At 37.5% G+C, this 72089-nt stretch overlaps 1 protein-coding gene, 1 long non-coding RNA gene and 1 pseudogene across 2 annotated transcripts; all 3 read right to left on the bottom strand.

Annotated features, from left to right (window-relative positions):
• Window positions 1–852: 852 nt before the first annotated feature.
• Window positions 853–1518, bottom strand: LOC121426601 (circumsporozoite protein-like). The gene has a single exon (XM_041622957.1). The coding sequence runs from the start codon at window positions 1516–1518 to the stop codon at window positions 853–855; it is 666 nt and encodes a 221-aa protein (XP_041478891.1).
• A 9150-nt stretch (window positions 1519–10668) lies between these two features.
• On the bottom strand, window positions 10669–12393 carry LOC121426943. Its single transcript, XR_005971644.1, has 2 exons — window positions 12352–12393; window positions 10669–10836 (listed from the first exon to the last, which is right to left on the bottom strand). It is a non-coding gene; the product is annotated as an uncharacterized LOC121426943 (long non-coding RNA).
• Window positions 12394–27710: 15317 nt separating this feature from the next.
• On the bottom strand, window positions 27711–36322 carry LOC121426838 (annotated as a pseudogene).
• Between the last annotated feature and the right edge of the window lie 35767 nt (window positions 36323–72089).

The raw sequence follows: 72089 nt of genomic DNA on the forward strand, positions 1-72089 counted from the left end.
CGTAGCATCTATCCAGCTCCAAATTGCCGAACCATTTGCTTCTCCTAACAGTACGTTCCATGGTGTTGCTGGTCAGTGTGATTGGATATAGACATCCTTTGATCTGACGTCATTGCCTTTCCTAAATTCAACACAGAACCTCGTTAAACAATTTTTTCTCCGTAACACAAAATGTGATTAACATGGGCTGCAAGATGGTTCATTCCATCAACCCATGGACCTGTTCATCTGCCTCAGTCTGCTTCCACCTTACAAACATTACTGGTGATTGCCTGATGTGTGTCATTCATCTCGTATGCATATGAAGCTTACTCAATCCATAACAATAATCACTGTCCGACTTGAAAACTAAAGCTGACATTCAACGAAAAAAAGTTTTAATGCGGCCTCCTGCCCATGATTCCAGTGTTCACTCAATGATTTCATTTTACATGGATGTCATAGTCCAAATGTCCTTCTCCATTCAAGAATGTAGAGTTTCTGCTATCGGCTATGTGTAAACGTCCTGCCAATCGTTGGGATTGATAACAGATCAATTGTGATTCAGCTCCTCACCTGATCCACGGTATCACTGTTTGCTTATATGTTTCGACGTGGTTGGAGCTCCAGAAGGGTCCACGAATATCATTTGCATATAACAGTCAATTATAAATGAAGTAGAGTCCATATAACTGTTTCCGGTGAATCTCATACACATAACTTAATCTCTGCTACCAAGTATCACACAAATCATAGGCACACAGAACTGCACTGTATCCCCACTAATAGCAGGTACCGACTTTCAAGTGCTCTAGCCCTGTCCATGTGCCCATAACAGCGGTCAACTTAAAAGGCCGATTGTTCAGTTTCTTTTCACCACTCCGTCCCCTTGCATATAACGACAGGTTTTTGTTTTGTCTCTACAATAATGACACTGCTTTTCCACCACTCTGCTTCTCCAAGTCTCATCACGGGTGTCTCCCGACTTTCGCTCTGCAACCTAGCATTTTGGTCTAAGCGGCTCTGCCATGCCATATCTGTCCTGCTGTCTCCATGGCCAAGCTCCGCCTTCACAGCCCTGCTGTTCTCATCCCTCTGCTCTGCCCTCACAGCCCTGCTGTCTCCATGGCTCTGCTCTGCCGTCACAGCCCTGCTGTCTCTCTGGCTCTGCTCTGCCGTCACAGCCCTGCTGTCTCTCTGGCTCTGCTCTGCCGTCACAGCCCTGCTGTCCCCATGGCTCTGCTCTGCCGTCACAGCCCTGCTGTCTCTCTGGCTCTGCTCTGCCGTCACAGCCCTGCTGTCTCCCTGGCTCTGCTCTGCCGTCACAGCCCTGCTGTCTCCCTGGCTCTGCTCTGCCGTCACAGCCCTGCTGTCTCCCTGGCTCTGCTCTGCCGTCACAGCCCTGCTGTCTCCCTGGCTCTGCTCTGCCGTCACAGCCCTGCTGTCTCCCTGGCTCTGCTCTGCCGTCACAGCCCTGCTGTCTCCCTGGCTCTGCTCAGCCGTCACAGCCCTGCTGTCTCCCTGGCTCTGCTCTGCCATCACAGCCCTGCTGTCTCCCTGGCTCTGGTACCTGCTGTATAGTCAATACTGCAAGTAATTGCACAGCTCGTTGATTGAAGTTGCCAGTACCTGATGTGTTAGGTACTGCTAGGTGTACTGCTGCTAATGGTCAGTACCTGCTATGTTAGGTACTGCTGGCTGCACTGCTGCCTGTTGATTGTAGTGGTCAGTACCTGTTGTGTTAGGTACTGCTGGCTGCACTGCTGCCTGTTGATTGTAGTGGTCAGTACCTGTTGTGTTAGGTACTGCTAGCTGCACTGCTGCCCGTTGGTTGTAGTGGTCAGTACCTGCTGTGTTAGGTACTGCTAGCTGTACTGCTGCCCGTTGGTTGTAGTGGTCAGTACCTGCTGTGTTAGGTACTGCTGGCTGCACTGCTGCCTGTTGATTGTAGTGGTCAGTACCTGTTGTGTTAGGTACTGCTAGCTGCACTGCTGCCTGTTGATTGTAGTGGTCAGTACCTGTTGTGTTAGGTACTGCTAGCTGTACTGCTGCCCGTTGGTTGTAGTGGACAGTACCTGCTGTGTTAGGTACTGCTATACATTTAGCTGCATTGATGCACATGGGTTGTACTACCACCGACTCACTGCCTGCTCCCTCTCAGCATCCAGTTCTCCTAGCTTCCTTCCCGTAGCTCAGCTCTCCTTGTTGGCGGTCCATACACTGCCACGCCTGCTACGTTATCAGCCAATCAAACATGTTATAGTGTACCTGCATCCACTCAGTCCGCCTTTTCCATGTCTATACAGCGGACTCCAACAACCAGTCTGACACACAATCAGCTAACTCTCCGATATGCCAGTTAACAACAGTCAATTGATCTCATCCCACCGCTGCCACCAGTGTGGCGAAAATGGAGGGGCTGGGGAGATGTGCTTCGCGGGGGCTTTTCAATCCCACCGCTGCCACCAGTGTGGCGAAAATGGAGGGGTTGGGGGAGATGTGCTTCGCGGGGGCTTTTCAATCCCACCGCTGCCCCCAGTGTGGCGAAAATACATGTAGGGGGAGGGGGTTGGTTCACTTGGGCTTCCAATCCGTTCTCTCCCTTTTATATCAGCTATACTTCGTGGGGGTTTATGGGTAGTACTGGGAAAATGGGGTACGGGGCGCTTCTCCTTCGATCAATCCCTCTCTTGGTAGCGAGCGGTCCACAAAGCAACAGTGGGGCTGAGATCCACGTATTGTGTATGACATAGGTGCTAAACCAATGACGACACGGAGAGCATAATCTTGCAGTGCAACTATATTGGGGCTCTATAGCTCCCATTTTATTCATACTACTTCCAACCAATCATACTGATGTAGTGTATATACAGTGAAATACCAATGCATGGCCATATAAAAAGTGAACATGATAAATTTACTAAGAGAACAAGCCGATGAGAACTGGGGTCGGCACAGGCATCAATGTTTTGGACTACCGGTATATAACCCTTGACCTATAACAGTATATAACGGTTCCTACTCTATCTGTATAAATCCCTTCTCAGGGCGCTGTGGGGCTGGCTTGGCAAACATTGCGAGGGAGGGGGTTGGAACAGGTATATGAGTACATCATTAATGTACCATGCATTAAAGTAAGCTGTCCCTTGTCTTCCCAACTGCGCCTGTCAGCCTAACTGCCCACATGCCTGAGTCTTTCCTACCCTAATGAATAAGTCCCAGTGTAAACAGTGGATGGGGAACCCCAACAAGTTCATGTACAATTTGCCTAACCCTATTAAACTCTCCTCCTATTAATTGGCCACTATGTAAACCCATGGTCCCCAGTGCTTTAGGGTACACTGTAATCCCCATACTAACAAAGAATCCCCCTTGTTTTGGTATGGCTATGCAAACAGCCATGGCAATGAGATGAGCATAATATACGTAGGGGAGGCGAGGACGCTGTTCGTGTAATACACATACTAGGCAGCCCTGCAGTAGTTCCTCGACCCATGGTATTATTATGTAATCCCATACCAAGGATGCAGCAAGCCCCATGAGTCCCCCCACTAACCTAACGTGATGTGGCCTGGTATGTAAACCCCATAGAGCAATTGGGGATGCACAGTGAGTACATGGATGCTGTTCGTGTGAGCAAGCTAGCCCGAGCATTTACTAGGCCACCCATTAGTAACTGTGCACCACCTCTCACCCCTATAGGCGTTGTATACCAGCCGTCTGCCCCCCTCTATACCACTCAAGCATAGACTCTGGGAGAGTTACATAAGCATTACTTCTGCTCATTAAACATTGTAAACCCCGGAAGATAGTTTTACCCATAGGGAGCTGTACTTAAAATTCAGCTATTTCTCCCCACTCTAAACACAGGGGCTGGAAATAGCCCGGCCAGGGTAATCATATCTGGCCTCGATCATAAACTCCCTTGTTCTCTACTCTTAAGAGTTACAATTAATCGCTTAAGTCAATACCTCCCGAACTTTGCCTTAACTACTGGAGTGAGCTTGAGGTAGGGCTGTGTGGTATTGGAAGGGTTAGTGCTAGGTTTTCACAAGCTTCCATTGTCTTGCGATTTTGGTCATTTATAAAAAGGTAGTTTAAGCCTATTCCACTCCTGTGTGACGGTCAATCAGGGATACTGCGTGTAGGTGTTAGTCGCCCGGGCGTGAAACGGTTAAACTGGAGAGAGTTTTGCCTGTCCCTCTCTTCTCACGAGAGGGCACTTTACCTTAAAGCTGCATTGCAGGTTCTCACCTAGCTTAAAGTGACATTTCGTCACAATATCGTTTCTCTTATTAGGCCCTCTCACGGTGATGTTTTTCTTAATTAAAAAAAAGAACACTTCAGCATCTTGTTCAAATGACAGATGCCAATTGGTCTTGTCTCAATAGAAATAGTGTTTAATACTAAATACATCAGTTATTCAATTCATTCTGTTCCTTTAATAATAGTAGCAAGATGAAATTCTCAATATTTCATTAATGGGATATGAATGAACTAGTTATGCTGTTTATGTAATTTTGTACTCTAATTGTCGGGATACGTGTTATATGGTTAGTCACGCGGTATACAGGTTGACACTTTAACCATCAACCAACAAACAGGTCTTGGATCTTGCTACAAGGCTAGCACGAGTTACAAATAACTCGTGTCAACGGTTTGTCAAGGCACGCAACGGATTAGTCCATGGTTCTATGCTAGGCTCAGATTTCAGACCACTTTAATCCTTCTAAGACAAAAATAATGGGATTGTGCCTAGACGGTAGATGTTATGTGACTAAACCATGTACATGTTAGCCATTTGGCTGCCGCGACACCAACAACTTGTCCAATAAATAATGTTCTTGATAAAAGGACACGAATTGGTATATTTTGGATTGCATGGGGGTGTATTCGGAATGTCTTTTTTTTTATTCTAAGTTACATGTAAAAAACAGCTTTCTCTCTTCCATTGCTCTTTTTTCTTCTATTGACTCTCCTATTTCTGATCATTGGCTGAGACTGCCCGTGAATGTATTTGAAAGCAATGCATAAATCTGAAATCAAATATTTTTTTTTTAAAAAATAACATCACACATGATCGAACGCACTAAAATGAGCTGGCAAAGTTGCCTTATCATGTTGATACCATGAATGACAAAGTGCATTTTGTTAAATTCATTTTAATATATATTTGAACCCCGGGGCCACTTACAATAACGATTGGATACCAGGCGCGACCAAAGTAACGCGTAAAGAGGATCTCGTTCTCAAAATTCGGCACGCCACGTATGCAAGAAGCATAAGGGTGTCAAACATCTTCAAAAAAGGGGTAAACGTTTCGCTAAGCAAGCTACGTGTTTAAAGACAAATTTGGGAAGGTAAAAGGCAAGACTAAAATTCTTTATAAAGAAAGTTCTTTGTGCCCCAACACAACGTATTTAGAGTCCGATTTCAGCGAGGTGTGGGAGATGTGACGGTGCGAAACCCAATGTAAGTAAAGGTAAAGCCGATGTCCGTGACAAATGTTGCTGTACGTGTCTAGGGGGTCATTTCAGGGAATACTTGTTATAGTCAGGGGCCTTAAGCCTTAAATTTGAAGTTTTGGGGACAGAGTTTACAAAAGCACCAAACTTTCCCTATGTCACTATTAGGTTAATAGCTTCATTTTTTCCCACAGAACATGGTGTTGAAAATTGCATCTTCATGCAAAAATATGCTAATTTATGCAAATTAGCATTATTTATGCATGAAGCCATATGCCATTAGGAATTAATTAATAAAAGTTTTTCAAAAAAAGATACCAAACTTTAGGAAAGTCTCTATCAGGTCAATAGCTTTAATTTTTCCCACAGGACATGGTGTTGAAAATTGCATCTTCATGCAAAAATATGCTAATTTATGTAAATTAGTAATTTATGCATGAAGCCATATGCCAATGGGAATTAATTAATAAAAGTTAATAAAAAGATACCAAACTTTAGGAAAGTCTTTATCAGGTCAATAGCTTTAATTTTTCCCACAGAACATGGTGTTGAAAATTGCATCTTCATGCAAAATATGCTAATTTATGTAAATTAGCAGTTATTTATGCATGAAGCCATATGCCAATGGGAATTAATTAATAAAATTTAATAAAAAAGATACCAAACTTTAGGAAAGTCTCTATCAGGTCAATAGCTTTAATTTTTCCCACAGAACATGGTGTTGAAAATTGCAACTTTATGCAAAAATATGCTAATTTATGTAAATTAGCAGTAATTTATGCATGAAGCCATATGCCAATAGGAATTGATTAATAAAAGTAAATAAAAAGATACCAAACTTTAGGAAAGTCTTTATCAGGTCAATAGCTTTAATTTTTCCCACAGGACATGGTGTTGAAAATTGCATCTTCATGCAAAAATATGTTAATTTATGTAAATTAGCAGTTAATTTATGCATGAATAATGAAAATTAGTAAAAGGAATAAAAAGAAACCAAACCAAACTTAAAGAAAATCTCAGATCCATAGATTTAATTTTCCCTATCAAACGTGCTATTGAAAATCCCGTCTTCAAGCAAAATATCCCTTATGGAACAAACACAGTGTTACCACAGTGTGTAACACAGGGTGTACCACAGTGTGTACCACAGTGTGTAACACAGGGTGTACCACAGTGTGTACCACAGTGTGTAACACAGTGTGTACCACAGTGTGTTCACAGCGTGTACCACATGTGTTTAATATATTATTTTGGGACGTGTGGTAACACTGTGTTTACAACACTGTGTAACACAGTGTTACCACACAGTCGCCACATAGTCCGAAACACATATTAAACACACTGTGTACCACACGTTTATAACCACATAGTCCTTTACACTGTGGCATTCACCACATAGTCCACCACACTATGACATACACCACATAGTCCACCACACTATGACATCAACCACATAGTCCACCACACTATGACATATACCACAGAGTCCACCACACTATGACATATACCACAGAGTCCACCACACTATGACATGCACCACATAGTCCACCACACTATGACATACACCACATAGTCCACCACACTATGACATATACCACATAGTCCACCACACTATGACATATACCACATAGTCCACCACACTATGACATATACCACAGAGTCCACCACACTATGACATATACCACAGAGTCCACCACACTATGACATACACCACATACTCCCCCACACTATGACATACACCACATAGTCTCCCACACTATGGTGCTCATCTTACTGTGATGTCTACCACACAGTCCACCACATGGACATTGACTACACAATCCACCCAACTGTGGTATGCATGTGCCACTAGCTCATTTACCACATGCAGTCCACTACATACCCATGCAGCACATACCATGTAGACCACTGCAACACAGGCCAACTGGAACGAAGCACAGTGTCCCGCAATCTTGACCACAAAAGTATACCATCATTGCCAATTAGTGCTGATCTCAATAGGAGTGGAAGCTAATAATAGTGTCACCAATTCAAATTTTAGAATATATCTTTCATCATTTTGCATACCCAGTTGTAGAAAAAGAAAAAAAAATCAACACTAAAAATTTCCATCCTCCTGATCACAACATAATTGATTTGAGAATTTGTCTGTTGTCACTGGCTGTAGGTACTTGGGTGGTTGTATCATGGTAGACATTGTGCTTTGGTCCCAATCTGAAGAGTAGGGAGAGCAATCCACAAGACACGAGAAAATATAATTAGAAATAAAAAATGAAAAAATTCATTTCGTTCAGTTTAATAAACAGTAATAAAATAAAAGCAACATGAAAATAACTGGGTCATAAATACCAGCACAGTGAATACAAACATGAATTTTTCTCCTCGATTTTCACAAGTAAACATACGTTGTGGAATGAAATTGTATGGGAAAACAAGCCTGGTATGAAATATTTCTTAAATGTAAACATATTAACGGGGTACTCCAGGCTGACATTATACAATTTTAACAAATAAAGTAAAATGAGACAAACAAAATACTGAAAATTTCATAAAAATCTGACAAGGATGACAAAGTCATTACATTTTTAACTTTTGCATTACTAGGGCAAAACAGTGCTATGCATGTCTTCATGAATATGCAATGAGCAAGCTGATGATATCCCCACGTAATCTTTTGTATTTTATTTCAAAAAATTATATTTAGTCAAATTTTGTCACCAAATATAATTACAAAAATTGGATTGACAACTGATTTAGTTTGTAAGAAAATCATTGTGCCAACTTATTTTGTTACAAGGGAGACATGTCGTGTACACATGTAGGAAAATATAAAATGATCATGATTTTATTAAATAAAATAAGAAAAAGGAAGGTGGGGACATGACATCATTAGTCAACCTATTGCACATTCATGATGACTTGCATATGACTATTTTCACAAAATATTGCTAAGCTTGAAATTCTATAACTTCACTATTTGCTGACAGATTTTCAGCGTTTTGCTCGGTGGATTTTACTATATTTATTTTGATATGTACCCCTTTAAGGTATCTAACATTTATGAGTCTATATTCTGACAAATTTATCTTTGAGGTTGTTCTTTCATTCAAATGCAAGTATCTTCATTCGAAACAAGATTTGCAAGGTTACAAGTGATGAAAACACCGAACTAAAATAACCTGTTTAACCTTAAAAGAAAAGGTTACTTGAAAAAACAAAACAAGTGGAACGCCTCTGACAGTCTCGCCTGCGTCACGCAATTCAATATAGCAACAATGCTGACTTTGAATAAAAACAGTGATACTTGATTACCCTAATGTTCAAGTTTACTTTCAAAGTTATGAAGACATTTCTAAAATTACTCCCAACATAGTCAAAGTTAAATGACATTTGACCTTAATCATTTGACTAAAAACTAGTGCAAGACTATCAATGATACTTGATTACCCTTATATCCAAGTTTCATGAACCAGATCCATAATCTTTCAAAGTTATGACATTTAAAAAAATATCTCGAGCATGGTCACAGTTCATTGACCCTAAGTGACCTTTGACCTTAATCATGTGACCTAAAACTCATGCAAGATGATAAGTGAAACTTAAAGCTTGTGTATACATGTAGTTTTGGTAAATCCACCAAAATGCACCTATCACTATTCCAATTCATTGCTAGCTAATATGAATGGATATGCCCTATAACAGTTATGATGTGGAGGATATGAAATGAAAATGTGTTTTACAGGATAAATTTTGCAATTTTACATGGAAATTTAACTTGATCGGGTCACCCGATCAAATTAAAATATCTGTGCGTTTTTGTCTTTCAATTAAATCCTATTCCAAATCATGGAATGGGCTTAAACTTTCAAGATATGTTCTTTGTCTGTAACTTTTGGATATCTCATCACTAAATTTATAAAATAAGCGCTTGAATGCCCATTTTTTAAATTTAAAACAAGCATCGCCGAGAGAGGGCGCTATATATCCAAGATTTGAATATTTGAAATTTTCTCAGAGAAGTGCAGTTGGAAAAATATCTAACGGTCTCTACGCTTCAGTAAGACTGTCATATTAGATGATATTCGATTATCAATCACATTATTGACCCTTTACCAAAGCTATACACAGGCTTTAAATACTCATGTCCAATTTTCCTAAACTAGGTCGATAAAATTCCAAAGTTAAGATGACATCTCAAAAACTTTGGTTAAAGATTTCAATTTTGATAACCAAACATGGTCAAATTTTATTGACCATAAATGATCATTGGCCTTGACAATGTGACCTGAAACTCATTGTCAGTGGTACTTGATTACCCTTATGTTCAAGTTCATGAAATAGGATCATGATGATGACAGTTAAAAAAATTAACAGTTCAGGTTTCAGTGCTGTGACCTTTGACTTTGATCATGTGACCTGACAGGCTGACACTAATGTAAGATTATCAGCAATTTAACTTTTGTACAAGTTTCATAAAATAGGCCCTTATATTTTTAAAGTTATGACATAAAAAAAAGTTAGACCCTAAATGAACTTGATCATTCAACCTGGACACTCATGCAAGATGATCAGTGATACTTCGTTACACTTATGTCCAAGTTTCATGAACTAGGTCCATATACTTCCTAACTCCTAAGTTATGACATTTCAAAAACTTAACCTTGGTTAAGATTTCAATGTTGATGACGACGCCGCCGTAGTCGGAAAAGCAACGCCTATACATGTAGTAAAGCAAATCCCTACCATCACAGAGAGTTGTGAAATTTCGAAACAGGAACAAGTAACCAACATTTATTTTTCAAAAATAAGAACACTTTGCATATATATATTTTGCCTTTTCACACCTATATACAAATATCAGAAAAATATGAACAAGAGTCAAAAAATGTCCACAAATCCCTCGCATGAAGTGCATATACTAGCGTCCATATAGCTGCATATAAGTATTCCTTTGTATTAGTTGGAACTTGGAAACAGTATCAAACGGAAGGCACATGGCAAGAAAATGATTTGTCATAGTATAAATATAAAAATATATCAATCTGAGTTTGATGAATATCACAAGGTGATAAAGCAGGAGTTGGCATGTCATGATAAATTTTGAAAGCACACACTATATAAACCTGAGTTGGCTGTATTAGCAGACATGTCATAATACATGAAAGACATTTTCGTGTAATATATACCCATGATCAGAATAAAATGGGTTTTTTAATGACTCGTATGAGGCAATATTAAGGCTTATTTCCAAACAAAAAAAAAGGTATCACACTTAAACCTGCTTTTCTGCACGTCTTCGAGATGCACGGACATCTTTCAGCTTCTGGCCCATGCGTGCACGTACTTGGCCAGTGGAAGTGCAGGGAAATTGTTGTCATGCTTGTTGTGTGTGCTGAATATAAGAAAATGAAAGGACACAAAAACTGGCTCAAAGTCTCAAACTTTTATCAAAGACTCTACATCATATATAAATATTAATTAAAGCCAAGTCAAGTTCCGTCTGTTTGTGACTGTTGGTTACTCAGCTGCAGTGGAGTATCTAAGAGTCACAAACACAACAAAAAAACCATGCATACCCATGAAACAGGATTATAATATTAGGGGCGGATAAGTTAAAGCAAGAAAATCAAGATTTCAGGCTCGGTAATCTTATTTCTATAGTCCTACTTGATTGAAAATATCTTATGAAATGACAAGGAAGTGACTTAAAGGAAATTAAGTTCTTAAACTGGTTGATTGTCTAAGCCTTTGACTCTGTGAATTTCTAATTTTTTTGGTCCGCCGCTCTGGAAGAAATTGTACCGGTGACAGGCAGCATCATTGTAAAATGTAAAATGACAAGACATTTGTGAAGATCAATCACTTACTTAAAACATTAAAATGTTTTCTATGGTTACGTAGATTCAAATCAAAGTCGGTGTCCTTTTCCTCCGTTTTCTGTTAGTTTGTTTTTGTTTCCACATCAAAAACTTATTTTCACCGTAGATTACCATTTGGAGAGACTGTGCTATTCTAGTACATGTAGTTTCTCTTTCAGGGAGATTCACCCTAACCCTCCGCCTTGAAATTATTGACAAGCTTGGTAATATGAGAAATTACAGAGCATCTTCCTATTTACAGTAATTGTGATATTCTGAATTCATTTGTAGATTCACGCAGAGACAATCATTCTTGGCAAAATACACAAGAAAATGTAAAAGCTATCAAAGGGGAAGTTCACCCTGATGAATAATTGGTTGTAATAAGAAACAAAAAAAAATTGAGAAATATATCAGTGAAGGTTTGATAAATATCATTAAAGAACAGAGATTTTTTTTTAATATGATTTTATGACATCACAGACGATATGAATTGGCCAAAATGCAATTTTTTCAAAAATTGAAAGTGATTTTTTTATTTTTGCGGTGGATATATCCTCAGACACATCATTTCATAGCCCCTTCTACTAGAATTTACCATAACGCAAATCTGTGTGTGAGACACAGTGTTATTTGTGAATGTTGATATGCCAGGGCTAGCAATGGAAATTCATCCATTTAGAGTGCCAATATCCTACAATGATATACCAAGAGAGTCAGAAAAAAACTTTAACATTTAAAAAAATCACCAATTTAATGAAAAAGCATGTCCGGAAAACATAACTCTCATCTCATATAGATGTATGTCCTGAAAGAGCATCTACTCCATCATAATTTCAGATACAATTTTTATGTGGTATATGTTTAACCTTCGATAATTAAGAGGTATTCTTTGTTGTGATGTAAAATTCTATTTGCACCAAAAGCATGAATGCAATGCTCTGGAGAAGATACTCTTTCTGGACATATGAGAATTTTGTTTTCTGGTCATGATTTTTCATTTAATTGGCCACAGAATCTTGCCGTAAATAATAAACTTTTAAACTGACCTTTATGGTTCCGCTGGTCTTCAGTCTTTTTCTTCTTTAGAAGCTCTGCCATAGCAGATCTGTCAGCTTTCCCAACCTGCAACCAAAAATGGAAATAAAATATGAACAGATATGGAATATGTTTAGAATTTTTAAAATTAAAATTTAATGTAGCCCCCCCTCCCCCGCTCAACATTTTTCAAGACCATCCAGCTACGATTTTTTGGGGTGACCGCGCCGCGCCACTCACATTTAAGTCTCGCATATCTTCTGAGTTCAAATTTGCGACACCTGGGTACGCGGTCATGTGCAAATCCAATGCAATTCTGTATCTAGACTAGGAATCCAGACAAAATTCATAAGTGTATCATTATTTTTAGTTTTTCTAATGAATTTTCTTTTATTGAAGTAGTACCACCAATACTTTCCAATTCCATCAATTTTTTTTTTCAAGTAGAAATTTAAGAGCAATTTTTTGAATCACCACTGGCAGCGATATCAAGTTATGTATAAGTCATTTTTTTTTTGCAAATCACAGAATAAAGTCTGGCCTGCTTCAGGTAAACACTTATCACTTTGGACTAAATTTCCTGGCTAGTATGCTTCAAAATTTCCTGATCCATGCACGTCTTAAAAATTTAAGTTGAATGTAAAGTTTCAACGTACCCTCTTTCTCACATCTTTTTTTGAGGTTGAAGCCTCATCCTCCATGTCCTAATCTGTGGCATCAGACTCATCCATAGCCTCATCTACTCTGGTTGCGGTGTTTAGGAACTCCTTCTCTTTCTTTAGTACATCAGTTTTTTTTTCTGCAAGGGACAGGCACATTAAGGACAGACATAAATAATCAGAGTAATTTCAAAGAGCCATTTATGAAATGCATTGTAAAAATGGGGTTTTAGCATTATTAGAATTATTACTACAGAGTATAGACAAGTTATCAAATCAGAATTCAGACACCAGTTTTTAAGTTATAGACGTAAATAATTTTATCTGAATTCTGTACACACAAACTATTTTGAGTTGTAGACATATTTTTCAGTAGATCTAAATAAGATAATTATTATTTAAAAACTAGTAAGAATCTTTCACATCATTAAATTTGTCCCCAAATTTGTTAATTAGCCGATGCAATGCTAATCCAGTCTAGCCAGGAGGCTTCTAGAGAGTAAAAATCATTTACTAACGTAACTTACTCTCATACGAAGCCAGGGCTTCTTAGTTCTATTGTATACATGTGCATGTAGGCAGCCAAAACCTGAAACTTTTGCCCCCGAGATTTCTACTTTCTCTCTAAAAGATCTAGCCCTAAATCATGTACCTGGGATACAACTTCATTTCCGACATTTCTATGCTATGGATTTTATTTTTAGACAAGAATTCATTAAAAAAATGAAAAATTGTCATGAAAAAAAAGAGACTTGCCCGATGTTTACACCGCCATCTTGTTTTCTATTGTTCTTCACCCACGATACGGACGCTTGAGTCGCGTAACGTGGGTGAGAGTAGCCAGGCGGCTTCTAGAGAGTAAAAATCATTTACTAACGTAAGGTTACTCTCATACGAAGCCAGGTCTTCCTTCTCATAGACGCGTGCGTCGGGTAACGTTGGCGAAGAACAATAGGAAGTAAGATGGCGGCGTAAACATCGGGCAAGTCTCTTCCGTCTTTTCACAATATTTCTCTCATTTTTTTTGATGAATTCTTGTTCAAAAATAACGAGAGCGTAGAAATGTCGGAAATGAAGTTTTTTCAATGTACATGATTTAGGCCTAGATCTTTTCTATTAAGGAAAGTAGAAATCTTGGGGGTGAAAGTTTCAGGTGGTTTGGCTTCCGTCATGTGGGTCAATGAGAAGGAAGACCTGGCTTCGGATGAGAGTAACCTTACGTTAGTAACTGATTTTTACTCTCTAGAACTAGAAGCCGCCTGGCTAGGTGAGAGTAAGGCCGTGTTTATGCTTCCACTTTTCAGGCCAGAATCAGCGTTTCCAAACGTGATTAGTCCAAAACACGGTTGCGTCCATGCTTACTTTCATTTAAACGCTGTTTCAAAACGCCGATCGTAAACTCACAAAAAGGTGCGTTTGTAAACGTTGTTTGACCAGAATCAGGCTTTCTGGGGAAGTATAAACAGAACCACGATCATAAACGTGTTTAAATGACGTCATTTGGTACATGCTTCCGGTGAGATGAAAATCCGCGGGCAAATACAGTCGTATTGCTCCTTGTTATCTCTACGTAAAAACAACAATCGGAAAAAAAAAACTTTTGAAAAAAGGCGCGCCCAATTTGACCTTGCTTTACGATGCGAAGCCAGCTGGAGATCATGATTTGCTCTGAAAAGTTAAGCATAAACAGCACTCCCAGAACCACGTTTACGATCGGCGTTTTGAATCGACGTTTGAAATCGCTGATTCTGTCCTCGCAATGGAAGCATAAACACACCAGAAGATACGTTAGTATTAGTCTTGAGGACGCAATGATGATGATTTTTTTTAGATATGTCATATACTTCTTCATCATTGACGTCTTGACACTCTCTCCATAGTGTCTTAAGCGAAGGACCAAAACAAAGATGGATTTCCCTAGAAAATCCATCTTTTTAAACCAAAATCACAAGAATTCTATTCATTCTTACATCTTCCTACGCCTAATGCGTAGGAAGGTTTTAAATATTATTATAAAAAATATTAAAAAATGAAGATTTCTTACCTAACTGATGCCGCGTAGACCCCCTGTTCCACATGTAAACAATGGAAATACAATAGCGTCGACCCTTGAACCGTTTATGTATGACGTACTTCCGGAAAGCAATCCCGTCTTAACAATTTAGAGATGAAAATTCTTATTTAACAAATCATTAACTAACCCATTAAAATTTATATTTTCATTATAAATAATTCATATCAATATATATAAATTATTTATGATCACGAAATAAATTTTAAGATTTGTTGAATAAGAATTTTCATCTCTAATTTCTATCTCTAAATTTTATATTTTTATATAATAATATTTAACACCTCCCTACGCATTAGGCGTAGGAAGGTGTAAGAATGAATAGAATTCTTGTGATTTTGGTTTAAAAAGATGGATTTTCTAGGGAAATCCATCTTTGTTTTGGTCCTTCGCTTAAGACACTATGGAGAGAGTGTCAAGACGTCAATGATGAAGAAGTATATGACATATCTAAAAAAAATCATCATCATTGCGTCCTCAAGACTAATACTAACGTATCTTATGGTGTGTTTATGCTTCCATTGCGAGGACAGAATCAGCGATTTCAAACGTCGATTCAAAACGCCGATCGTAAACGTGCTTCTGGGAGTGCTGTTTATGCTTAACTTTTCAGAGCATATCATGATCTCCAGCTGGCTTCGCTAAAAAAAATCATCATCATTGCTTCCTCAAGACTACGTTAGTATAGTATTAGTAAATGATTTTTTACTCTTTAGAAGCCTCCTGGCTAGTAGAAAAGATGGAAAGAGCTTACGGCCGTGTTTATGTCGCCATCTTGATTTCGTTGTCTTTCGCTTGGCGACAGCACGCAAATCGCGCGATTCGTTTTTTATGAATTCTTCTTTAAAAATGAAATCAATATCGCAGAAATGTTACACCCGGTAATCTACTTCACTTGGAAAATAAGTTGAACCCCATGACAGGTAGGCCTACATGTTTTAGGGCTAGATTTAGAGGGAAAGTAGAAATCTCGGGGGCGAAAGTTTCAGGTTTTGTACCAGTACGTGGGTGAATATAGCTCGTGATCCCAGGCGTCAATGGGGAGTAACCCTACGACTACGTAGAGTACTACATGTATGTAGAGCTAAATTCATAGTAACCCAGGCCAGGAAACTCCCGCCCGCGTAGCGGGCGGGAGTTCCCTGGTCTGGGTTAAATTAAAGGCAGTGTATACAGCCACACGCGTGTGTCTTTACCATCCAGCCACACGCGTGTGGTTATATCCAGAACACCTATCTGTGGTGTGGATACCGCCACACGCCGCCAGTAATAACAGTAAAACGCGTATGTAGGTCTGACCCTCTATATCACGATCAAAATAACCTCATTTCTTCATTAAATTCTTACATTCTAAACCACTCTGATTTCTTTAAATCGTTTCAATTTCATTCTCACCGTCTTCTTTCCTTGCTTTTCTTGTCGTTACAAAAGGCCGCCTGTTAAATAGCAAATTTCCACACTTTTTCTACTCGTGCATGTCGATTCTCTACTGACTCTAGGCTATGTGCGCGTATGTGCGTACGTACGAAACTTGGGATTCGTGCATGCTTATATGTCTACTACTGCGCTGCGCTAACGCTGTACTGTATGGGTCTGCCAGCGCCACCGCGAAGGAAGCCAGAATCGACACAAGTAGAAAAAGAGAATTTGCTGTTAAACAGACAACCGTTTGTAACAAGACAAGAAAAGCAAGGAGAGAAGACGGTGAGAATGAAATTGAAACGATCTCAGGATATCAAAGGGGTTTAGAATGTAAGAATTTAATGAAGAAATGAGGTTATTTTGATCGTGATATAGACGGTCAGACCACTCCTAGTACCAATGAGGTCCAAACATTAATTAACATGTTGGTCAGACCTACATACGTGTTTTACTGTTATTACTGGCGGCGTGTGGCGGTATCCACAGATACTGGTGTTCTGGATATAACCACACGCGTGTGGCTGGATGGTAAAGACACACGCGTGTGGCTGTATACACTGCCTAAATTAAATCATGACTTTCAGTTTCAGACGCCTCCAGGCTAGTCGAGCACCACATAGCCTATAGATCTATATACATACGGTTCTTCGGCAATTACCCCTGGACAAAGGGAGAGCATAAATAATTACATATTAGGTACAAATCAGGATATAATAATGTATATTTACCACTGGCCACTAACACCTTGGCCTTCCACATCCCAGCCAATGTTTCGGCCGTTTCTCTGCGGGGTTCCGGACTCCACCAGGCCCTCAAACTTCGGGTCCACCAAGTTGACCGACATCTTTTTGTTTGTTACAAAATCGCTAGAAGTAACAGTTCCTTGTTTCCACCCAGTGTACTAAGACGCACATGGTTGATATCCTTATCAATTCAAGAAGATTAAGACAAAGTGCAGTAAGATCAGATTCTAACGGGCGTAAATATTGGATGAAGCGATAAACTGTAACGGGCGTCGGTGAGCTTTAGCGAGTGAATTTGAAACGCACATGTATTACACTAGCGCGCTAGCATGCCTCGCCGAAAATAGATTTCCGATGCCGAGATTTACCGAAGAGTTCCGGATATCTAGTACTCTATTAACGTTATAGCCTTTACTGATAGTTTATCCATTGCGATGATGATCTTAAAAGAAAATAAAAAAATCATCAAATATCAAAATTACCGGCAAAATTTCAGTGTAAATTAAAAACTAAATGGAGATTGTATTGGGAATAGTGCATCAAACCATTTTTCAAGTTTAGTACTCCTCCCTGCTCCCCCCCCCCCGCCCTGCGCGAGCTTGAAGACCCTTGTTCTTGCTTGTTAAATTTTTCTCGGGTATGATTGAAGAACTTACTGTGGTAACACTGTGTTTGTTACCCAACTATGTGGGCAATTATGTGATTAACAATGTGATCTGAAGTCTAACACTGTGACCACATAGTTTACACATAGTCAACTATGTGAACACACTGTGGTAACACTGTGTTTGTTACCCAACTATGTGAGCAAAATTTGTGATTAACTATGTGATCTGAAGTCTAACACTGTGTCCACATAGTTTACACATAGTCAACTATGTGAACACACTGTGGTAACATTGTGTTTGTTACCCAACTATGTGGGCAATTATGTGATTAACTATGTGATCTGAGTCTCACACTGTGACCACATAGTTTACACATAGTCAACTATGTGAACACACTGTGGCAATTTGGTGCCCAACTATGTGGACAATTATGATTAACTATGTGATCTGAAGTCTAACACTGTGTCCACATAGTTTACACATAGTCAACTATGTGAACACACTGTGGTAACACTGTGTTTGTTACCCAACTATGTGGGCAATTATGTGATTAACTATGTGATCTGAAGTCTCACACTCTGACCACATAGTTTACACATAGTCAACTATGTGAACACACTGTGGTAACACTGTGTTTGTTACCCAACTATGTGGGCAATTATGTGATTAACTATGTGATCTGAAGTCTCACACTGTGACAACACTGTGACAACACTGTGACCACATAGTTAACACATAGTTTACACATAGTCAACTATGTGAACACACTGTGGTAACACTGTGTTTGTTACCCAACTATGTGGGCAATTATGTGATTAACTATGTGATCTGAAGTCTCACACTGTGACAACACTGTGACCACATAGTTAACACATAGTTTACACATAGTCAACTATGTGAACACACTGTGGTAACACTGTGTTTGTTCCATAAGGGATCCTAATTTATATATTAATTAGCAAATATATTTTATGTATAAATTAGTCCCATTCCAGTGGGTATTAACAGTGGAAAAGGGGCCAAACTTTTGAAGTACCTCTATCACTCAGTTCAAAATCTTCAATTGTATGCTATTGAAAATCCCGCTTCCATGCAAAAACGTGTTATATTATGTAAATTAACAATAATTCATGTATGAAGCTGTATACCATTGACTAATCATATACTACATAAAGCATAAAGCCGTATGCCAACCAGAACAGTGGCAAAAATCGAGCCAGAGCGGCCAGAATCGAGTCGAATTTAGCCCGAATCCTCCGATTATCGCCAAATGACGACCTGAATAACGACCCGAATCGAACGATTATGCAAGAATTTGCAAAGTACAGCCACAGAATTTCCCGAAAATGTGCCAGATTCTTTCGAAAAGATCTATATTCGTCAGCTTTTTGATGCCATTTTTCTAATTTCTGGCCAATTCGTCTCACTCGTCTATATTATTCTTTGTATTCGAGTAATGATTCGTATGATATGGGGGGGGGGGCAAGAGTCGGACATTTAATTACTCTACTACTGATACGAATAGGTCTTAATCTTCACAAAATGCCTCCAAAAATCCGACCGAATTCCATCGGGATACATCCCGAATGTGGCCCGAATGGAATTTCTTGTGGTCACATTCGGGAATATTCTGGAGGGTATTCGGCTGCTTTTTAACATTTCAAAATGAGCTGAATTTTTCAGCGAATGTTCCCGAATTTTCTTGTATTTACGAAGGCAAACAGAATATTCCTGAAACCACCAGAATACGTGTATATGGATGGATTCGCAGCTGATTCGGTTCCGTTCTAACCCTAGCTTTAAGCAAAGGGTTACACCAAAACCAAATTCTCCCGAACAAATTCGGATCAATTCTGCCCAAAATGGCCTGGATTCGGTACTTATTCTTCTCGGATTCGGGGAGCTCCCGGAATCGATTCGGAAGGATCCGGGACTATTCTGTTCTCCCTCCCAACGGAAACATTCTTTGAGAGATTCTGCTTGTCCTGAAAATTTAAAAACCAGCCGAATATCCTCCAAAATGCTCCAGAATGTGGCCAAGAAACATTTTTTTCGAGCCACATTTGGGATGAATTCGGATGGAATTCGGTTGAAATAATTTTTGGGAGGCATTTGGACAATTATTTTCGGAAGTCGATAGCTCTGATTCGGGACCTATTCCAGACAGATTCGACTCTGATTCGGCCTAAAATTGTTTTAGAGATAGAGATCAATTCATAAGCCAATAAAGAAAAATCACTGAAATTATTTAGGTCACCTTCAATCAAGGGACGACAGAAAAAGAAGAAGGATCAGGTCTCTTTGCTCAAATCTGATATGTCCCTGTTCTAAAAACACAAATGTACATAGTTGTCAGAGGGACAGACTTGGACAGCTTTTTCTGCCGTGAGAACCATCCATATACCCTCCTCTTTCTGACAGGGGAAAACTCTACTTTGGAAAGAAATCTGACCTAATTTTTTGGCAAATTTATGCAAAATTTATGCAAATATATGTAAAACTCATCGACCATCCTATTTTGAGGTTTTAAACCGAGGGACAAGCACAAAACTATGCATAGGAGACACTGTTACACAGTTTATTCATAAATTCATAAATTAGTCCCATTCCAGTGGGTATTAACAGTGGAAAAGGGGCCAAACTCTTTTGGGCATTTAAAAAGTATTTTTAGTGAGATATGGTGAATTATGAGTTTTTTTAATTGCTTTGAAAAGAAAGATTAATTACTGTTTATCTTTTTCATATGATTTTGGTGGGGGGTTTTATTGTAAAAGGGGTATGCACAGGATTTATAATTTGCATAAATTTGCATTTTAAACATGATGCTCTCCTCTGGTCGCATGGAAAGTCATCATAATAAATGAATTGTGTAACGGTGTCTCCTATGCATAGTGTTGTGCTTGTCCCTCGGTTTAAAACCTCAAAATAGGATAGTTGATGAGTTTTACACATATTTGCATAAATTTTGCATAAATTTGCATTAATTAAAATTGAAAGTTGATTCTTATTCAGGAACTGTACAGAAATCAATCTAGATTTGATGCCCCGTCAAAATAAATCCCAAATACCCCCCCCCCCCCCACCCCCGTAAAAAAATAGGCTTCTATAGAAAAGTTTCGGTCTGTACTATACATATACAGTAATTCACGGTGAATAGTGTGATTTTGCATAATTTTGCATAAATTAGCCCTATGAAAAAGGATTCCAGTCATTGATATCGAGGCATCCTATCAAGAATTAATGCTTTTGGTACCAGTGACACATGTGGAGAAAAAAAATTGTGATTTTGACAATTCTATATGTCGATATATGATTATACATGTGTTTTACATGTGATTTGCATATAATTTGCATAAATTAACCTTAAAAATTGATTCATACTCACCAATTTTATAAAAATCGACCTGCAGTTGAATGTTTAGCAAAAGAAGACCCAAATACACAAAAATTGGGCATTTGAAAATTATTTTTATTGAGATATGGTGAATTATGAGTTTTTTGCATAAAATTTGCATAAATTAGCATTTTAAAATAGGGTGCCCTTCACCGATTTCGGGCCACCCTATCTAGAACTAATGCTTTTGATACCAGGAACCCACATGCAAAAAATGGCGCTTTTGTAAATCCTGTCCCCAAAATTTTGCTAAGGCCCCTGACTATTAAGCGTATCGTTTTGTTTATTTAAGGCCCGAATTCTCGAAAGGTGGCTAACTTAGCCCAGTGGGCTAAGTTAGCCAACCGCTTTCATACACCAAAACTTGTTAAGGTTGGACATTTTCAGAGAATGGAAAATACTTGTGAAGGGTGCTTTTTGGAATCTCACGGTCGCGCCTATTACCCAGTCGACAATGAAAGGTGGGATTTTAGCACAAAACCAGTCATGTGTGTCTCTTTGTGTCGGTGCAGAAGATGTGTGTGTGTGTGTGTGTGGGGGGGGTGATGATTATCGATGCTAAACCTTTCTCTCTTTCGAGACAGAGAAAACCGACCCAAACATTGCATTGGTGTCTTGAATTAAAAAAAAGATGGATCAAAATCGAAATTTGTTTCGTTTCAGAGAGAAGATACTGATTACGTTTTTCTTTCAACATGCATATATTAAAATGCATACATAAATAGTAGCCCACATTATACGCTATTAAACTTTTCTCGTCACTGCCCCCTCCCCCATCTCCTTTACACACACGCCCACCCACACACACACGTATTCACTCACACCCAACCGTGCATGCGCACCAACTCCAGCACACCTGACTTTTTATCACTCTCTATCGTCATCTTGCAATAATACAATTGCTTTCATACTTTAAAGATAGGGTGTCTTCTTATTATTGTCATGGGAATTGTAATGAAAATCCACCTATCTCACTTCCGACATCAATCTTTCCAGCGCTATCTCTCTCTTCACTTATCTCTCCCCCCCCTCTCTCTCTCTCTCTGAATTAACCTCTTTCAATCATTTATTATCTAGTAATTATAATTCAATGAATGCATTTCTCGCTTTCTAGTTCCCTCCCCTCTTCTCTCAGTCACCTCGACCTCCCATCTCTCCCACCCCCCCCTCTCTCTCTCTCTCATCGTCTCTCAAATCAGTCACAGTATTTTTACTCTTGAAATTATGCGGCTTCTATTGTGAAAGATGAATGCTTTTATTGAAATATGAAAGTCATCTAGCATGAAGAGAATAAATACCCTGGAATATGCGATCTAATTTTTCTTATACAAACATTACTCACATCACAGACTATCCTATTCAGGTTAGACTCCCGGGGGGGGGGGCACTTCCATTCACGAGTGGATACCATGCGCGACCATGGGGTCTCGAAAAGCACCCTAAACACGTAATTTCCATATTCTGAAAATGCACCCCTAAACAAGTATTGGCGTGTGAAACCCTACCCTTAACAAGTATTCGAAACAAAACGATACTCTTGGCAAATATTCCCTGAAATGAACCCCTAAACAAGTACAGGAATGTTTTATTGTTACGGGTCCGTCGGTCGTCGGCTTTACCTTATTTGGTTTAGTACGACCCCACCTTCTACACCTCGCGCAAATCGGACTCTAAACACGAAGTGTTGGGGCAAAATGGACATCCTTTATAAAACATTTTAATTTTGTTTTATCTTTCCCGCAAATTCGACCCTAAACACGTAATTTTCCTAGCGAAATAGATACCCTTTTTTCATTATTTTTTTGTTCTTGACACCCTTATCACGTTACGTACGTAACGTGCCCTATCGTGAAAAAGACATCCTTTTTACGTGTTTTTTTGGTCGCGCATGGTATCCACTCGTCAATGTAAGTGCCCCCCCCTCCCTGGGTTAGACTTTGTCACAATACAGTATGAAGAATCATGACGTTTTACCTTGCTTTCCCAAAATGTATTCTTGTTTGGGGTTTCTGCTACTGTTTACGAAATTCATGAAAGAAAAAAAGCAATGGGTCTCGCTATCATTTTAGCACATAATCAAGTTACAAGGCGTTTCATTCTTCAATGTGTTATCACTAGTCCGTATAAATAACCATTCTGGGCTGAGTTATTATTTAGCCAATTGAGCACTTTATGTAATGTCGAGTTTGGCCATTCCCATATCGTCTTATATATCCACTTGATCTAACAGCATTTATGGTATATCATTATATGAATTAATTCTGGATCACATTTCCATTATGTAAGTACAACAGATAACAGACTTAATAAAAGCGATACCCAATCTGGGCATTAGACTAGATGATATTTAAGACCAAGGGATGGTTGTACCAAACTAATACTAGACCACATTGATGGTAGACCAAGAGGGTTTGATGATGATCGGAGAATAAAAATACGTCAACTTCACTACAACCCCCTCTCCTGTCTCTCTCTCCCCTTTCTGCTTGTCACATTCTCTAATCCCCCCCCCCCTCTCTATCTATCTCTCTGGTGTTCCTTCTCTGTCTCTGAATGTTCATTTGCCATCTCCCCTCTCCCTTTTTTACTTTATTTCTGTCTCGTTCTTTGAATAAACATGATAAATTCGTCCATTTCTTCATCTCTCTCTCTCTCTCTCTCTCTCTTCCTTCCGTCTCCCCTCTATTTTGTTTCATATGTCTATATTTCTGTCTTTCCCTCTCGTCCCCTCCTGCCCTGTTTCCCTTCCTTTCCTGTCTCTTTCACTGCTTGTGTCTTTGTTTCCCCGTCTCTCTCCCCTTCTCTTTACCTCTCTCTGCAATTCTCTCTTTTGCTGATTCTTATTAGTCACATATTAACTTCTGAAATAATTAGTCTTACAGGTAACTTGGAGGAGTGATGAAATTTAATTAAAGCGGAAACCAAATCATGACAATGATAGACACGCATTTTCATTGTATTTATTATTTTCTCTTTTTTAAAATCAAGCCCACCCAAAAATAATGATTTGAATCACTATAGAAAAGTCAAGCAAGCATAACGCTAACAATTTTTTTAAAACTCTGATTGAAAATAATAAAAAAAAAGGGTACGACATGCATACAGTTTCTCAGTTTTTCCCGAAAACAGTCATATGCTTACATGTAACTAATAACTCAGTGATATGCAAATGAGAGAGTCAATGATATCCCTCACCCACTTTTCTCTTTTATTATCGTTTGACATTTTACCAGCTTGAGCGAAATTGACTTGTTTGCTCTTTCTCATTTTACGTAAATCTACTTTATTTGTTGGGGTGGACTTTTCCTTTAACATGTTTAAACAGATTTAGATATTAAAATTATCTAATATAAAGTATATGAAAACGATACATTTAAAACAGCCAAAAAAGAAAGAACACCGGATAATACGTTCAAAAGACGTATTTTCCAACTTTCACTAATATTCTAACTTTATTTAGAAAATCTTTTGAAAGCAGATTAAACAGATGTAAAAGTTAAGTGCATGAAGAACATGCTAATGATCAATAACTCGGCTACCTTCCGGTTAATCATATTGTATGAAAATAATAACAAAAAAAGGTGTTTGGATTTGTGTTTGAAAAAAAATATACTCTAATTATCGCTAACATCTCAAATTTACTTTAAAAATCTCCTTTGGTAATACATATAAACAAATGTGTAATGAAATGATTTAGTGTAACGTATATGCAGATATTTTGCTAGCTCATGGTTAATAGTAAATATAATTCATAAAAACAACAATAGACGATCTCAGAAAGCGTTTACAACCCCTTTTGCAGACTATAGCGCTAACATCCTATTTTCATTTTATACTCCTAAGTATTAATACAAAATCATTACAGGGGGCCGTTTCATAAAGCTGTTCGTATGTAAGGTAAGTTAAGAGTGACTCTAGGAACGACCGGTGAACCTTTCTTACGCGCTACACCATCGCCAATGATGTTTACCATTTACCAAAAGAAAGGATCATCAGTCGTTCTTAAAGTCGCTCTTAACTTACGAACAGCTTTATGAAACACCCACCTGATAGTACGAAACATGAAACGAATTAAATCGATTACAAACCAAACTTTTCAGGACCCCTATGTGATTACATGTATATTCATCATAGTCACAGTATAAAAATACGGCATCATTTTCTTACTGGTTTATACATATTTGAAAATTCAAATTTCATACACAATATTTCATACTGTCATGTTTTGGCGATCCAGCCTCACAGGGTTTTTTCATAACCTCATGGAAAGCCACGGAATAGATTTTGTATCTACTCACATTTTATGTTTCTTTGCATTTTTATCTTATTTGCGAAAAACAAATTATACAACAATTGCGGCAAAATAATCTCCTTCAAGCCAATGCATCTACAATTATAGGCCATGTTTAAAAAAAATATAGCAGCAATTGATAGATTTTTAGACTATATATTATAGCAAAATCACCTGTTAAATCTACCAAGTTAGATTAAATAGAAGTACAAGTAAAGCATTATCCGTGTAAAGAACCAAATCATACATAACTGTAAAAATGTGTCCATGTTTTTTACAGTAGATTTAGATATTCTAATGATATAGTTGTAGTATGTACAAATGATCTTCTATAATTGTTGGTTAATAGTAAAATATGATACATGAAAACAACAAAAGATGCATGGATAAATCGTGTATAAAACAACAACTATGGCAAACATCCCATATTCCCCATTAAGTTTTGATGTCTTTCCCAATTAAGTTAATTTACATTCTTTATACATGAAAAGATGTATAGTCACAACAATCTTGAATAAACAAATCATTGATAGAAATAACTTCAGTACGCATGAAAAATGAAAGAAATCTAACCGATTTTAAATCTTATAGGTGATTATAATAAATGCGCCTGCGAATACACAATTTCCTCCGTCCGTGTCATTCATAATAATTGAACATAAATTTCCAGCAACACTGTCACTGCCCGATATAGTATTTAAATAAACGTATTTACATCAGCCTAGCACAAACATCGAACTGATCATGTTTTTAACATGTTTAAAGCGAATGAATCAATCTTTATATATCTGAATGTGTTGATAAAAAACCGACCAGGAATCAACGACACATTTTTTGTTAAACTCTTGCATTCTATTCATTTAGATTCTTAAGAAGAAAAGATGTAGGCAAAGCAGTTTCGATTACACAAAGCATTATTAAAGCAATTTTCGGTAAGATGAAAATGAAAGAAATCCAACAAATTGCAGTTATCTTTTTTTGAACATAAATCTAATAAACATTCCAGCAAGCAAAACAGTCATTGACGTAGGCCTACTTGAATGGAACGTTTTAAAAAATATCAATATGCAACTGTTCATTAAAAGCAATTTAAATTTGATACAAATGGATATTCAAAATAAAGTAAAAAAATCATGTTTAACTTTTGCAGAAACACATATTCATATAGTAATTAGATCAAAAAGCAATAAGCAAAACATTTTCGTGTAATGGCCCCCAAAAACAAAAAAACAGAGCTATACATGACCAAAATGTAATAAATCACCATCAAATGCGCATTCTGATCACAGCAGATCCCGTTTGGTAAATAAACACTATAATTGTACATTTTGGTTACCAATTCCCAATTGTGAAATTATACATTACTGCTTATATGTTATGTAAAATGTAGGCCCCCTATTTTTTTTTGCAAGAGCACAAAGTGCAATTTACCTGTTTACCAAAATGTATCGTAATCATCGTAACAGCCCCCTCTCTAGGTAAATCCAGGTAATTAAAATCATGTCATGCTTTGAGATCATTCCAGGGGCCGTTTCGTATGTAGCCACATCAGAACAATTTGTTTGTTTACGTTGATCTGATGTTGGAAGTGAAAATATACAAACAAGCAAGCAATTATTATGCTTAGATGTAAAGCGCATAGAGATACAGCAAACGTGAGCACGATCCAAATCGCAACATTATTATGAGAAAATATGGTCTAATATAACGCACTTTCAAAGGAGTCAAAAGTACACAATTTTAATGTAAAGGAGTATAGCGCTTCGTGTAATTTCAATTTTCATTACTGAATCAAGATACCACTGAACATTTATTTAGAGTAACAACTACTGTTTCATTAGCAGGATAAGACCGTGGTAGCTATAAAACACGCGATGGACTATTAAAAGGATGATTTTTTTAACCGGCATGATGGCATAAATGAGGAACATTTTAACTGTTTAGTTTTACATATGGAACTGAACTCAAATGAAATATACACGGGTATAGTAATAAAAAGCTGCTATGCAGACACACTTAATATTAATGTTTACTCACGCCAACAAAGCGACGGCGTAGTCTGGTATAAGATATTCTGAGACAACGTGTACAATAAAAGAGTATAACCCTGATAGGTTTTCAATATGACTATGAAGCTTACCCACAATCAAACCATGGATTACAATGCGTTTTCATCTTTTTCTTTTCAATTTGAAAGCATATAATGGTAATAAAAAGCAACATTCCCAATATCATTTGTTTGTTCAGTATTATCATGTCATGGATCTAGAGGATGAATCGCTTTTTGAATATGAGAACATTATCTCCATCACTAGCAATCATATTCCCTGATGACGTCATCATCACTCGAGATCCGATAAGAAAATTGAATCTATCCCCAGTCTAGTGATAAAGGGAATGATGCTACTCTTCTCTTCTTCATATCACCCTCACTCATCACCTGATCAATCACACACGTCTTGTACTCATCATCTGATGACACGACATAGAGATCGTCTGTCATACGATCAACACACACATTAAAGATGACATCACTGTGGGGGATTTCCCTATGATCTCCCTCTCTGTCAATGATGAGCGCTCTGCGATCTATTTTATGGGGAAGAGTGATGATGTGACCTGATGACAGCACATCGCGCATTACTATTTTCTCTTTACACGTGATGGTATTGATAATCTTATCATTAGCTGGATGATGACGTATATCATAGACCAACGAACGTAGAGGGCAGCAACACACAAGCGTGTTGCTCTAAGGAAGGTCAACTCCGCTCGAATTTTGTGACCACTCTAAAAAATAAGGGGGACTTTTCGGAAATTTGTCGAGTTGATTTTTTTTCATTTGTTAATTTCAAATATTTTTTAATGAACAATTATTAGATCGGTTATTCTGGGTAGAAATATTAAAAATATTAATTTTAATTTCAAAGAAATTATTTAGCTTAAATAATCATGATTTTGACATTTTTTCTCATTTTGGAATATTAAGTCTATGACGAGGATCCCTCTTATCTCTTATTTTCCTCTGCTGAATTTCGCTGCACCACTAATAAATGCAGAGACAACCACCGTAATAATCGAGGTCATTTTTCTGGCCTGGGTGCGCCGAGTCTGGGCCGGTCGCGTAGCTAACTAGTGACGTTGATGATGCGCTGGGGCTTCAGTCGACTCGTCATAGATCTTCTAGCAACATAGACAATGACATCTAATTTGCCTGGTCTGATTTGAAGTGCAATTGCTTCAGGGCTGATGTTTATCAACGATGATTGTTCAAGGTCAGATTTCAAATTTTAAATTGCATTTGACTTTTAAGTCTATAAATCTTAATAGAAGAAGCTGCATCCCCGAAATCCGGGTCTAATTTCAACTTCGAGTCCGAGACTATGGACGGCGAAAAAAACCCATGCATCGGATGCATTGCATTGGCTGCGCGCTGCGCTGCAGCTGAGCTGCACAGCCATGCAGGCGCTGCGTCGCGTCGAAGGTCGATAATCATTGAGCAACCAAACTTCCAAAGCCAAATTAAAGCTTGAATAAACGGCCACCTATTCACATTTTCCCTGGTTTTCTTCAATAATTTCTAAGAAAATCAGCCAATTGAGGGAAATTGATTGCAATGTTACATCGTTTGCAGAGTGCCATCATCGACATTCGTTTTGCGTTAGAAACCTTAGTTAATTATAATATAGATCTAGGCTAGGCCTAGACTAGAAATGGGGGCTAGATAGATTAGACCATCTTAATTTCTGATTTTGGGTAGAAAGTAGACTTGATAGACAGCATCCATATCTTAATTTGACCATTGATTCTGTGCAATCAATGTTTAAATACTTTTACATAATTTGTTTGCCATATTGCAATTGGTAAATTTTCATGGGCCTGCATGGCCTGGGCTTGGCTGGCAGAACACGTTTTTTTTTTTGGATAAATTTCGAAAGTGAAAGAGCAAAGTGACTGAGCTCGTCGTGATTTTATTTTTATGCATTTTCTGACTGAATTTTAAAGATTTCATGCCTAACGCTAATGCCTAACGGTAACTTGTCAACCATATAATCTTCTAGTTCTAGATCTAGACTTTACCCTGTATGTAGGCATTTAACGGACTAAAAAATCATAACCTCCTAGCGGCTAGCCCATGCAGACTGGCCTTAATTGAACCAAACTTAGCTTGCATGGACCAACCCTCAAATGGTCTAGATTTAGGCGTCCTATACTATAAAGACAATGTGGAATTCGTCTGTTTTGAGTCGATTATTATTTTAGTATTTTTTTATTGTTGCATAGACTCATACCAACTCATACCAACAAGACGTGCTAGATCTATTCTAGATCTACTTAGATATCCAGTGTGGAACAACATCTTCAACAAACAGATCGAGACTGGTCAAAGCATTTGTCTACAGTCTAGTTAGACAAATAAAGTTTTCTAGATCTTTAGACTTGGGTCTATCGATCAACTAGACAGGAATAACCATCGTTTCTGGGGATTTATTCAACAATTTCTGACATTTTACTTTAATCTCCATCGGTGAGTGAGCCAGCGCAGTTCAGCAGAGCAACCAAAATACAGAGACTGAAGCTTTTGGTCTATCGATCAACATGATCAAGATCTATGTTAGATGTAGACTTCACTTATTACTGATTGGAATGTATTTCTAAATTCATAAGTTTTGGGGAAAATGGTGAAAAGAAATGATAACATACTACTGATAGATACGTGAATTATTTTTTAATACCCATTGGCATTGCTGCCTGCTCTAATAAATAAATAAATGAGTCACGGCCTATATATGGACTGCAGATAAATGCTGATCGACGCCTAGCAGAACAAGTACCAGTGCTAGACCAGGGGGTTGAAATCTAAGCAGACGACGGAGCATAATGTAGCTTAAGCATAGATGATAGTATGATGATGGGTTCAGCGAAGAGCCCAGAGAAAATAAGGGGGACATATTCAATCCCGAAATGCTTTGCGAGTGGTCACAAAATCGTCTCGGCGCAAATCACCTAATTCAGCCGTCTGGTGAAATCGCTGATAACAACAATCACCGATTTGGTAATGATTTTAGTTTCCTGAAACTTGCATTTGTAAAGTTTTAAATATCAAAGTATGTTTTCATATTTATGTATATCCCTCAACATATTTTTTAATGTTATCTTTGATATCGTTGTAGTCATATTCTTTCATATTCGTTTCTTGATCACTACTAATTTGTTGTTGTATTGGATCGGCATTTGATTTCGTTGTCATGAACAATAAAATATACGCGCAGCTCAGTTGCATGCGCGTATCGAGTTGACCTTCCTTAGAGCAACACGCTTGTGTGTTGCTGCCCTCTACGTTCGTTGCTACTCAATTAAGTCTTCGCGCGGTCAAAACGCGTACTATTGCAAGTGCGCGCCACGCAACCCTGCCAAATAAGGAAAGGGCACTTAAGTGACTTTTCAGAATACCAAAATGCTAATTGAGCGCTAATTGACCGCTAATTGAGCTTTCAGCATACCGCCCCTGGGGTTGTATTCTGAGATCCATTTTATCTCAGATGAAATAAAATATTTTATCTCCGTTAAAATCAGTGAGATAAAATACCCTTAAAATCTCTCCAAATTGGTATTCTGAGAACCATTTTATCTTCATTTTATCTCTGTAAGACACACCTATTTTTTAATCAATATCCAATTAGAAACGCGCTTTTATAGCTCTCTCATATCACTAACCAATTAAAATCCATTCCGCCAGGAGGTGTGGCAAAGGGGCCAGATTGCGTCAATTTATTGACTTCAAATACGCTTGCACTATACGCTTGCGCGTCTTTACGGAGATTTCTTTTTAACAAAAAGGACAATACTCTCATTTTTTTCGAAGTCTATATCGCATCTTTTCAAACATCATTTCAAAGACAATATTAGTAAAGAAAAGTCTTATGAAATACTCTCTGATTGTACAGGAACAACGTTAAGGAGTTATTCTCAATAAGTATATAATTTTTCTTCATTTTCATGTCACCATTTGGGGTTAATTCACCTAGAAATACTGATGAAATCAACGTCGCAGAGATAAAATAGCCTCTACCCTCTTTTAAGTTTATTTTATTTTTTCTTCAAAGTAACATGGGCGCAAGCACATCATCTGCGTTGCAATGGCCAGATACGCAATGGGCATGTGTACGCAGGCATTGTTCTGTTGCTATCAACGAACGTAGAGGGCAGCAACACACAAGCGTGTTGCTCTAAGGAAGGTCAACTCCGCTCGAATTTTGTGACCACTCTAAAAAATAAGGGGGACTTTTCGGAAATTTGTCGAGTTGATTTTTTTTCATTTGTTAATTTTAAATATTTTTAATGAACAATCATTAGGTCGGTTATTCTAGGTAAAAATATTAAAAATATTACTTTTATTTTAAAGTAATTATTTAGCTTAAATAATCATGATATTGACATTTTTTCTCATTTTGGAATATTAAGTCTATGACGAGGATACCTCTTATCTCTTATTTTCCTCTGCTGAATTTCGCTGCACCACTAATAAATGCATAGACAACCACCGTAATAATCGAGGTCATTTTTCTGGCCTGGGTGCGCCGAGTCTGGCCCGGTCGCGTAGCTACTAGTAACGTTGATGATGCGCTGGGGCTTCAGTCGACTCGTCATAGATCTTCTAGCAACATACACAATGACGTCTAATTTGCCTGGTCTGATTTGAAGTGCAATTGCTTCAGGGCTGAAGTTTATCAACGATGATTGTTCAAGGTCAGATTTCAAATTTTAATTTGCATTTGACTTTTAAGTCTGTAAATCTTAATACAAGGCGCCGAAACCCCGAAATCCGGGTATAAATTTCAACTTCGAGTCCGAGACTATGGACGGCAAAAAAAACCCCATGCATCGGATGCATTGCATTGGCTGAGCTGCACAGCCAGGCGCTGCGTCGCGTCGAAGGTCGATAATCATTGAGCAACCAAACTTCCAAAGCCAAATTAAAGCTTGAATAAACGGCCACCTATTCACATTTTCCCTGGTTTTCTTCAATAATTTCTAAGAAAAATCAGCCAATTCTGGGAAATTGATTGCAATGTTACATCGTTTGCAGAGTGCCATCATCGTTTTGCGTTAGACTTAACCTTAGTTATACTTAGATCTAGGCCTAGACTAGAAGAAATGGGAGCTAGATAGATTTTACACCATCTTAATTTATGATTTTGGGCAGAAAGTAGATTTGATAGACAGCATCCATATCTTAATTTGACCATTGATTCTGTGCAATCAAAGACTTTTACATAATTTGTTTGCCATATTGCAAGAATTGGTAAATTTTCCTGGGCCTGCATGGCCTGGGCTTGGCTGGCAGAACGCGTATTTTTTTTGGAGAAATTTCGAAAGTGAAAGAGCAAAGTGACTAAGCTCGTCGTGATTTTATTTTTATGCATTTTCTAACTGAATTTTAAAGATTTCATGCCTAACGGTAAGGCCTTACTATGGAAGCTTAAAAGTGCCACCGAGATGTTGAGATAATTATCTCGGGAAGTCGACATCTTGATAGCAAAATATAAGATGACGAGATCCTGGATCTCATCATGTTGACATCTTTTAGAAGAGATGATGAGATGACGAGATCCTGGATCTCATCATGTCAACATCTTTTAGAAGAGATGTTGAGATGACGAGATCCTGGATCTCATCATGTCAACATCTTTTAGAAGAGATGTTGAGATGACGAGATCCTGGATCTCATCATGTCGACATCTTTTAGAAGAGATGATGATATGACAAGATCCTGGATCTCATCATGTCAACATCTTTTAGAACAGATGATGAGATGACAAGATCCCGGATCTCATCATGTCAACATCCTTTAGAAGAGATGTTGAGATGACAAGATCCCGGATCTCATCATGTTGACATCTTGTAGAAAAGATGATGAGATGATGAGATGATCTTGTCATCTCAACATCTCTTCTTAAGATGTTGACATGATGAGATCCAGGATCTCGTCATCTTATCTTTTGCTATCAAGATGTCGACTTCCCGAGATAATTATCTCAACATCTCGGTGGCACTTTTAAGCTTCCATACCTTACGGATTTAATGCATTAAATCTTCTAGTTCTAGATCTAGATTTTACCCTGTAGGCATTTAACGTACGGACTAAAAAATAATAACCTCCTAGCGGCTAGCCCATGCAGGCTGGCCTTAATTGAACCAAACTTAGCTTGCATGGACCAACCCTCAAATGGTCTAGATTTAGGCGTCCTATACTATAAAGACAATGTGGAATTCATCTGTTTTGAGTTTATTATTATTTTAGTATTTTTTTATTGTTGTATAGACTATCTCATACCAACAAGTCGTGCTAGATCTATATATATTCTAGATCTACTTAGATATCCAGTGTGGAACAATATCTTCAACAAACAGATCGAGACTGGTCAGAGCATTTGTCTAGTTAGACAAATAAAGTTAGATCTTTAGACTTGGGTCTATCGATCAACTAGACAGGAATAACCGTCGTTTCTGGGGATTTATTCAACAATTTCTGACATTTTACTATAATCTCCATCGGTGAGTGAGCCAGCGCAGTTCAGCAGAGCAACCAAAATACAGAGACTGAAGCTTTTGGTCTATCGATCAACATGATCAAGATCTAGGTTAGATGTGGACTTCACTTATTACTGATTGGAATTTATTTCTAAATTTATAAGTTTTGGGGACAATGGTGAAAAGAAATGATAACATACTACTGATAGATACGAGAATTATTTTTTTAATACCCATTGGCATTGCTGCCTGCTCTAATAAATAAATAAATAAATGAGTCACGGCCTATATGGACTGCAGATAAATGCTGATCGACGCCTAGCAGAACAAGTACCAGTGCTAGACTAGGGGGTTGAAATCTAAGCAGACGACGGAGCATAATGTAGCTTAAGCATAGAATGATGATGGGTTCAGCGAAGAGCCCATAGAAAATAAGGGGGACATATTCAATCCCGAAATGCTTTGCGAGTGGTCACAAAATCGTCTCGGCGCAAATCACCTAATTCAGCCGTCTGGTGAAATCGCTGATAACAACAATCACCGATTTGGTAATGATTTTAGTTTCCTGAAACTTGCATTTGTAAAGTTTTAAATATCAAAGTATGTTTTCATATTTATGTATATCCCTCAACATATTTTTTAATGTTATCTTTGATATCGTTGTAGTCATATTCTTTCATATTCGTTTCTTGATCACTACTAATTTGTTGTTGTATTTGATCGGCATTTGATTTCGTTGTCATGAACAATGAAATATGCGCGCAGCTCAGTTGCATGCGCGTATCGAGTTGACCTTCCTTAGAGCAACACGCTTGTGTGTTGCTGCCCTCTACGTTCGTTGTCATAGACTGACTCCCTTCAGCAGCGATGATCATCCCATCCTGATCGATTGCAACGCACACCCCTGCATCAGTACGCGTCGTGTTTCTTGGTATTGTGACGTCATTGATATGATTCCACTGTCTGTCGTATACACTGATGCACCCAGGTAGACTGTCTCCTGTACAACCTTTGATGTATCTACCACATACTACCTTGCCATCATTCAGTACTGCACATGTGATTATAAATGATGTATCACTCCCGTTGATCACTCTCTGTGTGGTTTTACTGTTCAAATCTAACATGTAGGTATGTGTTCCACCAATAGTAAAATCTGTGATCATCACCTTATCTTCATCTATACATCCAACAATGCAAGGGAATGTGATTTTATCCGTGACATTGATTGTATCAATGAGATTCCACTCTTCATCATACCCATCAATTCTTCCATCATACTTCTCTCTCCCAACACCCTTCACAAACCTCACACCTGATACAACACGATTTATTTCTTTCACCTCACCCTCATTCAGTTGCTTCTTTAGTTCCTCACTCACTGATGCATGCACACGATGTCCATCTATGACAATATTTTTATCGTCTTCAAGAATTCTGTCCAGTGTCTCTTTTGCTTTCTCTGCTGATTTGGTGTCGTCTTGCCATGATTTCTCAAACTCTTCAATCTTTCTCTTGATCTCTTGGGCGATGTTCTGAATGTCATTCTGAAGAATGCGCTGTTTATCAATTATCGGTTTTCGTCTCTTTGCGTTTAAACGATTTTCATTATGTCGCTCCTCTCTCTTCGCGTTGTTCTGGTCAATTTTATCCTGGAGCTTTCGAATCTCCTCTTGATGTTGTTCATTTTCCCCATCAACCTCCTTGTCGATTAAATCAGCATCTTCTTTTTCCTTGGCTCTGTCTCTTTCGATCTCCTCTTTCGATCTCCTCAACGTCATTCTGAATAGTTTTCAAATGTTCGTCCAGGACTTGTTTAACCTGGTGAATCTCAATTCCATAAACTCGTAATAGCTCCAATTTGTCCATCACTGCTTTTTGAAGGTTGCTGAGCTTTGCTTTGTTTTCCCGTAGTGCGTCCTCTATGTCCTGCCGTACACAAGGTTTTTCATGATGATCTATCATAGCGCAAGAAAGACATAAGACTTCCCCATGCGTCTTACAGTACATATCCATGATTTTCTCGTGTTTCTCACAGAAGAGATTAGGTACACCTCTTCGTGCTATTCCGATGCATTCTTTTTTCAAGGCGCAGTCATGACAGAGTTTCTTCTTCTCCTTCACATAGAACGTGACGTCAGTAATCGATTCGCAGTCGGCTTCTTCACAAACAGCGCCATCTTCATCTGAGCTGAGTTTAGACGCCATCGTGAAAAGAATTTAAAGGGTTTCAAGGTTGGGGGCTGTAAAGAAAGGGCATAAAAAAGTAGGATTGAGGGCGAGACGCATTTGGAAAAATATCATATAAGTTAAACAAGAGAGAGAGAGAGAGCTACCGAGAGAATGTGTGGAGTCACTGTACACCCAAAACTATATCGATATACTTGAAAACACATATTGAAAAAGGAATGCCATGAACAAAGAAATAAACGAAAGACACTGCTGCACTTCATGAATATAATAATAATGAAATGAAACTAGTTTACAACATGCATGGTACTTGTTTATCAGTAAAGAAATGTATGAAATATTTGTGACGATTTTCTTTAGCAGAACCCTCACCACCATGCCCGCCATGCATGCATGCATGCAAGCAATTTTTTTCTCGCACTTAAGCCAAATTCTAAAATTTGTTTATTTAACATAGAAAATGTTAACAGAAAAAATGTTTAATGGTGTAACCCTGAAAGTTGTGTTTAAATAGAGTAGATAATCTAAATAAAAAAGTTAATGATAAATTACTTATCTTGGTCTTGTGATGGCAATATTATCGATTGAGTTGTGTAATGAAAACCAATGTATTTAATTACTTTAAATAGAAAGGGCTACAATGTATTCAGCTCTTGCGGGTTCTTTTGTTGTAGGTCCCAGGTTCTAGTAACAGGTGGAATAAACACTTAACATTCCAAGACCCACCCGAGGTCTATTGATTGTACAGTCATGACAGTAGGATCACTTTCACTTTGTTACTCTTTGAGAGAGGTTGTGTTCTGAGGAGCAAGCAAGAAATGACACACAGTTTTAATTAATTTTGGAGTTTTTACTACCCATAATGATGTGAGTCTATTTTATATTTTATCAGTATATTCCAGCTTGAAAAAAGAGAATTATTAGATTCTTTAATCTAAAAGGTTATTTTTACTGAATTTTGATCCAGATTTTCTTGTAATAATTCCATCAGCTTGTTTTCTGTTACTTTAATAGGCATAATTGTACTTTGTGAGCTTTTTTATCACTTTCCGGCCTTATTAATTATCGAAAAAATATTGCAGTGATGAAATGGTTGTATTTCAATATTTTCCAGGAGTGAATTTATGTCAATTTTTCAAGGATTTATACATTTATGCTAATGAATTAATACTATCTAGATATTCTTTTGATGCTTATTAAATTATATGAAAGACATGTATTGATCAAATGATTTATAAATCATTGAAATTTAAAAACTAGGATTTGTCATATAGAATGGGAATTTATTCAATTTTCAAGGGTCCTTTGGTCAGGGAGCTTTTACCAAGGACATCAATTTTATTTTGGGGCTACATCAATAGATGTCTTTAGTTTTCGTCAGCCCTGAGCCAAGACCATAATGTCCTGAGTTTTCAACCCTGAGTTCTGCTAAGTTCTTCTTGACGTCATGCGAGAGGTCGAGCACATTGGCTGATTGCAATTTTAAGAAGAAAAAATAATCAAACAAATAATATACATGACTATGTATATGAATGTAACGTCTTCTTCCTTTCGGATGTGCGAGATCTTGTAGTACTTTTAAGAGGGGGAGAGGTGTGTGTGCGTGAGAGAGAGAGAGAGGGGGGGGGGGAGGAGGGTGCCATACCTACATTGCCATCACTACATTCTATTTAATTGTTTCGTGTATGGATATTTTGATATTTTTCATATCAATAGAACTTGCACCGAAATATAGTCTCATTACAGTATAACAGTCGAGTTTATTAGCACGGTAGTATATGCCCATATTCATGATGTTCACTTGAAAAGCTTTATAGATGGAGTTGCATCAACATGTTTTCAAGATCTTGCCATATACACATCATCAGCTCAGACCATGACACCAGGGGCCTATTGCATAAAGCTTTTAACCTGAGAAAACTCTGGTAAAACTGAAAACTAAGGTTAGTCTGATTTCTACCATTGAATTTAACACAGGCCAAAAACTCCGGTAAAAACAACCTGAATTTTCTCTGGTAAAAAGTTTTATGCAACGGGCCCCAGCTTCTTCGTAAGACCCCACATGATTAGCCCTTAACAGTGAATAGACATTCTATTACACAACAGCAAGAGTATGTTAGGGTGAGTGAGCTTTCTTTGCAGGAGCACCTTCTCTTAACATTAAATTCAAGAATCATTTCATCATAAGGAATGCTCAAATTATACTAAAGTCTTATCTTTACTACCAGTTATTGACACTGAGACACTCGTCCAAACTCTCGCATTCTTTATTTTCTCGTCTGCGCCTCGAAATGGTACATTTCTAGATGGATCGCGATATACAAAGGCACGTTATCGTTATTACTGCAATCTCGATTATAATTATTCTAAATGCTAATAACGCATACACTTTAGATTTATTCTTACCCTTTTCTTATTTAAATCCGATCTGAAATTGCGGATAGTTGGTTCTTCCAACGCCTGTTGAAATAGCAAAGGCTGACAACACCCCCAGATACTTTCACGATGACATGATCATACCGCTCAACCTTATATTGCACTTTGACGTCTGTTTAATCTTAATTTGCATACAATTTATTTTGTTATGCACAATATTTTTAACTATTAATGTCAAAGGTGTGTGTACTCTTCACGTATAAATATAACATATCAAACAGAATAAATATAAAAATCATCGAACATGATTTACGTGCATTAAACAAGCCCTTTGGACTTTGTTGTAATCTTGGTAGGACATGTATAGAGGTAAATTAGTGGTCTGAGGGTAGAATATGAAAATCCAAAGGAGGGGGGGGGGGGGGGGAGGGGGTGGCCGTCATGGCAATTAACTGGTGAGGGAAAGGCGGGTAACTGCACCTTAGTGCTGACACAATTGGGGTTATACTGCAAATGTCCAGCCATCTATTTTTAATTACAATCTTTTTTGCCCCTTTCTCTTCCCTCCTTCTCTTTGCATGGTTCCTCTTCCTCTATTCCTCTGAGGGGGGGGGGGGGGCGTTGTCGTATAGTGGTTACGACTCTCGTCTTTCAACTAGAGGGACGTGGGTTCAAAACCAAGCCATGACGTGTATTCCTTCAGCAAGAAAATTGCCCACATTGTCCTGCATTCAACCCAGGTGAGGTGAATTGGTACCCGGTAGGATTATTTTTTGAATGCACTGAGTGCTGAAAGGGAGCTCGGGCTAAAGCCAGTGTAAACAATGCGCATCGGTATAGATTATATCTAGATAGATGGCGCTATAATCTTTATTCATATCAGTAACCAGCATATGCCATATTAACGAAATTGCTCCTAAATCACTGGTAAAAAGCATTAATGGTTTATGAACGCGGACTGATGTATGAAGTTAGTGCTTTTTTTAAAAAATCATATGCATGCGTAAATTTTAATTCGGGAGATGCTGAGAAGGCTCTCAATGTATAAAAAGAGTCGAGTTTGTTGCGATCCTTTGATCACTGTAAATGGTTAGGCCTATCTCCTGATGGATTAAAAACGGAACTAAATTTGAGACTCTTTTTTATTTTATTTTGCACTCAACCTTTTAATGAAATAGAGTTTTCGATGTACTCGTGTGTTTACACGTAAAGCAATATGTTTACGGGCCCTTTCACAAGTGAATCTTTAATCATCATTATTTTTTTTTTCTTTCACCCTTAACAGGTGCATTTATTTTCCAACAAAAATCTCACATTCGGTTACAAAGCCATATTCTACAAATACAGTTTCAACGTTTCAGGCAAATTGTACATTTTTCGTTTTCCCTTTTTCACAAGAGCATTATTGTTATCAATTCGTATTTTAAGTTCCTTCAAAAAAGTAAACCACAATCTTTTATTTCTTTGATCTGTTCCCTTTTCGTTCCACAAAATCAACATTTTGTATATGCTCCAGAAAGCAATAGACATGATATCATCAATATTTTTTTCTTGATAATTTTTCAACAAAGTATTAATGTCAAAGCAAAGTTCTACGTTATAAACATTCTTAACCATCATAAGCAGATTATCGAAAAAAGGAATGTTCATTTTGCATTTCAACAAAACATGAAGTAAGTCTTCTGTGCAATTAGAAGCTTCACACTTGTCAGAATTGCTAAGCTGCCATTAAAACAACATCCTTCTAGTAGGAATCAAGTTATACAGCATTTTGAAATTAAACTGTTTCAATTTTTTTTCTTTTGTATTTTCTAGATTTCTTTGAAAGATATTTTTCCAATTTATGTAATCATCAGTTAAGTTTGTCCAGTATGATGGACCATCACTACTTCTTTCATATGTTAATATATGATAAAACAAATTACTGGAACAAAACTTCATTTCTTTTTCTTTTTGACGCACTGGTATTTTTGGAATTTCTAACAAACTGGTTTCCTTTATATTATTCATCCAAACTTTCGGTACTGCCTTTTGTAATTTGGAATAATCAAATAGGACTCTCGCCGTTGTTTTTTCAGCATGAAAGTTTTCTTTCAATTTTGAAAGAGATATAAATTTACCTTCAATACTAATATCTTTCAAAAAAAATTATATTACTTGAGTACCAATCCTTGTAGAAAAGTGGCTGATTATCACGAACAATATATTTGTTATACCATAAAATCTGATTATTTGAATGAATATCGTCCTTTTTTATATTTCCTTTAAAATATGACCACGCTTTTATCATTTCTACATAAAACCATGGCAATATGTTAACAAGACATTTTTCTATCATGTATTGATCAATAGTACAATTTAGAAGGAGTTTGAGACCTCCAAGTGTTTGAAAGTATATTAATGCAAAATCCTTCCAGTATCCATGTGTGTCATCAACTATTCTAGCCAACCATTTCAATCTAAAACTCTGTATCAGTTTCTGAATATCAATCATTCGTACGCCACCATCCTCGTAATCTCTGACAATCATTGCTCTTTTCACTTTGTCAACTTTTGATTTCCACAAAAATTGATAAATTATCTTTTCAAATTTCTTAACAACATAACTGGGTACTGAGCAAAACATTATCAGGTGAACTATTTGACTAACAAGTAATGTCTTAATTATAAGGACTCTACCAACAATTGCAAGATTTCTCCTCCTCCAATTATCTACGATTCTCTGTATCTTTTGCAGCTTTGTTTTCCAATTCAGTTTGACAACCAAGTCTAAATCATTATCTATGTGAACTCCCAAGTATTTAATACAGCCATTTGACCAATGTAACCCAAAATTTTCAAAGTTCCAATCATAATGCCATCTTTTTAAAGGTTTTGACAGGTAAGCTAGAGAAAGGTCCAGGATATTGGAAATTAAATACAAACATCCTTAAAGATGACTGTTATAAAAATCAAGTAAGACACATTATTAAAAACATCGAAAGGATGAATCTTAGTTTCTGTGAAAGATGGGAACTTACAAAGATTAAATGTAGTGAATTTACGCAAACATACTGTAAATGTAAATCTAACACATTAAAGAGAAGGTTAGAAGAAAGTCTTGTAAACTTAACTAAGAAACTGGATGAACAAAATTATGTTGATGATGAGACTAAAAAGAGTATTTTCGAATTCAGGGTGAATTAGATAATTTGTATAAAAGAGAATGTAAAGGAGCAAGCATACGTTATCGAGTCAAATGGTTGGAGAAAGGTGAAAGGAATACAAAATATTTTATGAGCTTAGAAAAGAAAAATGCTCAGAAAAAAAATATTACTAGACTACGAAAAGGTAACAGGATTATCACGAAAAGAATTGAGCTACTAAATGAGGTTGTTTTCTTTTATGAAAAGTTATATGCTAGTAAAATGGTACAGAAAGAAGAGGTAGAAGATATTTTAAAAGTTCTTTAGTAAATAAGTTAGATGAAAAAGAAAAACAAAATTGTGAAGGACTGTTAACTTATTCAGAATGTCGAAAAGCTGCTTTTAAAAGAGCAGAAATAAGGCTCCTGGAGGAGACAGTTTATCCATAGAGTTCTACCAAGAATTCTGGAATGATATTGAGTTTATGTTTGTTAACGCACTAAATGAAAATTTCAGTAATAAAATCATGTCAAAAACTCAACGTTCAAGAGTTATTACGTTAATTCACAAAAAAGGAGAGTTGGAAGACTTAAATAATTGGAGGCCAATAACTCTGCTGAATTATGATTATAAAATAATGGCCTCTGCTTTGGCAAATAGGTTACATAATGTGATTCCAAAAATTGTACAAGAAAATCAGGTTGGTTATATAAAAAACAGAATGAGTGGTTTTAATATTAGACTCACACAAGATGTTTTTGAATATATGAAAAAGCAAAACTTAGAAGGGGCATTAATGCTGGTTGATTTTCGAAAAGCATTCGATACCGTTGAATTTGATTTTATTGAATATTGTTTGCTCAATTTCAATTTCGGTGAAGACTTTCGTTGTTGGATTAAACTGATGTATGATAAGGTAGAGAGTTCAGTACTAATTAATGGTTGGAGAACAAAAACATTTCAGATTTGTAGACGCATTAGACAAGGCTGCCCTCTGTCGGCCATGTTGTTTATTTTAGTAGTAGAAATTTTAGCAGACAGAATTAGAAAAAATGATAAAATTAAAGGTTTTTTGTTTGGAAACAACAGTGAGACAAAAGAATAAAAAATCTTGCAATATGCAGACGATACGTCTGTGTTTTTTGGAAGAATTAGATCAATTTGGAAATGTTGCTGGCCCAGTGGTTAATAAAGACAAAACAATACTGTAATGGTTAGGCTCCACATTGAATCATCATTATAATGATGACTGCAAGTCGTCATCAGAATCGTCTGAACTTTCACACGCGTACTCGAAAACTGTGATTTGAATGGAATGGACCTAGAATTCACCTCCGGGGTAGAATTTGAATACGTGAGTCCAATCATGTTTTAGTTTGATTCACACGTGCCAAAAAAATCGTCACAAGCCTTATTTTTCACTGGAATCATCCTTCAAATTACGAATTTTAAACAAGTGAAAGGGCGGTCAGTGCCCCCTTTTTGATATTCCTAACATTTGTTAGGACTGTATACGTGAGAAAATGGTTTGGAAGCTTTCGGTAAAGACAGTGTATAAGTAATTTCATATGAAAATAATAAAAGAATACATGTATCTATAGTGGTATTATTATGCTGAAGGGTCATTAAAGTTTTAAAATGGGAGGTTTGTCCTGTATTACCTTTTCTTTGGTTTCTTCTCCTCGATTTAGAGATTAAACTATCTATAAACAGAACACTTATGTAAACGAATGTACACGAAGAAGATAAAAACTCTAGTGCAAGCAAGAATAAGATAATAATAAACAGATAAAATGATTTCATATCAGACTTCAAAGTTCAGGACGCCGCGGCGTTACAATTTATTATTTACTAACTTAAACCAGAATGAAATTGGATGATGGTGAGGTTAATTCTAATAAAAGAGGGGATGGAATGGGTTACGAAATGAAAAAGAATTGAAAGTTTGAACGTTTTTATGTAATATCCATGGTGATTCTCTAATGGTCAATAGGGAGTTACAATTATCTATCCGATTATTTTTTTCATGTATTCATCTACTTTTTATCTATTTATTTCATATTTTTATTCCATGTTTATTAGAAATAACGATAAATTCAGTCAGTGGCGAACCTGACACAGTTCGTACAGAAATTACAAACGGAGAAAGGCCATCACGATTATGTCAGGGTACACCCTCCCACCACCCCCTCCTCAGCTACGCTAGTACTATTGACATGATTGAAGTCCACTGTCGTGTCGGTTAATGATCATTATAATAATATCCATGTTTCATGATACTTGTGAATATAGGGTTAATCCCGATAATTTGCCAGAGTGATTTCCAACCACACTTTTTTCACTCGTTCTCAAACTGATGATTTTTTTTCAGTTCAGTGATTACATTTTTAAAATATGTATTTGTAGTGTCGCTTTCAAGCGAACATGTTTATCTTTTCACAATCGGTAAGGAACATTATAACGGCAACTTTACAACCCCCTCTGCCCCCCCCCTCTCCCCCTCGGTTCACCTCTGTCTCAACATTTCTCTTTCTTTCCCTCTCTTTCTCTTCAAATGGCTTCCTACAATAATTAATTATATTATTATGAATCACAATTAAAATAAAATTAAAAAAAAGAAAAAAAGAAGAACATTTTCTTGTTTGACAATTCCCTTCCCTCTTTTATGTCGCGTCCATCCATCCTTTCTTTCTCATCGTCCAAGGGCGCCGGAAGCGGGGGAGGGGGGGGGGGGGGGCAGGGGGGCACTTGCCCCCCCCCCCCCAATAAAATTGTGGGGGGCAAAAGGAGATTTTGCCCCCCCCCCCAATGTGCCCCCCTGAAAGTAGAAAAATGATAAATTATTTAAGGACAAAAGCAAACGTAGGCACTTTTCTGACTAAAAATTGTCATTTTCATTGTCAAAAATGAAAAAAATTTGCCCCTGACGGGAAAAATACATTATCATAGTAAGCCTTTCGACGAACAGTACCTCTGTGAAACATACCTTTAATAAGCCCCTTCTCCATCTTATTACAGTGTGATAACGTTTAACCTTTCAATGAATACATTTCAGACTAAAAGCGAATGGCAAATTGATAGTGGTCCACCAATGATTAGGTTTATAACTCTATGATGCTGGCTGTGTCGTCTGACAAACGCGCGGTCGCCCAGAAACGCTCAGACCGGACCCGATCGCGCGTGAACACTACTCGAGCAACATATGGAATCTATGTCATAGCTGTCAAGCCCAGAAACCATAACATCTCGAGAAACTTGTTTCAATTATTTCATTTTCAGCTAAATATAGATTGAGTTAATACAGTGCTAACAAGTCAGTGCCCTAAAGAAAATACCAAGGTCATTTCAACTCAATATAGACATGTTATCAGAAAATTACACGCAGAATAATCATGTGTAGAGGATTACAATTTATAATTTGTGAAAATGGTGAATCCCACTCGAAAGCGACTTGAGATAATGTTTAGACATGAAAAAAATAAAATCATTTGTGAAAGTGTTTTCTTGACCGGACTCATATCATCCGAGATATGAATAAAAATGTAAATAAAGAATATAAAAGAAAAACATAAGCGTTACAGTACTGCTCTACTATAAAAAAAAATCTTAAGATATTTTCACAGCCCCGTATTTTCCTCTATTCCTTTTCATTGGCATGATTGGAAGGCGTTTTGTCTGATACTATTTCAGCTCATATGATATAGCACTTATGTATTTTAGATTCCAAAACTTCTTCCCAAATTCTGTTACTAATCACATCGAGATGGCAGCTATGTTCTCTGGTTCATCCCAGCTTTTGTTATTCATGGACGTTTGCAAAATATAAAAAAAACAATCCGGGAGTGGGTGGGGCTGCAAGACCTAAATTTTCGAAGAAACTTAAGAGCAAGGGGGTTTGTGATGGGGGAGCTTGAAAATTTTCTAGAATAAAATTGAAGGATTTCGTGCACACTTTTGGTGAATTTTGCCCTCTCGATCGGCGGCCCCCGGCTGCGTACGGTCATGTTTGTCATCTTAAAGTCTTTAAAAGGCCTATATTACATTGGTTTGAAACAATTTCGTTTGCAATAAGGCTCGTAATTTGCTGGAACTGCGACCCTGATCATGAAGAAACACCAGTCTGGTTCAGAAGGGAGGAAACAGGAGCAAAAAGAACTCCAAGACTGTTTAATTCTCAAGAAATTTATTTTTGAATGCTCTTAGAAACCCAACTTTTATACTCCATTTTTAAACAAAGTCCTTACCGTGGGGGGGGGGGGTTCCACAGCCTCTCCCGCTCGATCGCTTCGGTATCTTCACACTGTCAAAAATATTGTGCCCCCTTCGGGATTTTGCCCCCCCCCCAAAAAAAAAAAAAACTGAAAGTGTTCCGGTGCGCCTGTCATCGTCATTCAAATCACTCGCAGTATTTATCTCATGAAATCACAAGACTGTGGCGATTCTTTTGTAAATTAATGAATGAATTTATTGAATAAATCAAAAGCTTCTAAGCATGAATAGAATAAACACCATGAAAAATGTGATCTAATTTTACCTATACAAATATTAATCACGTCACAGACTGTCCTATTCAGGTTTTACTAAAAGAAGACAAAATAGGTTTTTACCTAGCTTTTCCAAAATGTATAGATGTTTGGGGTTTCTGCTACTGTTTACGAAATTCATGAAACCAAAACATAAACAATGGATTTTGCTATCTTTTTAGCACATAATTAAGTGGCAAAGCGTTTAAGACTTTTATCACTAGTCAGTATCCGGCCGAGGGCAGGCTTAGGGGAACGTGGATCAAAATCGAAATTTGTTACATTTCAGAGAGAAGACACTGATTATGTTTTTTTTTCAACGTACAGATATAAAAATGCAAACATAAATAGTAGCCCACATATACGCTATTAAACTTCTCTCCTCACTGCCCGCCCCCCCCCCCCCCTCTCTCATTTACACACACGCCCACCCACACACACACGTATTCACTTACACCCAATCGTGCATGCGCACCAACTCCAGCACACCTGACTTTTTATCTTGCAATAATGCAATTGCTTTCATACTTTAAAGATAGGGTGTCTTCGTATTATTGTCATGGGAATTGTAATGAAAATCCACCTATCTCACTTCCGACATCATTCTTTCCACCGCTATATCTCTCTTCACTGATCTCTCTCCCTTCTCTCCCTCTCTCATCGTCTCTCAAATCATTCACAGTATTTTTACTCTTGAAATCACGAGATTGTGCGGCTTCTATTGTGACAGATGAATGCTTTTTATTGAAACATGAAAATCATCTAGCATGAAGAGAAAGAATACCTTGGAATATGTGATCTATTTTTTTCTTATACAAATATTACTCATGTCACAGACTATCCTCTTCAGGTTAGACTTTGTCACAATACAGTATAGAATTAAGGGGTTTTACCCTGCTTTCCCAAAATGTATTCTTGTTTGGGGTTTCCGCTACTGTTTACGAAATTCATGAAAGAAAAAAAAGCAATGGGTTTCGCTATCATTTTAGCACATAATCAAGTTGCAAGGCGTTTCATACTTCAATGTGTTATCACTAGTCCGTATAAATAACCATTCTGAGCCAAGTTATTATTAAGCCAATTGAGCACTTTATGTAATGTCGAGTTTGGCCATTCCCATATCGTCTTATATATCCACTTGATCTAACAGCATTTATGGTATATCATTATATGAATTAATTATGGATCACATTTCCATTATGCAAGTACAACAGATAATAGACTTAATGAAAGCGATACCCAATTTGGGCATTAGACTAGATGATATTTAAGACCAAGGGATGGTTGTACCAAACTAATACTAGACCACATTGATGGTAGACCAAGAGGGTTTGATGATGATCGGAGAATAAAAATACGTCAACTTCACTACAACCCCCTCTCCCGTCTCTCTCTCCTTTCTGCTTGTCACATTCTCTCACTATCCCCCCCTCTCTCTCTATCTATCTCTCTGGTGTTCCTTCTCTGTCTCTGAATGTTCATTTGCCATCTCCCCTCTCCTATATTACTTTCTTTCTGTCTCATTCCTTGAATAAATTCGTCCGATTCTTCATCTCTCCCTCTCTGTCTCTTCCCTCTATTTTGTTTCATGTGTCTCTATTTCTGTCTCTCTCCCTCTCTTCCCCTCTCCCCCTGTTTCCCTTCCTTTTCTGTCTTTTCACTGCTTGTGTCTTTGTTTCCCTGTCTCTCTCCCCCTCTCTTTACCTCTCTCTGCACGTCTCTCTTCTTGCTGATTCTTATTGGTCACATATTAACTTCTGAAATAATTCGTCTTACAGGATTCCTTGAGGAGCGATGAAATTTATTAAAGCGGAAACCAAAGCATGGCAATGATAGACACCCATTTTCATTTTATCAATTCTTTTTAAAGGTCAAGCCCACCCAAAATAATAATTTGAATCATTATAAAAAAAAGTCAAGCAAGCATGACGCTTACAAATTTTATCAAAATCGGATAAAAAATTAAAAAAAGGTATGACATGTTACAGTTTCTCAGTTTTTCCAAAGACAGTCATATGCTTACATGTAAAATAATAACTCAGTGATATGCAAATGAGAGAGTCAATGATATCCCTCACCCACTTTTCTCTTTTATTATTGTTTGACATTTTACAACTTTCAATGTTTACAGATTTGACAATAACCAGCTTAAACGAAATTGACTTGTTTGCTTTTTCTTATTTTACGTAAATCTACTTTTTTGTTCGGGTGGACTTTTCCTTTAACATGATTAAGCAGATTAAGATATTAAAATTATCTAATATAAAGTCTATGAAAAAGATACATTTAAAACAGCTGCAAAAAGAAAGAATGCCGGATAATACGTTCAATAAACTTTTCCAACCTTCACTAATATTTTAACTTTATTTAGAAAATCTTTGAAAGTAGATAAAAAAGATGTTAAACTTAAGTAGAGTGAAGAATATACTAATGATCAGTAACTCGGTTACATCACGGTTAATAGTAAATATAATGTATGAAAATGATAATAAAAAAAAGGTGTTTGGATTTGTGTTTGAGTAAAATGTATTCTAACTATCGCTAATCCCAAATTTACTTTAAAAAATTCCTTTGGTAATACAAATATACAGGTTTGTATTGAAATGATTTAGTGTAACGTATATGCAGACATTTTGCTAACTCGTGAATAGTGAAAAATAATTCATAAAAACAACAATAGACGATCTCAGAAAGCGTTTACAACCCCTTTTGCAGACTATAGCGCTAACATCCTATTTTCATTTAATACTCCTACAGGGGGCCGTTTCATAAAGCTGTTCGTATGTATGGTAAGTTAAGAGTGACTTACGCGGTAAACCATCGCCAATGGTGTATAACATTTACCAAAAGAAAGGATCACCAGTCGTTCTTAAAGTCGCTCTTAACTTACGAACAGGTTTATGAAACACCCACCTGTTAGTACGAAACATGAAACGAATTAAATCGATTACAAACGAAACTTTTCAGGACCCCTATGTGATTACATGTATGTTCATCATAGTCACAGTATAAAAAATACATCATTTTCTTACTGGCTTATACATATTTGAAAATTCAAATTACATACATAATATTTCATACTGTCATGTTTTGGCGACCCAGCCTTACAGGTTTTTTCATAACCTCATGGAAAGCCACGGAATAGATTTTGTACCTACTCACATTTGATGTTTCTTTGTATTCTTATTTTATTTGCGATTTAAAGATTGAATTAAATTGAATGTATTATAAAACAAAATATTCTTGTCAAATGAATGAAGTTTATAAATTTAAATTATATATTCAGTTAGACAAGATAAAGAGTCTGAGGCGGTATTTAGAAAACAAAAACCATATTTACAGCAGTTTATACACCAATTGAGGCAGAATAATCTCCTTCAAGCAAATGCATCTAAAATATAGGCTCTGTGTTTCAAAAAATTATACCAGCAATCAATAAATAATCCTTTAGACTATAGCAGAATCACCTTCTAAATGCACTAATTGAGAGTAAATAGAAGTATAAGTAAAGCATTATCCGCGTAAAGAACCAAATCATACATAACTCTAAAAATGTTTCCATGTTTTTTTACAGTAGATTTAGATATTCAAATGATATAGTTGTAGTATGTACAAATGATCTTCTATAATTTTTGGTTAATATTAAAATATGATACATGAAAACAACAAAAGATGCATGGATAAATCGTGTATAAAACAACAACTATGGCAAACATCCCATATTCCCCATAAGTTTTGATCGTCTTTCCCAATTAAGTTAATTTACATTCTTTATAGATGAAAAGATGTAGTCACAACAATCTTGAATAAACAAATCATTGATAGAAATAACTTCAGTACGCATGAAAAATGAAAGAAATCTAACCGATTTTAGATCTTTAGGTGATTATAATAAATGCGCCTGCGAATACACAATTTCCTCCTTCCGTATCATTCATAATAATTGAACATAAATTTCCAGCAACACTGTCACTGCCCGATATAATATTTAAATAAACGTATTTACATCAGCCTAGCACAAACATCTAACTGATCATGTTTTTAAAGCGAATGAATCAATCTTTATCTGAATGTGTTGATGTAAAAACCGACAAGACATCAGCGAAACATTTTTTGTTAAACTTTTGCATATATTCATTTAGATTCTTAAGAAGAAAAGATGTATTCAAAACGGTCTCGATTACACAAGGCAATATTAAAGCCATTTTCGCTAGAATAGAAATTTCAGATATCCAACAAATTGCAGTTATTCTTCTAATGCGTCGGCAACTAAATCATGATTGAACATAAATTTTATGAACATTCTTGCAAGCAAAACAGTTGCTGGCATAGGCCTACTTGAATGAAACGTGTTAAAAAAATTATCACAATACGCAACTGTTAATTAAAAGCAATCTTTATGAACATGGACATACGAAATCAAACCAGCCATCATATTTTATTAATTTTTTCTGTTTCACTCTTGCAGAATCACCTATTAATATAGTAATTCGATTTAAAAGCAATAAGCAAAACATTATCCTGTAAATGGACCTAAGAAAATATAACATAGCTATACGTGACCAAAATGTGATAAACCACTTTCAAATGCGCACTACGGTAACAGCAGATCCCGTTTGGTAAATGTGCACTATACTGGTTCATTTTGGTTGCCAAGTCCCTCTGCTTTCATATTATGTGTAATGCATTTTTTTTTGGGGGGGGGGGGTGGGCAAGAGCACAAAATGCAATTTACCAAAACGTATCGTAATCATTGTAACAGCCCCCTCTATCGGTAAATTCAGGTGATAATATCATGTCGTGGTCGAGATCATTCCAGGGGGCTGTTTCGTCAGTAGTCGCATCGAAATACTTTATTGGTTTATGCTGATCTGATGTTGGAAGTGAAAATATACAAACAAGCAAGCAATTTTTAGATGTAATGCGCATCGAGTAACAGCAAACGAGACCGCGACCCTCTCTAAAATCGCAACAATATTATGAGAATAATAATGATTTTACATGGTTAATATATCGTGTTTTCAAATGAGTCAAAAGTACACAGTTTCAATCTATAAAGGAATATAGCGCTTCCTGTAATTTTAATTTTGATTAATGAATCAAGATACCACTGAACATTTATTTAGAGTAAAAACTACTGTTTCATTAGCATGATAATATCTTGGTAGCTATAATACACGCGATGGACTATTAAAGTGATTGGTTAACATTGGTTTGACTTTTAAAAAATCTGAGCTAGAAGGTCACACTTGTCACCTGTGTCTGTGATATGTTGCAAAAATGAAGCCCAGAAAAAATTGTGTTAAAAAATAATTATTTAGTGCTTCAAAAATTGAAATATAAAGTGACCGGAAACACCATCTTAATTTCATCCCATACACTTACGTGTACTATTTAGGCGTCTATAAGACGCCCATTTACAAAATCGGGGTTTGCCTTGTAGTTTTAGCCTTTCATTCTCAATAATGGTTGTTTTCAGGGTTTATTAGTTCTAATACATGCACTTGTACACATGTTTCATCTTGGTTTGAGAATTTTTTAAATCGGCTGCTCACAAAGTTAAACAATACTATTAAAAGGATTTTTCTAACCGGCATGATTAAATAAAAGGGGAACATTTTAACTGTTCAATATTACATATGGAAATGAACTCAAATGAAATATGCACGGGTATAGTGATAAAGAGCTGCTATGGAGACATAATTAATATCAATGTTTACTCAATTCAACAAAGCAACGGCGTAGTCTGGTATAGAATATTCTGACACAACGTGTACAATAAAAGAGCATAACCTTAATATGTTTTCAATATGAATATGAAGCTTATCCATAAAGAAACCATGAATTACAATGAATCATGCTTTTTCATTGTGTGTGTTTTTTTTTCAATTTGAAAGCATATAATGGTAAGATGTAGCAACATTCCCAATATCACTTTTTTGTTTGGTATTATTATCTGTCATGGATCTAGAGGATGAATCGCTTTTTGAATGTGAGAATATTATCTCCATCACATGCAATCATATTCCGTGATGACGTCATCGTTATTCGAGATAAGACAAGGTGACTGAATCTCTTCTTTCTATCCAGTCTAGTTGATAAAGGGAATAATGCTACTCTTCTCTTCTTCATATCACCCTCACTCATCACCTGATCAATCACACACGTCTTGTACTCATCATCTGATGTCATGACGTAGATGTCGTCTGTCATACGATCAACACACACATTCAAGATGACATCACTGTGGGGGATTTCCCTATGATCACCCTCTCTGTCAATGATGAGCGCTCTGCAATCAGGTGGTAAAGGTCGAGCGATGATGTGATCTGATGTCAGCACATCGTACATTAATATCTTCTCTTTACACGTGATGGTATTGGCAATCTCATCATTAGCTGGGTTGATGACGTATATCATTGACTGACTTCCTTCAGCAGCTATGATCATTCCATCCTGATCGATTGCAACGCGCACCCCTACACCGGTACGCGTCGTGTTCCTGGGTATTGTGACGTCATTGATGTGATTCCAATGTCTGTCGTATACACTGATGCACCCAGGTACAGGTAGACTGTCTCCTGTACAACTGTTGATGAATCTACCACATAATATCTTATCGTCATTCAGCGTTGCACATGAGTATATAATGGACGTATCACTACCGTTGATCACTCTCTGTGTGGATTTATTGTTCAAATCTAACATGTAGGTGTGTCCATCAATCTTCCAATCTGTGACAATCACCTTTTCTTCATCTACATCCAACAATGCCCGGGTATTTGATTTTATCACTGACATTGATTGTATCAATGAGCTTCCACTCTCCATCGTACCCATCAATTCTTCCATCATACTTCTCTCTCTCAACACCCTTCACAAACCTCACACCTGATACAACACGATTCATTTCTTTCACCTCACCCTCATTCAGTTGCTTCTTTAGTCCCTCACTCACTGATGCAATCACACGATGTCCATCTATGACAATATTTTTATCGTCTTCGAGAAGTCTGTCCAGTGTCTCTTTTGCTTTCTCTGCTGATCTGGTGTCGTCTTGCCATGATTTTTCAAGCTCTCCAATCTTTCTCTCGATCTCTTGAGCGATGTTCTGAATGTCCTTCTGAAGAATGCGCAGTTTATCAATTATCGGTTTTCGTCTCATCTCTGCGTTTAAACGATTTTCATTGTGTCGCTCCTCTCTCTTCGCGTTGTTCTGGTTAATTTTATCCTGGAGCTTTCGAATATCCGTTTGATGCTGTTCATTTTCCCCATCAACTTCCATGTCGATTTTATCAGCATCTTCTTTTTCCTTGGCTCTGTCTCTTTCGATCTCCTCTCCGATTTCGGAATTAACCTCATTCTGAATAGTTTTCAAATGTTCGTCTGGGACTTGTTTACAGTGATGAATCTCAATCCCATAAACTCGTAATAGCTCCAATTTGTCCATCACTGCTTTTTGAAGGATGGTGAGCTTTGCCTTATTTTCCCGTAGTGCGTCTTCTATAGTCAGCCGTACGCAAGGTTTTTCGTGATGAGCTGTAAATGCATCGGAATAACATAATGCTACGTTATGTGTTCTGCAGTACAAACGTATTAATTCGTCATGTTCCTTACAGAAGAGATAAGGTACACCTCTTCGTGCTACTCCGATGCATTCTTTTTTCAATGCGCAGTCATGACAGAGCTTCTTCTTTCCTTCACATAGAGCGTGACGTCAGTACTCGATTCGCAGTCGGCTTCTTCACAAACAGCGCCCTCTTCATCTGAGCTGAGTTTAGATGCCATCGTGAAAATAATTTAAAGGGTGTTAAGGTGGGGAGCTGTAAGGGCAGAAAGAGAAATGAGATTGAGGGCGATTGGCATAGGGAATCTCACAATGTTAATTTATCAGATAATGTTATTTTATACATTGCAATAGGGAAAACCGCAAGAGAGAGAGAGAGCGAGCTACAGAGAGAAAAAAGAGGGAGAGAAAGAAAGAGGGGAAAGGAGGACACAGAGCGCTCTTCACTTATCTTACCCTTGAAGGCTCAATTACATCTGTCCCAATATTTTCCTTTTACATATACCTTCTTCATATTCTCACCAAAAAACAACATACAAATGTGGCCATAATCACGCACTGGTTAAAATTCATGTTTAAACAATCTCATTTCCGTGTTCACAAATCCACATAAATCCTTCCACCAAAAACACAATACTAATGTTCAACTTACACTAATGTGATGTTCCTGTCTTCGCACGTCAAAGTTTTAGCTGACTTGAAAAAAAATCCGATAATTGACAACTTTTGGTCGAAAAAAGCTACTTTAAACATGTTAAATGTTAAACTTGTAAGTAGATCTTTGAACCAATATGTAGTCCAGTTGTTCCTATGAACTTATCTAGTAACGTGTAGAATCGCTGCACGCTCACAACTGAATCATTTGACATGCTTGAAAGCACATTTTGAAAAAGTATGCCATGAGCAAAGAAATAAACGAAAGACACTGCTGCACTTCATGAATAAAATAATAATGAAATGAAACTAAAATAACAAAGTGAAAGGTACGTTGTTTATCAGTAAAGAAATGTATGAAATATTTTGATGATTGTCTTTAGCAGTATAGCTTCACCACCATGACAGTCACATTGAAAATGCATTTTGTTTTATTTATTAATTTTTCCGTTTTAGCCCACACAATTTAACCATGTACTCGAGTCAAGGTAGCAAAGAGACATGAATCTTTTTCTTTTTATTTTCTAATGAGCAGTGTTTCTTTAATTTAGGTTCCCATCGATGACTTGGTAATTGAAAAAGTTTTTCCAGGGCGTAATCTTTCTCTACCTTGCCTGGATAGGTCCCTTTAGTTTCCTTTTTGTCCCAGGCAGGGATCCAATAGTTTTGACCAGCTGCTTTGGATTTTTCTGGACAAGAGTATGTGTTCAGTAGCCTTCCATTTAGCTTTTTTGGCACACATCATCTCCTTACTTTGGTGGGCACACAGTCCGTGTAGTTTTTTTCGAGCCAGCCAGAAGAAAATTCATTACATTATACTTACCTGTTAAAAGCTTAATTCCGAGCAGCTACATTTTCCTGATATTTGAGCTGCTAAATTTTACTACCTCCATGAGGTTAGAATACATAAAACCAATTTTAAGCCCGTTTTGCTGAACTCATCGGTGAGTGAAGAAACGACTTATCATTCTCTTTTTTCTTTTTTAAAATATGACATGTTAAAGATGATAAGATGTCAGATATATTGTGAAAGTTTTGTGGAAGATTAATGACTTTTCATTTTTTTTTTTATTGAAAAATGACATGTTAAGATGATATGATGTCAGATATATTGTGAAAGTTTTGTGGAAAATTAGCATGCATTTTCCTATATTGGTATAAACTTATGTAATTCTGAAAAGATATTTTGAAGCTGATGCTAGTAGGTAGTTAAAAGTTTGAACAGTGAAATGAATAAATGTTTGTAATCATGATAGTAAATTCAGAGAAGTTTGAATTTGGATGTTTGTGTGATTGAATATTGATTTAGATATCTGCAATTGAAAAACAAAATTGTTTTAGATTTTAGAATACATTGTCGAAAGGTTATCGTTTTATTTCAATTTATAGATGGTACCGAGGTGGGACGTGTTTCCCCGCAGACTAAATGGCCACTGGAGCCGAGAGGAGTCGAATGTCGCCGGAGGATGTCGAGATTCGCCGCTAGTCACCGAGAGTAACCGAACACAAGTTTGCAAGACATACGGTCGGCTATGATGACGTATAGGCCTACGATTTGATGTCGAACTGAAGACATGTTGGATAGAACAATGTACACTGAAAAGATATATATTTTCTGAGGGACAAAATAGTTCAGCGATTTGGATACTGATTTTTTTAATAGACGGTGAGAATTTTCAATTGATATTGTTCGTTTTGTTTTAGTCCTTGACTGATGTTGCAAATTGTCATTTGATTTTTTTATGATGGATCAGTACAAGATCTTCAGGTGATGTTTGTTCTGAGATGAGTTAAATGATGAGAAAGATAAATAATGATAATAAAGATAAGACAATAGTTTTAGGAAAACGTTGATGATACAAGAAGTGAAGTTGATGTTATATCTAAAGTTATGATGTTCGATTGTAAAAGGGCAAACTGGAAATGCAAAAGTAAGTGGAAATGATCTGATATCTATCGATATGTGGTTAGTGTCGAAGAAGTTATTCTGAATATTGAGTAAATTATATTCCACTATTATTTAGTTGGTTATGAGTGGATCAGTACAGGATCCTTCATGAGGAAGAAGTTGTGATCTGGAAATACAAACCAAGATCTTTTCTATGATGTAGTGGAAATAAAAAAAATGAAACGTTGAAATAGGTCGAACAAAGGATCATTTAGTTGTGAAGAATTGTATTTATTTGGGTGTCTCGAGACAGGATTAATTTGAAGTTGGAACGAGTAATAGAGTTGAGAACTTACAATGCATTTTGTTTTCTCATGGTCTAAATTGGAAAGAAACATTTGTTTATTTCTAATTTTGTAAACAAATCAAATTCCACTGGAATAAATTGTACATAGTCTGATATTGAATGGCACAAATTTGACTGAGTCTTATTTGAGTATATCCATGTGACAATGACCACCATACATGTTTGGTTTGTTGTCTTGTCTGTTTTGATACGTTTTTAGGCCATCTCTCTTTGGGTCATTTGGCTCATCCAATGAGTATAAATTTCTCTCAAATACAATCTTTAACTGTTTACAAAAAGCTGAATTATGGGGATAAGCCCGTCAGTCATAAGGACCATAAGTCATAATACTAACTGGTCATAAGGACCGCTAGTCATAACGTGTAAAATCCTATACCCAAAAGCTCGCTAATCATAAAAGGCAAAAGGGGTCGCTAGTCATAAGGTCATAAGGACCATAAGTCATAAGGTCCGATTTTCATAATGCAAGATAAGGGTTGCTATTCATAATGGACCATAAGGGTAATTGATCATAAGGGTCGCCAGTCATAATAGGGGATGAGGGTCGCCAGTCATAATGGTAGAAGAGGTTCGCCAGTCATAATAATGGATGAGGGTCGCCAGTCATAATAATGGATGAGGGTCGCCAGTCATAATAGGAGAAGGGGTTCGCCAGTCATAATGATAGATGAGGGTCGCCAGTCATAATAGTAGAAGGGGTTCGCCAGTCATAATGGTAGATGAGGGTCGCTATTCATAAAAGTAGAAAGGGTTCGCCAGTCATAATGATAGATGAGGGTCGCCAGTCATAAAAGTAGAAGGGGTTCGCCAGTCATAATAATGGATGAGGGTCGCTAGTCATAATAATAGATGAGGTTCGCCAGTCATAATAGTGGATGAGGGTCGCTATTCATAATAGTAGAAGGGGTTCGCCAGTCATAATAATGGATGAGGGTCGCTAGTCATAATAATAGATGAGGTTCGCCAGTCATAATAGTGGATGAGGGTCGCTATTCATAATAGTAGCAGGGGTTCGCCAGTCATAATAATGGATGAGGGCGCTAGTCATAATAATAGATGAGGTTCGCCAGTCATAATAGTGGATGAGGGTCGCTATTCATAATAGTAGCAGGGGTTCGCCAGTCATAATAATGGATAAGGGTCGCCAGTCATAATAGTAGAAGGGGTTCGCCAGTCACAATAATGGATGAGGGTCGCTATTCATAATAGTAGAAAGGGTTCGCCAGTCATAATGATAGATGAGGGTCGCCAGTCATAATAGTAGAAGGGGTTCGCCAGTCATAATAATGGATGAGGGTCGCCAGTCATAACAATGGATGAGGGTCGCCAGTCATAATGGTAGAAGGGGTTCGCCAGTCACAATAATGGATGAGGGTCGCTATTCATAATAGTAGAAAGGGTTCGCCAGTCATAATGGTAGATGAGGGTCGCTAGTCATAATAGTAGAAAGGGTTCGCCAGTCATAATAATGAATGAGGGTCGCCAGTCATAAAAGGAGAAAGGGTTCGCCAGTCATAATAATGAATGAGGGTCGCCAGTCATAACAGGAGAAAGGGTTCGCCAGTCATAATAATGGATGAGGATCGCCAGTCATAATACTAAAAGGGGTTCGCCAGTCATAATAATAGATGAGGGTCGCTAGTCATAATAGTATATGGGGTTCGCCAGTCATAATACTGGATGAGGGTCGCTATTCATAATAATGGATGAGGGTCGCCAGTCATAGTAGTGGAAGAGGGTCGCCAATCATAATAGTAGAAGGGGTTCGCCAGTCATAATAATGGATGAGGGTCGCTATTCATAATAATGGATGGGGTTCGCCAGTCATAATACTGGATGAGGGTCGCTATTCATAATAATGGATGGGGTTCGCCAGTCATAATAGTGGATGAGGGTCGCCAGTCATAATATTAGAAGGGGTTCGACAGTCATAATAATGGATGAGGGTCGCCAGTCATAACAATGGATGAGGGTCGCCAGTCATAATGGTAGAAGGGGTTCGCCAGTCATAATAGTGGATGAGGGTCGCTATTCACAATAGAACAAAGGGTTCGCCAGTCATAATAATTGATGAGGGTCGCCAGTCATAATGATAGATGAGGGTCGCCAGTCATAATAGTAGAAGGGGTTCGCCAGTCATAATGGTAGATGAGGGTCGCTATTCATAAAAGTAGAAAGGGTTCGCCAGTCATAATGATAGATGAGGGTCGCCAGTCATAAAAGTAGAAGGGGTTCGCCAGTCATAATAATGGATGAGGGTCGCTAGTCATAATAATAGATGAGGTTCGCCAGTCATAATAGTGGATGAGGGTTGCTATTCATAATAGTAGAAGGGGTTCGCCAGTCATAATAATGGATGAGGGTCGCTAGTCATAATAATAGATGAGGTTCGCCAGTCATAATAGTGGATGAGGGTCGCTATTCATAATAGTAGCAGGGGTTCGCCAGTCATAATAATGGATAAGGGTCGCCAGTCATAATAGTAGAAGGGGTTCGCCAGTCACAATAACGGATGAGGGTCGCTATTCATAATAGTAGAAAGGGTTCGCCAGTCATAATGATAGATGAGGGTCGCCAGTCATAATAGTAGAAGGGGTTCGCCAGTCATAATAATGGATGAGGGTCGCCAGTCATAACAATGGATGAGGGTCGCCAGTCATAATGGTAGAAGGGGTTCGCCAGTCACAATAATGGATGAGGGTCGCTATTCATAATAGTAGAAAGGGTTCGCCAGTCATAATGGTAGATGAGGGTCGCTAGTCATAATAGTAGAAAGGGTTCGCCAGTCATAATAGTGGATGAGGGTCGCTATTCATAATAGTAGCAGGGGTTCGCCAGTCATAATAATGGATAAGGGTCGCCAGTCATAATAGTAGAAGGGGTTCGCCAGTCACAATAACGGATGAGGGTCGCTATTCATAATAGTAGAAAGGGTTCGCCAGTCATAATGATAGATGAGGGTCGCCAGTCATAATAGTAGAAGGGGTTCGCCAGTCATAATAATGGATGAGGGTCGCCAGTCATAACAATGGATGAGGGTCGCCAGTCATAATGGTAGAAGGGGTTCGCCAGTCACAATAATGGATGAGGGTCGCTATTCATAATAGTAGAAAGGGTTCGCCAGTCATAATGGTAGATGAGGGTCGCTAGTCATAATAGTAGAAAGGGTTCGCCAGTCATAATAATGGATGAGGGTCGCCAGTCATAATATTAGAAGGGGTTCGACAGTCATAATAATGGATGAGGGTCGCCAGTCATAACAATGGATGAGGGTCGCCAGTCATAATGGTAGAAGGGGTTCGCCAGTCATAATAGTGGATGAGGGTCGCTATTCACAATAGAACAAAGGGTTCGCCAGTCATAATAATTGATGAGGGTCGCCAGTCATAATGATAGATGAGGGTCGCCAGTCATAATAGTAGAAGGGGTTCGCCAGTCATAATGGTAGATGAGGGTCGCTATTCATAAAAGTAGAAAGGGTTCGCCAGTCATAATGATAGATGAGGGTCGCCAGTCATAAAAGAAGAACGGGTTCGCCAGTCATAATAATGGATGAGGGTCGCTAGTCATAATAATAGATGAGGTTCGCCAGTCATAATAGTGGATGAGGGTTGCTATTCATAATAGTAGAAGGGGTTCGCCAGTCATAATAATGGATGAGGGTCGCTAGTCATAATAATAGATGAGGTTCGCCAGTCATAATAGTGGATGAGGGTCGCTATTCATAATAGTAGCAGGGGTTCGCCAGTCATAATAATGGATAAGGGTCGCCAGTCATAATAGTAGAAGGGGTTCGCCAGTCACAATAACGGATGAGGGTCGCTATTCATAATAGTAGAAAGGGTTCGCCAGTCATAATGATAGATGAGGGTCGCCAGTCATAATAGTAGAAGGGGTTCGCCAGTCATAATAATGGATGAGGGTCGCCAGTCATAACAATGGATGAGGGTCGCCAGTCATAATGGTAGAAGGGGTTCGCCAGTCACAATAATGGATGAGGGTCGCTATTCATAATAGTAGAAAGGGTTCGCCAGTCATAATGGTAGATGAGGGTCGCTAGTCATAATAGTAGAAAGGGTTCGCCAGTCATAATAATGGATGAGGGTCGCCAGTCATAATAGGAGAAAGGGTTCGCCAGTCATAATAATCGATGAGGGTCGCCAGTCATAATAGGAGAAAGGGTTCGCCAGTCATAATAATGGATGAGGATCGCCAGTCATAATACTAAAAGGGGTTCGCCAGTCATAATAATAGATGAGGGTCGCTAGTCATAATTGTATATGGGGTTCGCCAGTCATAATACTGGATGAGGGTCGCTATTCATAATAATGGATGAGGGTCGCCAGTCATAATAGTGGAAGAGGGTCGCCAATCATAATAGTAGAAGGGGTTCGCCAGTCATAATAATGGATGAGGGTCGCTATTCATAATAATGGATGGGGTTCGCCAGTCATAATACTGGAGGAGGGTCGCTATTCATAATAATGGATGGGGTTCGCCAGTCATAATAGTGGATGAGGGTCGCCAGTCATAATATTAGAAGGGGTTCGCCAGTCATAATAATGGATGAGGGTCGCCAGTCATAACAATGGATGAGGGTCGCCAGTCATAATGGTAGAAGGGGTTCGCCAGTCATAATAGTGGATTAGGGTCGCTATTCACAATAGAACAAAGGGTTCGCCAGTCATAATAATTGATGAGGGTCGCCAGTCATAATGATAGATGAGGGTCGCCAGTCATAATAGTAGAAGGGGTTCGCCAGTCATAATGGTAGATGAGGGTCGCTATTCATAAAAGTAGAAAGGGTTCGCCAGTCATAATGATAGATGAGGGTCGCCAGTCATAAAAGTAGAAGGGGTTCGCCAGTCATAATAATGGATGAGGGTCGCTAGTCATAATAATAGATGAGGTTCGCCAGTCATAATAGTGGATGAGGGTTGCTATTCATAATAGTAGAAGGGGTTCGCCAGTCATAATAATGGATGAGGGTCGCTAGTCATAATAATAGATGAGGTTCGCCAGTCATAATAGTGGATGAGGGTCGCTATTCATAATAGTAGCAGGGGTTCGCCAGTCATAATAATGGATGAGGGTCGCCAGTCATAATACTAAAAGGGGTTCGCCAGTCACAAAAGTAGAAGGGGTTCACCAGTCATAATGGTAGATGAGGTTTGCTATTCATAATAGTAGAAGGGGTTCGCCAGTCATAATAATGGATGAGGGTCGCCAGTCATAATACTTAAAGGAGTTCGCCAGTTTTAAAAGTAGAAGGGGTTCGCCAGTCATAATGGTAGATGAGGGTCGCTATTCATAATAGTAGAAAGGGTTCGCCAGTCATAATGGTAGATGAGGGTCGCTATTCATAATAGTAGAAAGGGTTCGCCAGTCATAATGATAGATGAGGGTCGCATGCAGTCATAATAGAAGAAAGGGTTCGCCAGTCATAATAGTAGATGGGTCGATAGTCATAATGGTAGCTGAGGTAGATGGTAGATTTTGCGTATTGACCTTTAACCCACTACATTTAGCAAATGAATCCAAAATATTTAGTACATTACAGAAACTGGCAGCTGTACCATCGAGAAATAAAACTGTGTCATCCGCATATTAAAGAACTTTGTATTCTTTTAAGCCAACATAAATTCATTTGACAGAGTGTGAATTTCGAATTAACAACCCAAGAATTTTAGAGCATAGCAAAAACGAATCTTAATGTCATTTGCCCAATGACTATAACACTAGAATATGCATTTTGATAAAGTATTTTTATTCATGTCATGAAAGATTTGCCAAATTTAAAAATGGAAAGCGTTTTAAACAAAAAATCATGAAAAATCAGAAATCAGGAATATGTTTCTTCTCCGTATACACAATTAAATCATACAAAATTTTCCTATTTTCACCAATAAATCGTCCAGACAAGAATCCTGATTGATTCACATGAATAATTATATGGTAATACTTTTTAAAGTCTGTGAACAATACAACTTTACAACAGTTTATAAACAACATTCAACAATGAAATTGATTTCCAATTTTTGATGAAATGTCTTACTTTGTCACCTTAAGGAATTAATGTTATCAAGCCATTATTGTTTGTGAGATTGATAATTTTCCAGAAATATAAGCAAATTTTATACTTCGTACCAAGAATATACCTAAGTCCTGAAAGAATGCTTAAAAAAAATCAGTTGTAAATCCGTCTCGTCCAGGAGGCTTATTACTTTTCATATTTTTTTTATGCAAAATCAACTTCACTGTAAGATATTTCTCCTTAAGAAGAATCGTCTTCCTCTGTAAGACTATGGAAACTCTCTTCTCTAATAAGATAAAAAAAAAGTTCTTCAGCATCACTATTTGCATGATATTTATATAACTGTTCATTATATGAGCCAATTTCTCTTAAAATGTCTGTTTGTTTTGCAATACTGTACCATTATCATGAATCAATTCAACAAATGTTTATTTCTGCTATCCTCTGCTTTTCAAGATAAAAAATATTTAGACGGTTTTTCTCCATATTGCATTATTTGAAGTCTTATCTAAATTGTTCTAATTATTTCCTAAGTAGCCTAATTTTTTTGTAAATTTTCTCCAGTATTTATATTTTGGTCTAGAAGTTTGTCTTTGTTAAGTATTTCAATTTCGAGGTTTTTTCTACACTTTCTTCTTTTCTCTTCTCTCTTATTACATACAATATAGTCGCTGCTCTCATCTCCATCAACAGCAGGGGCGGATCTAGCCTTCGCCAATAGGGGGGGGGGCGGAATTTTTTCAGTCATATTTTCCCCGATCGGCCACTCGAAGATGATTTTTGGTTTCTTTGAAGGGGTAATCCTAATACTCACTTCTTAGCTTTATTCCTATGAATAAACATTTATAGACAATATCATATCTTTATTTATATAATGTGAGCGCAAAGCGCGAGCTAATTTTTTTGGGAATCTTTTGTATTTTTTCTGAAAAAGATGTGCATGCAAATGAATAACTACTACAAACGTGAAGCGCGAGCAAAAATGACTGAATGGCTGATTTTGTGGACAACTCTCCATTTGTTTTGTACACATATTTTCAGATTTTCCCCTTTATTTTACATATTTCACATTATCACCTCCTGATCTTGACATATATGGTGTGGATTATATTTTCCCATGACATATGTTGTGCTCAGAAGGAGGCAAGATGCAACTTGAAAGATAATGAGGAAAATCTGAAAATTTGTGTACAAAACAAATGGAGAGTTGTCCACAAAATCAGCCATATTGAAGCACGTTTGCCAATTTGAGGATGCCCATAGAAAGTACAACAATAGTTTTCAAACTCCCATAACTTGCTTATTTCATAACCGATTTTGATGATACTTTTTAAAATTGATCCTTTCATATTTTACTCTTTCAAGTAAAATTGCCTCTCTTCTTGGGTTTTAGTTTCCTTTAAAGGACAAGTCCACCCCAACAAAAACTTGATTTGGATAAAAAGAGAAAAATTCAACAAGCATAACACTGAAAATTTCATAAAAATCGGATGTAAATTAAGAAAGTTAGGGCATTTTAAAGTTTCGCTTAAATTTTCAACAAAATAGTTATATGAACGAGCCAGTTAAATCCAAATGAGAGAGTTGATGACATCACTCACTCACTATTTCTTTTGTATTTTGTTAAATGAAATATGAAATATTTTTATTTTCTCGTCATTGTCTGTGAAATGAAGTTTCATTCCTCCCTGAACACGTGGAATTCCATTATTTTAACATTTTGTGGTTCACGCAAGGAGGTCCTAATCGTCAAATTCGAAAAAATTGAAATATTGTATAATTCAAAAGATAAAAAACAAAAGAAATAGTGAGTGAGTGACATCATCGACTCTCTCATTTGGATGCAACTGGCTCGTTTATATAACTATTTTGTTGAAAATAAGCGAAACTTTGAAATGTCATAACTTTTTTATTTTACATCCGATTTTGATGAATTTTTCATCATTGTGCTTGTCTGATTTTTCTCTATTGATTCAAATCAACATTTTTCTGAGGTGGACTTGACCTTTAATATAGCGAGCGCAAAGCGCGAGCAGAAATTTTTGATATATACGTTTTGATGTAATGAAAAATGATCTGTTAACGGCTGCTTGCAGTTAGCCTAAGAACGTTATATATTTCAATAATCAAATAATGCGAGCGCGAAGCGCGAGCTAAAAATTTTGACATTTCTACCTGAAAAACGAAATTCTGAGCACTTTTTGTCATCGTAAAAAGGATAAGTATGTAACTAAACAATTGATGCGAGCGCGAAGTGCGAGCGGAAAAATTCGAGATTTACACCAGTGGCGTAACAGGCGGGGGGGGGGCAGGGGGCAAGCTGCCCCCGGCGGATTTCACCGGGAAAATAAAAAAAACGGGAAAAATAAAAGGGATGGAGAAAGAAAGGGAAAGGGAAGGAAAGAGAGAAAGGAAAGGAGGAAAAGGAAAGAGAAAGGGAAAAGTGGAAAGAAAACAAGGAAAAATATATTTTTTGAAATAGAAAAGGAAGGAAAGCGGGAAGAAGAACGAAAGAAAAAACATTTGAGAAAGAACAAATCATTCTGAAATAGACCTATATAGTGCAATAGCATGATGGGAAATAAATTAAAAGATGGCAAACAATAACGGGAAATGAAGGCAAGGCAGAATGGAATTAGTCCAAAGCTAAATTGGAAAACAAAGAAAAGGGACAAGAAATAAAAACTTAATAACACGACCGGGCTGACGAGGATAGAAAATAGAGAGCGGGAAGAAAGAGGAACTGCATACAACATTGTGATATTAGCTTGCTAAATTTTATGCAAAAAAGCTACCGGGGCTTTGCCCCAGACCCCAAGCAGTAGGGGCTCTTCATCTATGACCTTCTACATTAAGCTTTACGTTCAATCACTGGTGTACAGGCGGGGGGGGGGGTCTTGGTTCAACACCCAAGAGGAAATAAAAGAATTTATGGGAGACAACGTATAATGAAATATGTTATTTGCTGAATATAATGGAGAAATCTATCACATAATTAGAATTTAATTTCAATAGGCAATTTTTTTCCAGCTCGCTTTGCTCGCTGGCGACTCCCCCCCCCCCCACATTGCTATGTTTTGCCCCCTCTCAAAATATCTGGTTCAACTGGGTTGAATAAATGTGTTGTGTAAAAGCTATATTCTGTATATACCCGCAATTTGATTAAATAGCGGCAATCTGCGAGGTTTAAATGGCTTTGAGATCCAGAAGTTCCGGGGGCTCCGCCCCAGACCCCAACCGCATAGCACTGCCGTATATGAGTATGGAAGGGTTGGGCCATGGTCCCCAAAAGTTTTACCATGTAAAAAAACATATCTCAAAGTTAGATTCTCATGAAAAGGTGATTTTTTCTCGCTTCGCTCGCTCGGGACTTATATTAACCAGCTTTTTAGCACATGCGCCATACTGCGCCCCTTGATTTTTGTTTTGTTTACTCTGCACGCTACTGCCGCAAATAATCCTGTTAACAGTGGCGTACAGATCACAAAAAAAGGATGGAAAGAGAATAGAGTGAAATATATTCTCTGGATATCATGTCAAAATCTATCACAAAATTGGATTTTTGTATTAAAAATGTCAAAATTTTTGCTCGCTCGCTCGCATCGCTCTCTCGCAACTTTTTTTTAAAAGATAAATTCTGCCTGATACACAATGTCTTGCCCTTTCGAAATCGTCGCCTAATTACACCATTGCGCCTGTTTATACCATGATATGACCGGGAAATTTTTGGCACTTGCCCCCCCCCCCCCCCTTGGCCACCGACCCCTGTTACGCCGCTGTTTACACCTAAAAACGGGACACTCCATTCATGTTTTGTAAATCGTGAAAAGGATGAGTAATTGGATATCTTTCTACATTGATATTGCGAGCGCAAAGCCCGAGCACATTTATTTTTATATTGCGGATTAAAACCCGGGATTAAAACTGGATAATGATTTATACAGAGAACAAGCTGCGTATCTGAATAAAAGCGCGCGTGTTTCAGATTTAGACCTAGAATCTGAATGGGCATTCTAAATACCTTTTTTCATCGTTAAAATCGATAAAGTGAGAGCGAAGCGGGAGCTTAAAACATTTGATATTCCGATCTGAAAAGGGTCAATTTAAGCTCTGTATTTCAAGCACTTTGTAGGAAAAATTGTGAGGTGGGTATGGATGACATTAAAAAAAAAGAGTTTCATTATTTTAATTTCATTCAAAAGTTTCATTATTATTACTTTGAGTTTTGACATAGGACCAGGACATTCCAAGAGCATTATGTCATCATATGAAAATTATGACTATATCTTCTTATTTCTCTTCCTAAGCGCAAGATAAAACTTGTCGATATTGCATCCTGAAAAAAGGGACAATTTGATTCTTAAATTAATATCTTATTTATTAACCTAATAAGCCTAATGTGAGAGCGTGAAATCTATTAATATTATGGCCTGAAAACTGTACATTTAAAGCACTTTTGTATTTATGATTTATAAAGAAGATGCGTGAGTTGATAGATTTTCAACAATCAATGCGAGCGCGAATCGCGAGCCGAAATTTTTAAAAATTCAGACCATAAAACAAAAAGTTTTGCAGAGCACTTTTTAAAAATCAATTTGTAAATCAAACAAAATAATGAAAGTACGATTTCTGAGCTGAAATATGTTTTCTATGTTGACTTCAAATTTTGATATTTCAATCTCCATATTGATATGTAAATCAACTAACATGCAATGCGAGCGCGAAGCGCAAGCGATTTTTTTATAGTGACATTAAGGATTTTAAAAATCATTTTCCTAGGCTTTTTCTCCTCTCTTTTCCCTTCTTTTTCTTTCTTTCTTTCTTTCTTTCTTCCCCCTTTTACTTTTTTTTGCTCCGCCAATGGGGGGGGGCCCCTCGGGCCCCCTAGATCCGCCTATGAACAGTGTATAAACAAAACAACTGATATTCAATAATAAATCTGAGTTTCTCTTTTCTAACAGTTTCAAAAGCTTTACCATGAAGACAATCAATATCAAGATACTGTAAAAACATTTATCTAACACAATCTCTAAACTGATCATTGTGTGATCGGTACGATATCCTAAATCAATATCACATTTTCTAACCAAAGAAATAATATCTGCAGATATCAAAAAATAATTATTTCTACTTTGCTTCAATGGTGTGGACTGTCTCCAAGTATAACATTTTGAATTTGGATTTAACTGACGCCATGGATCAACTAAATTAACTCACTGACTCAAAACTTTGGACCAGGTTCCAATCACCACATAGGATTTTATGAGGATCATCATAGTCCAATAAGATATTTTCTATACATCTAAAAAATTTAGGGTCATTTTGCCCATACAATGATATCAATGAAATAAGCAACATAGTTTCCATCAGTATCGCATTTTACTCTCTTAATAACAAGTTGTATATTTTTATCAAATAATATAGCATTGCATTAGATGATTTATATGAGAAAAAAAACCTTCCTCTCACTCCTTTAATATGTTTTCTTCCAAATCCTTTACAAAATGAGTGTCCTGTAAACAATTAATATTTGTTTTTTTTTCCTTTTCAAAAAATGAAATGTATAATATGAAGGAATAATTTCATGCTCATATCATATTCAACATCAACTAAAAAAATATATAATATAGATAGAAAAGACATTTTTCTGTAAAAAAAAAAAAACCTCTATTGAAAAAAGGGCTTTTAGAAAATACTGTCGTACAGGTTTAGGTCAACACTATCTTAAATGCATATATTCAAAGAAGATTTCCTTGTTATTGGAATTATTCACAATCTACACCTTTTCGCCTAAAGATAATTTAATTTTTTAGGGGAGGGTGTCATTTCTAACAACTTCTGCTGGTTATGATGAAAAAAATCGCCGTAGGTAAAAAAAATGCCCTTTTTCAAAAGTAAAAAGCCTTTTGGCAAAATGAAATGTGCTCTTTTTTCAAAACTAAATACTGTTCTTGAAGTCCAACATAAAACATTTCAGGATGGTCACAAAAGTAATGTCAATAACATTAGATAATTTATCTTTTTAAAGGGAGTCATTTTTAATAGCTCCTGCTGGTTATGATTTTAAAAAAATCCAATTTTTCAAAATAAAAATGTGCTCTTATTCGAAATTAAATACCTTTTTGAACTACAACATAATACATATAAGGCTTGAAAATCACCGTTTTTGTGTTCTCACGCTTTGCGCCCACCTCAGCTATTATGTAGCAAAGTTCCCTTCTACTGACAGGCAAACCACTTCCACTATCATGGCTAGCGACCCTCTTCTACTAATAAGACTAGCGACCCTCATCTACTATTATGACTAGCAAACCCCTACTACACTGTAAAAATGAATTGCTAATTCAGCATTTACAGTGCTTGTATAGTGACTGCACTAGTAGTGCTGATTTTCTAGTTCACATTTAAACTAGAAAATCAACACTCCCAGTGCAGTCACTATACAAGCACTGTAAGCGCTAAATTAGCACCTCATTTTTTACAATGTACTATTATGACTGGAGATCCTCATCCTTTATTATGACTGGCGAACCCCATCTACTATTATGACTAGCGACCCTCATCTTCCATTATGACTGGCGAACACCTTCTACTATTATGACTGGCGACCTTCATCCATTATTATGACTGGCGACCCTCATCCATTATTATGACTGGCGAACCCCATCTACTATTATGACTAGCGACCCTCATCTACCATTATGACTGGCGAACCCCTTCTAATATTATGACTGCCGACCCTCATCCATTATTATGACTGGCGAACCCTTTCTACTATTATGAATAGCGACCCTCATCTACCATTATGACTGGCGAACCCCTTCTACTATTATGACTTGCGACCCTCATCCATTATTATGACTGGCGACCCTCATCCATTATTATGACTGGCGAACCCCATCAACTATTATGACTAGCGACCCTCATCTACCATTATGACTGGCGAACCCCTTCTAATATTATGACTGGCGACCCTCATCCATTATTATGACTGGCGACCCTCATCCACTATTATGACTGGCGACCCTCATCCATTATTATGACTGGCGAACCCTTTCTACTATTATGAATAGCGACCCTCATCTACCATTATGACTGGCGAACCCCTTCTACTATTATGACTGGCGACCCTCATCCATTATTATGACTGGCGACCCTCATCCATTATTATGACTGGCGAACCCTTTCTACTATTATGAATAGCGACCCTCATCCACTATTATGACTGGCGACCCTCATCCATTATTATGACTAGCGAACCCCATCTACTATTATGACTAGCGACCCTCATCCATTATTATGACTGGCGACCCTCATCCACTATTATGACTGGCGACCCTCATCCATTATTATGACTGGCGAACTCTTTCTACTATTATGAATAGCGACCCTCATCCACTATTATGACTGGCGAACCCCATCTACTATTATGACTGGCGACCCTCATCCATTATTATGACTGGCGAACCTCTTCCATTATTATGACTGGCGAACCCTTTCTACTATTATGAATAGCGACCCTCATCCACTATTATGACTGGCGACCCTCATCCATTATTATGACTGGCGAACCCCATCTACTATTATGACTAGCGACCCTCATCTACCATTATGACTGGCGAACCCCTTCTAATATTATGACTGGCGACCCTCATCCATTATTATGACTGGCGACCCTCATCCATTATTATGACTGGCGAACCCCATCTACTATTATGAATAGCGACCCTCATCCACTATTATGACTGGCGAACCCCTTCTAATATTATGACTGGCGACCCTCATCCATTATTATGACTGGCGACCCTCTTCCATTATTATGACTGGCGAACCCTTTCTACTATTATGAATAGCGGCCCTCATCCACTATTATGACTGGCGACCCTCATCCATTATTATGACTGGCGAACCCCATCTACTATTATGACTAGCGACCCTCATCTACCATTATGACTGGCGAACCCTTTCTACTATTATGAATAGCGGCCCTCATCCACTATTATGACTGGCGACCCTCATCCATTATTATGACTGGCGAACCCCATCTACTATTATGACTAGCGACCCTCATCTACCATTATGACTGGCGAACCCCTTCTACTATTATGAATAGCGACCCTCATCCATTATTATGACTGGAGAACCCCATCTTCTATTATGACTACCGACCCTCATCTACCATTATGACTGGCGAACCCTTTCTACTATTATGAATAGCGACCCTCATCCATTATTATGACTAGCGAACCCCATCTAATATTATGACTGGCGACCCTCATCCATTATTATGACTGGCGAACCCTTTCTACTATTATGAATAGCGACCCTCATCCATTATTATGACTGGCGACCCTCATCCACTATTATGACTGGCGACCCTCATCCATTATTATGACTGGCGAACTCTTTCTACTATTATGAATAGCGACCCTCATCCACTATTATGACTGGCGAACCCCATCTACTATTATGACTGGCGACCCTCATCCATTATTATGACTGGCGACCCTCTTCCATTATTATGACTGGCGAACCCTTTCTACTATTATGAATAGCGACCCTCATCCACTATTATGACTGGCGACCCTCATCCATTATTATGACTGGCGAACCCCATCTACTATTATGACTAGCGACCCTCATCTACCATTATGACTGGCGAACCCCTTCTAATATTATGACTGGCGACCCTCATCCATTATTATGACTGGCGACCCTCATCCATTATTATGACTGGCGAACCCTTTCTACTATTATGAATAGCGACCCTCATCCACTATTATGACTGGCGAACCCCTTCTACTATTATGACTGGCGACCCTCATCCATTATTATGACTGGCGACCCTCTTCCATTATTATGACTGGCGAACCCTTTCTACTATTATGAATAGCGGCCCTCATCCACTATTATGACTGGCGACCCTCATCCATTATTATGACTGGCGAACCCCATCTACTATTATGACTAGCGACCCTCATCTACCATTATGACTGGCGAACCCCTTCTAATATTATGACTGGCGACCCTCATCCATTATTATGACTGGAGAACCCCATCTTCTATTATGACTACCGACCCTCATCTACCATTATGACTGGCGAACCCTTTCTACTATTATGAATAGCGACCCTCATCCATTATTATGACTGGCGACCCTCATCCACTATTATGACTGGCGACCCTCATCCATTATTATGACTGGCGAACCCTTTCTACTATTATGAATAGCGACCCTCATCCACTATTATGACTGGCGAACCCCATCTACTATTATGACTGGCGACCCTCATCCATTATTA

This window comes from Lytechinus variegatus, chromosome 13 (genome assembly GCF_018143015.1).
Source record: "Lytechinus variegatus isolate NC3 chromosome 13, Lvar_3.0, whole genome shotgun sequence".
In the NCBI taxonomy this organism is placed as follows: Eukaryota; Metazoa; Echinodermata; class Echinoidea; order Temnopleuroida; family Toxopneustidae; genus Lytechinus; species Lytechinus variegatus.

Bases quoted from the DNA above. Each gene is read 5' to 3' on its own strand.
- LOC121426601 (XM_041622957.1), bottom strand. From the start codon at position 1,518: ATGGCAGAGCAGAGCCAGGGAGACAGCAGGGCTGTGACGGCTGAGCAG.